This window comes from Mesoplodon densirostris, chromosome 1, assembly GCF_025265405.1.
Source record: "Mesoplodon densirostris isolate mMesDen1 chromosome 1, mMesDen1 primary haplotype, whole genome shotgun sequence".
Classification (NCBI taxonomy): Eukaryota; Metazoa; Chordata; class Mammalia; order Artiodactyla; family Ziphiidae; genus Mesoplodon; species Mesoplodon densirostris.
Genome location: NC_082661.1, coordinates 132,468,274 through 132,540,362, shown reverse-complemented (window position 1 = coordinate 132,540,362; position 72,089 = coordinate 132,468,274). Strand labels below are relative to the sequence as shown.

At 36.4% G+C, this 72,089-nt stretch overlaps 1 protein-coding gene across 1 annotated transcript; it reads right to left on the bottom strand.

Annotated features, from left to right (window-relative positions):
• Window positions 1-20,776: 20,776 nt before the first annotated feature.
• TMPRSS11D (transmembrane serine protease 11D) lies at window positions 20,777-68,521 on the bottom strand. Its single transcript, XM_060096885.1, has 10 exons — window positions 68,483-68,521; window positions 67,968-68,118; window positions 65,966-66,084; window positions 48,451-48,518; window positions 35,102-35,259; window positions 31,523-31,561; window positions 28,708-28,885; window positions 25,777-26,036; window positions 24,514-24,656; window positions 20,777-20,938 (listed from the first exon to the last, which is right to left on the bottom strand). Exons 1-10 carry the CDS (start codon window positions 68,519-68,521, stop codon window positions 20,777-20,779), a joined length of 1,317 nt encoding a protein of 438 aa, XP_059952868.1.
• Window positions 68,522-72,089: the final 3,568 nt, after the last annotated feature.

Below are 72,089 nucleotides of genomic sequence, written 5' to 3'. Positions count from 1 at the left end.
TTGAGAATTTCTCTCTATTCCTATTTTCCCTAGAGTTTTTGTCATGAAACAGTGTTGAATCTTGTCAAATACCTTTTTACATCCAATGATATGTAACGTTTCTACTTTAGTTTGTTAATATGGTGGATTATATTGTTTTTTAAAAAAATATTGAACCAGCCTTGCACCTCTGGCATAAACCTCACTGGATTTTGTGTGTGTGTGTGTGTGTTTAAATTGCAATTGCAATTTCCTTAATAACTATGAGTCTATTCCAAATATTTATTTCATATTGAGTTGGGATAGTTTGTGTTTTTCAAAGAATTGGTCCATTTTGTCTAAATTGTCAAATTTATGTGTGTAGAGTTGTTGGTAGTATTCCCTTATCCTTTTGATGTCTACATGTACCTATATCCCCTGTTTCATTCCTGATATTGGTCATTTGTGTTTTTTCTCTTTTTTTCCTTTGCTAGTTTTCCAGAGACTTGTTAATTTTATTGATTATTTTCTAAGAACCATTGTTTTTTTTTTCTTTTTCTTTTTTCATCTCATTAATTTCTGTGCTTATCTTTGTTATTTCCATCTTTCTGCTTGCTTTGGGTTTCTTTACTCTTCTTTTTCTAAGTTCTTGCAGTGGGAGCTTAAATTATTATTATTAAAAAATTATTTATTTTGTTTATTTTTGGCTGTTTTGGGTCTTCATTGCTGCACACGGGCTTTCTCTAGTTGCGGTGTGTGGGCTTCTCATTGTGGTGGCTTCTCTTGTGGAGCATGGGCTCTAGGCGTGCAGGCTTCATTAGCTGCAGCATGTGTGCTCAGTAGTTGTGGCTCATGGGCTCTAGAGCGCAGGTTCAGTAGTTGTGGTGCACGGGCTTAGTTGCTCCGTGGCATGTGGGATCTTCCTGGACAAGGGCTCAGACCCGTGTCCCCTGCATTGGCAGGTGGATTGTTAAACAATGCATCACCAGGGAAGCTCCCTGGGAGCCTAAATTATTGATTTGAGACTTTTTCTCTTTTCTAATGCATGATTTCAATGCTATAAATTTCCATCTCACCACTGTTTTATCTGTGTCTTACAAATTTCATGTGTTTTATTTTCATTTTCATTCCATGTATTTTTAAAACACCCTTTGAGAATTTCTCTTTGAGTTCTGGATTACTTAGAAATGTGTTGTTGAGTTTCCAAGTGTTTTGAGATACTCTTTTTCCTTATTGACTTCTAATTGAACTCCACTGTGGTTGAAAGACACACTATATATGTCTTTAATTCTTTTAAATTTGTTGAGGTTTGTTTTATGGCACTGAATATATCTTGGCATATGTTCTATGGGTCCTTAAAAAGAATGTGTCCTGCTGTTGTTGGAGTTTTCTATGAACATTGACTAGGTCCTGTTGATGTTGGCATTGTTTATTCTATATCTTGTTTTTCTGCATTGATATTCAACAGTTGAGAGAGAGGTGTTGAAGTCTATAACTGTAATTTTGACTTTTGAATTTCTCCTTTCAGTTTCTTTTCTTCACATATTTTGCTTCTCTGTTTGGTACATACACTTTTAGGGTTGGTATGTCGTCTTGGTTGATTGACTCTTTTATCATTATACAATGTCCCATTCTGGTAATTTTCTTTGCTCTGAAGTCTACTTCTTTATCTGATATTAATTTAGCCACTCCTGCTTTCCTTTGAGTAATGTTTTAAATAATATTATATGATAGGTCTTTTTGCCATTCTTTTACAGTTAATCTGCCTATGTTGTTATATTTGAAGTAAGTTGCTTGTAGACAACATATGACTGGATTATGTTTTTCAATCCATTCTGTTAATATATGTCTTTTACTGGTATATTTAGGCTATTTAGCTTTAAAGTAACTGAGTATTTTAGGACTCGTCTGTCTTTTTAATGCCTTAATCAAAACAGCCTTCAGAAGTCATCTGGAGGCTAGAAGTCTGAGATCAAGGTTTCAGCAGGTTTGGTTTCTTCTGAGGTCTCTCTCTTTGGCTTATAGATGAATTTTTCTCCTTGTGTCTACACATAGTCTTCTCTTTATACATATCTGTGTCCTAATTTCCTCTTCTTATAAAGACACCAGTCACATTGGATTAGGGCCCACCTAATGACCTCCTAATAACCTAAGGTCTCTTAGGAGACCCTATCTCCAAATACAATCACATTTTGAAGTATTAGGTCAGGACTTCAATATATGAATTTTGAGGGGACACAGTTCAGTCCAGTACATATTTTTGTATTTTATGTTTGGTTTATATATATTAATATAAATATTTCATATTTATATTACTAACATAATATACATATTTTATTTATATTATATATTTTATATAGTATATACCCATACATACAATATTCCAGGTATGCTTGTATGTTTGTGTGTGTGAAAAATGTATCTATCAACATTCATTGAAATGACTATGCTAAATGTTGATTGGTTTAAAAACACTTATGTTTGTTTGATTTTTATTTGCAAACAGAGTGAAATATCTATCAGAAAATTTATTTTTTAGTTAACAGTCATTCCCTGAAAGGTAATATTCCCTGAAGAAATATTTACTAGATCCCCAGAGCAGATACATTTCCAAATCTTAAGCTTTTTAGAAATTTCCTTTTACTTAAAAAGAAAACTGACTTTGACTATTTAAATATTGTTTGTCAAAGTTATATTTTCATCCTGCACATAAAAATTAATATCTCAATATTTCCATAGAAGTATGATGTTCATGAACTCTTTTGATCTATAATAAAATAAAACCCCCTAAAGGACACCTCACTATGTAAAAGTTTAGAGGAAAACAGTTTTCAATTGGACCAATTCACCTACTGAATCTAGAACAATGTATAACATAAAGTTTTTGGAAAAAGAAAAGACTAGATGATATGGTAAGACCTTCATAACTTAAATTCTTGTTGATTAGTATATTATACTAAAGCATCCTCTTCCATATCCAAAGGTATATGTCTCTATGTTTTCTTCAATACAGCTTGCCATGGAATAAGCTTCAATGAAAATGTGATAAATGGGGTGTGAAATTTGATGTGGCAAATACTTGGAGTATATTTTCTATTTATCTCAACTGTGTTTTTCTAACAGATTGAGCTATATAAAGATGCTGCTTTTGTAGATCAAAAAATTGAATATTGTCAATTTTACAACAGTTTAACCTATAGATTCAGACACATTTAATTTATTGTTTCTCCTTATTTGTCTATAAGGTGACAAAAAAGTGATTCTTTTAAACAACAACTTGTTTACTAGGGAGATTGTTTGACTTCAAACTTCTCTTCAGTGTAAATTTCCTAAAATGAGAGATGCATGGCCTTTTGGAGATGGCAGGGATTTTGCAAATCACCCATTCCTGTTTCCTTATTTTAAAAAAGTGGAAATTGTAGGACAATACTTTCTCTTTAGAACCTTTCAAATCTAGGGAAGACAAACATTCTAGGTAGAGATTTCTCCTTTGGTTATCAGCAGCATATTTAGGGTTAGGGTTTGAATTTGGATTAGGATTCTTTCCTGATCTCCTGAAGGAAAAGTAAATCATATAGGGCACTCTAACTTGCAACTCTTACTTATCTTACAGCCAAAATCTAAGATCACTACAGTGACTTAACTATCTTGATTCACAAATGCAAAATTATGGTTAGTGAATAAAAATTAATTCTAAAGGCAAATGAACTAAGTGTGTATTTCCGTCATTTTCACCTGAGTTTTCAAAGATGCAGATGTTCTTCCTACTTACAAAGGATTTTATTGATTTGGAAAGTAGTTATCCTCTGTGTGAGTGTGGTGTGTGTGTGTATGTGTGTGTGTGTATCCCTAAATTCAAAAGAAAAATTAAACTTTGTAAACATCCAGATTCTTTATTCTTTAAGAACAATGCGAGACATTTAAATTCCACTTTCTCAAAGTGTTATTATGTGAATTGTCAGTTGAAAAATAGACTACTTATTCAACAGAAATTGGGTCTTAGGTGGGAGTTGACATGAGGAATAGAAAAACTTGTTTTGATTTCTGCAACATGCCTTAATTTTCCAAAGTTTTATTTATTCACCAAGTGTATCTTGAAGCCATTCAGGTGTGATAAAGGTAAGATGTAATATTGGTAAGGTGTAATAATGATATTGAGATTGATTTAGCAGTTTTAGAAAGTGTGGCTTGCTGATGAGTTTTACATAAAAATTATTTCCTTGAAAGTATAAAATCAGGGTCTGTCTATACATTATTTCTCATATATCATTTATGGAGCCTAATAAACTGAGCAAGTTGACGTGGAAATAAAACACATTAATTAGAGACAAGGCCAAACATTTTTTACTAGAGTTTTTGTTAATTAAATCACAAGGATTAACAGTCACTATTTAATGGAAAAGATTTCAGGGGTACTCTTACAGTTAAGTTAAATATTTATGTGAATGTATAAAGTGACTGATTATTGAATAAGTTATATTCTGCCCAATATTAAACTGTTCACCTAGAATCTAGATGCTGGCAAGATCAAAACCAGAAAAGTTGTTTAAAAATTGTTAAAAACATGAGTCGGGTCCAATGTGTTTATCAAGGTGTGCATTTTGGAGTGACAGGAAGGACTGTAATTTGTACATGAACATTTATTTTTGTGTGCTAATTTGATTAGCTTAAGAATCAAAAATTATTTGTCCATCTGTGTGCTATGGAACCAGTCAGCACATTTCTTTAACTTTCAGGCCAGTTGCTATCTAAGCATGTGGCACTGCTAATGGAAAGAAATAAAATGTTTTTGTTCTTGTTTCCAACTGAAATATTAAATTACACCAGTAAAAATGTATAGCAGTGAAACAGTGTGATGTTTCAATGATTAACATTAAGACCTAAACTTTTATGTACCACTTTCTATAGGTAAAATAGCATATTATAAACATAAATATTAATGTCTCTGTATCAACACACATCAAGAATAGATACATATAACTATCTTGTGTTCTTTCAATTTTCAAAGTGAAATTATCTTTTAAAAAGTAGAATGCCCCAATTTTACTTCAGAAATTTCAGCAATTTATACATATACTTCTCATGAATGTTTTAATTGTGATGGAAATATTTCTCACAAAAACTAATAAGCAAAAAAGACTCTAATGATTAAAATTTATCAATCATTCTTATTTTTCTTTTATTTAGAGTACACATTGTTTCTTCTTCCATATAAAGTTCATTTTGAGACTATAAAATACAAATGAAGCTACTTTAATGAATTTGATCCCTTCATAAAATTTCCCTGAGGAGCAAGGGCAAGCCCTCCTGCTGCCCAGCCCATTAAGCCTACCTGTTCTGTGGTGGTGTCCATGCCTGCTCTCTCCACAGAGGTTGTTCCTTTGTCATCATCTCCCCAAGTGCTGTGCAGCACAGTCATTCTCCATCCATTTAGCTTACAAGATACTGTGACTTTTACGTGTTTTATGATAATGGTGTAATGATAATACTTAGCACTCATACAACTTTTCATCTTCAAAGTACTTTCTGAGCATTTCCTATTTGTACATTAGTAAAACATGAGCTGTATATATGCTGTTCCATAAATAATAATCATATGACCCAAGTTAAAACTCTCAGTTGTTGCGACTGAGGAAACAATAAGGTCACGTGGTTTGAGAAGGACAGTCAGCCTTTATTTAGTTTTGCATTTTGTGAATCTAAAGAGAGCAGCTGCCCTTCTTATTCCCTAGATTGTGGCAGTTTCTTTATTGCTTTTTGGTGGAAGACCAATGGCTCTCCAAGTTCTCACCCTCCACCAGAATCTGAATGCTTTCCAACTCATAACTCTTGTCTCCTTTGACTCATATCATCCTTTCTGAATTCCTCCCTGAAATTTTTACTGCTACCCTAACACTAGCACTCATTAAAGAATTTTTCATTCCCTGATATCCAAAGGGTGTTGATTTTTTATTAAAAGTATACATGGGTTTAACCAGTAATTTTTCAAATTTTTAGATAGCATTCTTGTTCTTAGCAGCAAATTTAGATAGTGTTATGGAGACTAGATTTGACACATTCTAATGTTTACCCACTTGGAAGAAAATGAATTTGCCAGAGGCCAGGGACCAGCAGTAAGGGAAAATCCAGTTATGCTGGGAGAGAAGGCTTCCTTGGATAACAGTCTTTGTTAAAGAGATTCAAACTTATATGGTCGAGTAGAATCATTGTTCTAACCTGTGCTTCCCCTCTTTTTTTCCTCCCAAACTTGTAAAGGTAAAGGTCATCAGAGTAATGATATTTGTATCAGAAAAACCATAACGGTGGTTCTCGTATCAATTATTAATAGGACCTGGATCAGAAACATTTGCATTCTTTAACAATTTCTACTTTAATTGTATTTATTTGAGTATTCTAGGCTAGGCTTTTGTACTTTTCTTCAAAATATCTAGTATGCTCTTCTCACTCACTTGTCTATGTAAATCTATTCATCCTTTAAGATTAGGTCAGTCCCTATTTTTTCCATGTGAGCTTCTCAAAATATACTGCTTAATCATTTGAAGTTCATAAAGTCATGGGATCTTGCACCTTCCTGAGTTCTTTGTGCCATCATGGTGTTTAAGCCCTTGAATAGAGAGACTTCACAGTGTATTGAGGCAGTGAGATTCTGAGGTAGGCTTGATGAGTGTGATGGTGACTGAGAAGAGTGGGGGATAATAGTCTATTTATTCTATGCTTCTAAGCACTGTGTAGAAATGAACGTGTGAGAAAGCTGACTGACCTGTAGATTGTGCCAGTGAGGTGACAGTCTGGACAGATTATGACTGTAGATCAGCCCCCTCAACCCAGTGCTTTGACACTATGTAAGCTGGGTCACCTGGAACTTAGAGAACAGGGAGGAGTATGGTAACTTGCTTGAGAAAACCCCAGACTGCCTAAGAAAAGCCTGAATTGGCTAAATCTACCAAAAATAGAGTGTACAGCTGCAGTCATTAGGCAGAATGGGAGTTTGAAAGAGAAATAATTAAGAAAATTACTTTTCTGGGGAGTATACTTGAGTTTATGGCAAGAAAATATCATACCAGCTAAAGAAGCACGTTTGAGTATGAGCTTTAAAAGGCAGATTTTAAGTTATACAAAAAGGGGTTTTCACACTAATTTGAAAAGATTCATGCACCCCAATGTTCATAGCAGCATTATTTACAATTGTCAAGATATGGAAGCAACCTAAGTGTCCATCAACAGATGAATGGATAAAGACGATGTGGTATGTATATACAATGGAACAGTACTCAGCCATAAAAAAGAATGAAATTTTGCCATTTGCAACAACATGGATGGATTTGGAGGGTATTATGCTAAGTGAAATAAGTCAGACAGGGAAAGATAAATACTGTATGATATCACTTACATGTGGAATATAAAAAATACAACAAACTAGTGGATATAACAAAAAAGAATTAGACTCACAGATTAGAGAAAAAACTAGTGGTTACCAACGAGGAGAGGAAAGGGGGGGCAATTCAGGGGTAGGGGATTAAGAGGTACAAACTATTATGTGTAAAATAAGCTGCAAGGATATATTGTACAACACAGAAAATATAGCCAATATTTTATAATAACTATAAATGGAGTATAACCTTTTTAAAAATTGTGAATACGTAAAGCAACCATACTACAATAAAAATTAATTTAAAAATTGTGAATCACTATATTGTACACCTGTAACTTATATAATATTATACAGCAACTAAACTTCAATACATTTTTTTTAAAAAGCAAAAAAAGGGGGTTTTCATAAAAGTATTAGTTTTTAAGCAATGAGTATCAAGGAAAAACACAGGGTCATAGCTTTAAAAAATTATATAGAAGAAAGATTCCAGAGAAAGGGGCTATATGGAAGTTACAACTCCAAGTTTCTTTTTAAATGCCATAATTTTATGTGTTTGAAAGTGTCTTCTCCATATATCTAACATTTGTGATGATGTACACTAGAACACTTTCAAAAACTCTTTTTTTCTTATTTTCTTATTATAAATCTAAGTGTCCACTTCAAAAGCTATCATTAAAAATCAACCAATCAATCATTGGATTGAGATGAGAATCATTTAAAAACGATTTTTTAAGTAAATATTAATGGACGCATTGACATATAAAGTAAGTGAAAACCTAAAACCTTTTGATCATTATCATGAAACAGCATAAACTAATGTCAAAGATAAAATATAAAGTGAATAAGGCAGAATACAAAATTGTTCTGTATTGTTGGAGGAGGTCATGGAAAGGACATGACTGCCAGCTGACTCACAACCTGGACCTGGGCAACTGGAGGCTCCTCGCCCCGCTCCTGTCCTTGGGATGTATGTTCTTCCCACTGTTCCCATAGTGGGAGCCATTTTCAAGGACGCAGCCTTGAGAGAGCAATGTGTTGCTGAGATCATCCGGACTGTATATGTGACTGAGCTCATTTAAGGCCTCTAAATACTATAAACTTTAAAGATTTTGGTGGACAGGTGTGGAGATCTGCTCTTCTTGCAGACATCCAAGACAAGCCTTAGTGTAAGTTCTCTTGTTTACTAAAATTGCCACCTACCAGTCTGAGGTGGTCTGCCTCTTTCTTCAGTCTGTCCTTTCCTTCTGTGTACAGGGGCTAGTTTGGTAACCAAAATTATGATTACAAACTAAGTAAAATTATAAATATATTTGGATGAGAACTGGAAGAGAATATGAGAAAGTGAAAATTGATATTATTAGCAGTCACTGTTTTTTAAAGCTTTTCATTCTTTTCCATTATTATAACATTGTTTACACAATACATTCCTTTAAAGTATATATTTTTAAAAATTATGACTTATTCATGTATAGCCTTTTTTTTTTTTTTTTTTTTTTTGTTGTACGCAGGCCTCTAACTGCCGTGGCCTCTCCCGTTACAGAGCACAGGCTCCGGACACGCAGGCTAAGTGGCCACGGCCCAAGGACCTAGCCGCTCCATGGCACGTGGGATCTTCCTGTACCGGGGCACGAACCCGTGTCCCCTGCATCGGCAGGCGGACTCTCAACCACTGCGCCACCAGGGAAGCCTTCATGTACAGCCATTTTTAACATTTCCGGTGAAATTTTAAAATGGATCTCTCTTTTTTTAAAAAAAAAAAAAATCTGTATTGGATTATAATTGCTTTACAATGGTGTGTTAGTTTCTGCTTTATAAAATGGATCTCTTTTAAAAATAAGTATAAAATACATGTTATGCACTTTTCTTTCTAGTTTTCAAATAGAAGACATTTAATGAAGGGAAAGTTTGAAAAATCACAAAGGATAAAACATAAAGATATTTCCATCTTTAAAAAGTACTTGGGGGGCCTCCCTGGTGGCGCAGTGGTTGAGAGTCCGCCTGCCGATGCAGGGGATACGGGTTCGTGCTCCGGTCTGGGAGGATCCCATATGCCGCGGAGCGGCTGGGCCCGTGAGCCATGGCCGCTGGGCCTGCGCATCCGGAGCCTGTGCTCCGCAACGGGAGAGGCCACAACAGTGAGAGGCCCGCATACCGCAAAAAGAAAAAAAAAAAAAAAAAAAAAAGTACTTGGGGCTTCCCTGGTGGCGCAGTGGTTGAGAGTCCAGCTGCTGATGCAGGGGACGCGGGTTTGTGCCCCGGTCCGGGGGGATCCCACGTGCTGTGGAGTGGCTGGGCCCGTGGGCCGTGGCCACTGGGCCTGCGCATCCGGAGCCTGTGCTCTGCAACGGGAGAGGCCATGGCAGTGAGAGGCCCGTGTACCGCAAAAAAAAAAAAAAAAAAAAAACTTGGGAAAGAATAAATTTTATTGGTTTTTAAATTTAATAAATAAGCCATTTCAAAGATACTGTTCTATGCAAAAATTTTTATTTAGAACACCTTAGATGAGGGCTAGTCTAAGAGGTAATCCTGGAATACATACAATTCATGATTTGAGAAACAGTATTTTTTTTGTTTTGTTTTGTGGTACGTGGGTCTCTCACTATTGTGGCCTTTCCCATTGCGGAGCACAGACTCTGGATGTGCAGGTTCCACAGCCTGCATTTTCTTAATGAATATATATTGTGTATACTCACTGTTGATAATTCTTATTTTAACTATTTTTGTAAAAATTGTTTAACTCATAAAAACTAATTATTCAGGGCTTCCCTGGTGGCACAGTGGTTGAGAGTCCACCTGCTGATGCGAGGGACATGGGTTCATGCCCCGGTCCGGGAAGATCCCACATGCCGTGGAGCGGCTAGGCCTTTGAGCCATGGCCACTGAGCCTGCGCGTCCGGAGCCTGTGCTCCGCAATGGGAGAGGCCACAACAGTGAGAGGCCTGTGTACCGCAAAAAAAAAAACACAAAAAACAAAAAAACTAAGTCAAATTCTCTATTCTTATCTGAGAATACTTTCTTTGATCTTTTTGTTAATGTTCATATGATTGTGTTGCTATGAATATATATAATTCCTTTAAGTTCCATAATTGTATATGTTTGAAAGTATCTATGTCTCTGTGTCTGTAACTCTGTATGTACTTGTCTCATCCATTAGCTCTGTAACCTTTAGTAACTCAGGCTATACACTTGGGAAATTTTTGACAGAATGTTTATTAAAATTTAGAACAAATGTATTCTAGATTTTTTTTTCGAAATGTACTTTGATTTTGGAGGCCATAATAAAAAAAATGACTGCATGTAAGATAAAGTTTTTTTGTGGCTACAATCTCCATCCACTTTGAGAAAAAAATTAATTTTTCCTTCAATGCCATTGAATTTGAATTTTCATTCATTCATGTATACAAACATTCACTGAATGTCTATTTTCTGTTATGCATCATGATGGGATTTCTGAGATGAAAGGCAACTATGTCTTAATTTATTGAAAATTTAAATGCTGTAAGAATTTTGTGGAAAGTCTGTGTACATCTTCTGTGTGATTGTGTAAATCTCATGAGAAACCTGTGACATAAACTGGTCATAAGGTTAATTGCTATATATTTTTGTTTCCTCAGTCCCAATGATTATATCATTCACTATTATTGAGTTCCATAAGAAACCTAACCTGTAAATATACATACACACATCTTGCTTTCTTAAATGTTAAAAATTTACTTGAACAATTAAAATCCAATATGTCAAAATGTAGGATCCTATTAAACTTCTCCATATGTATGTAATTTGAAATATATACTCACATATTAGTAAATATTTTCTCTTAAGTCTGCTTGAGGCAAACATTATCCTGGAGAATATTCTCATAGACTATAGGCCCTCTAGTTCTTATTCCTCCTTTTTCTTTGTCTCATTTATGAGCCTGTTTATTTGGTCCAATTTTAAATTATTATTTAAAAATTTTCAATTTTAGTTTTAAAACTTAAGAACATATTTTATAGGAGTCTAATTTAAAAAATCTTATTTTTGAGTCAGGGTAGAAGAATCCCTTTAATTAGAGGGGTCCTTCTCTTAGAGTTATTCTAATTTTCTTAATGTTTGCCTTGAGTTGAGTCCTACAATTATATCTCTAAGCTGGCATTTATCTAACAGATTATATGAACCTACAGAGAAATGAAAGTCACACTTACATCTGGGTATCTAGAAAGGAAGTCTTCATTTCAATCTCATGCCATTGCTACTGACCCTTTGGAGTCGGGCCCCAACAAGGGTCCTCCTGACCGATGTTTTAGTCACTAATATAATGAGACCGAGTTTGGTTCAGAAGCAAAGGAAAGCGTTGTTCTAGGATCCAAGAACGGAGAGTTTCGAGCTGCAGCTGTAGCGTACACCGTTCTCCCTGACAGGCCGGCATCAGGGCTGCTTTATAAGATTCTCATAGGCTGGCAGAGTTCTCTCAGGTGGGCGCAGTTCTCGCGAGGTGGGCGCAGCTGTGCTGCTCACGCCCAGATCACAGTGCCGGGCGGGCGCAGCCTCTCTGCACACGGACCTCCGCCGCCATCTTGGACTGGGATGGTGTGTGTGGTGCTTCTGCATACAGCCGCCGAAGTGTTCGGCACAGCGTTTTTATTCTGGGAGTGCTAACCCAACGTGTTAGGTGCAAGACTTCTGCACGCAGCTTCTATAGACAAGTGAAACTAGACTAAGCACAAAAGAAGGTAAACCTTATCACCTAGGTTCCATCGAATTTTCCCCAGGGGTCCCAGAGGGCTTTGCCGGCGGCACCATGGGTAAGTGTTGCCCTAAAGTTAAGGGCATTTCATTTTGCAATTGATGTTTCCTGAGCCAGGTTTGGAAAAATAATGAAGTTACAGTAGATTTATATAAGACATGCTTGACAAGTCTTCTATAGAGAAAAGTTTTAGAGAAGGGATTGTAAAAATCTTCAGAGTTTTAGAAGAAAAAAGTTTTCTTGTTCTGATAAGTGCTACAAACCAAATGGAGATTTCTTTTTTTTTTAACCAGAATAATATAATTATATAGACCTTAACATCTGTAGGATAATTTTAAAGTTTTTTTTTTTTTAATTCGTCCAAGTATGTGGTATAAACATCTTTGGAGCTAGTGTTGATGAGTTCTTTATAATCCTATTTTTATTGCTTATGATTTTGACAGTTCATTCAAATTTATATCTTTCTCATAAAATTGCTCTGTGAAAAGTAGAGAGAAGGTGATATATTTAAGGTTGAAATGAAACAAGGTTGCATCCTAAGCCTGTTCAGGACGACAAAATGTCAGTGAAATTACCCTGTGCGGATGCATAAAATCATCACAAAAGGAGCAAAAAGCAGGTTTTTTTTCAAGTGGCCCATACGAGTATGAGAGGTATTGAGTTAGGACAGCATTAGAACTAGAAAGGAAGTTTAAAAACTCAGAAAAAGCTACAGTAGTTTAAAAACTGTAATAGAACAAACACTACTTATGGCTGACTCACTTGAAACCCAGAAGATTTTACCAGTACCTTTTGTACCTTCCCTCTCAGCATCTGCTTTCATTGCATTGATATGTATGGAAGCTTTAGTTTTCTTTCCTTCCATCAAGGGAGTTTTATTGGAGGCAGTGGCTAGGGGGGAGTTCAGAGGATGTATCAAGTTGCTGGGGTTGTCCACTCTTATAAGAGTTAAGGCCCAAAACAGAAGCACATTTTTAGTATAATAAGGAGTTCGGTGAGATTTTAAGGAAGGGGTGTATTAGTACAAGCTGAATGAAATGTTCAAGAAATATTCTGTTTACAAACAAACAAAACACACAACCTTTTATTAAACCATTTTTATTATTTCAAGTACAGTTATTTAACCTGAATCATTTAACATTAATAATTTAACTCTGAATCATTTGATCTGGCCTCTTGTTACAAAATGGGATTTTATGTATCTTTTTATTTTACCCTCAAAAACTTACAGTTTAGGAAAATTAACTAATTGTGGAAGAAATAGAATCAGATGTTTGAATAATACCATGCACATGAGAAATGTTTAAGTATAGTAACAATGTTAACACTAATAGGGGATCCTGCTAGATGTTTAAAATTCAAATAAAAACAGGTTTTAAAAGGTTAGTGTGGATCATGAACAGAAAGAAAATGCTTTTTTTCTGCTGTCATGATATATACCTTAAAAAAACTTTTATATATTTCCTTCAAAGATTCCTTCCTGAATGACCTGAGAATTATAGATTGCTTCCCCTCACCATGTTTGGAATGCCCACAGATGTTCTGCATCAGAGATGTGAGAAACAATACACATATAGGAAAGCATGTAGAACGTAAACGTACAACTTAATGGCTTGCTATAAAGTATATATCCATTGAAGTTTACTAACAAACCAGCCTTTCCCTTCGTGATTACAATTCTACCCTTCTTCTCTAAAGGTAAATATTGTCTTGTATTTTTTGGTAATAAATTACTTGCTTTTTAAAAAAAAATAGCTTTTAATGAGTAAGAATGAATCCTAAACAATGTAGACCTTTAAACAAATAGTATAGTATGCATTCTTTAGTGACTGACTTCTTTTGTTTAACTTTGTGTTTTTTTAAAGTTCAGCCTTGTTGTTAGGTATGACTCTAGTCCATTCATTTTTGTTGCTGTATTGTATTCCATTGTATGAATATAACAAGATTTATTTATCCATTTTACTGTTGATGGGCAATTTGGTTGTCCCACTGTTTGGCTATGAAGAATAATGCTGCTTTGAATATTCCTGCACATGTGCACCCATTTCTAGAGTATTCACTTTGGAGTAGAATTGCTAGATCATAGGATATGCATATGATATCCATTATTTGATAATGCCAATTTTTTTTCCAAGTTAAAGCAATTTACACTCCTCCATCCTTACCAGTGCTTGATATCCTCAGACTTTCCATTTTTATCCATTGGTAAGTGTGTAGTTGTGATACATTACAGTGGCTTTATTTTACATTTCCTTATTTCTAATAAGCTTGAGCCCCTTGTCTTACATTTATTAGCCATTTAAATTTCTCTTTTGTTCTGATATGCCTGTTGCAATCATTTGTCCATTTTTCTATTGAGTTATCTTTTTCCTTTTGATCTGTGGTCATTCTCTACACATTCTAGATACAAGGTATTTGTCATGTGTATTGCAAATATCTTCTCACTCTGTCATTTTACCTTTTCATTCCTTAATAGTGTCTTTTGAATAGAAAGTTCTTAATTTTAATAAAATCAAATTTAACTTTCCTTTAAATCCCGTTTCGTTCTGATACTAAAATCACTCTTTCATCTTCTTTAGATATCAAAATATTTCTTGATCATTAAGATATTTCCTTATATTTTCTAAAAGCTACATTTCCCACTCCCTCTTCTAGTCATCCAATATGGCTTGTGTCTCCTACTTCCCTGAAATTGTAAATGCCATCAGATAGATATTTCAGGTCTCAGTCCCTCCCCTGAGCTACAGATGTGTGTTCATAGTTGTTTACCTCACCTTATTGCTTGCAAATTTCAAACGTAACAGATTCAGAAAGAAACTGTTATAGTTTCCCCACACCCCAAACTTGCTCCTCCCAAATTTCCTATCTCAGTGGTTCAGGCCCCAAATTTGAGTCAACCTAGATCTCTTCCTTTCCCTCAGTCCCTAAATCTAGTCTATTAAAAATTCCTATTGTTTCTCCCTACAAATATTTTCTGAATTCCACTATTTGTCACCATCTTCACTGTTAACTCCTCAATCCAAGTCAGTCCCATCTTTTCCCTGGATTACTGCATTAGTCTTCTGACTCATCTCCCTTCTTTTGTACTCTTGTAGCTCTTTCTCTTTAGGGTAGCCAGTGTTACCACACCAAGTTCATTTGCCTGATGCACAGCAAGTCAAATATCAAGACTGCAGAGGGTTGCAGCAGAGAAAGGGTGTATTTGTTGCTGAACTCAAGTTTGTGTGCCTGATGCACAGTGAGACCAAACAAGCTGACACATTGGAATTTGAGGCAGAGAAAGGTTTATTGCAAGGGCCAAGCAAGGAGTATGGGAGGCTCATGCTCAAAACACCCAAATTCCCCAATAGTCTTCTGGGAAGAATTTTTTTTTTAATTTATTTATTTTTGCTGTGTTGCGTCTTTGTTTCTGTGCTAGGGCTTTCTCTAGTTGTGGCAAGAGGGGGCCACTCTTCATTGCGGTGCACGGGCCTCTCACTGTTGCGGCCTCTCTTGTTGTGGAACACAGGCTGCAGACACGCAGGCTCAGTAGTTGTGGCTAACGGGCCTAGTTGCTCCGCGGCATGTGGTATCCTCCCAGACCAGGGCTCGAACCCGTGTCCCCTGCATTAGTAGGCAGATTCTCAACCACTGCGCCACCAGGGGAGCCCTGGGAAGAATTTTTAAAGACAAATTTAGGGGGAGGGCTGCAGGATGCATGATTGGTTGGTGGTGAGGTAACAGGGTGGTGGTCCAGGAATTTCAGTCATCAGCCTCCTGGTTCTAACTGGTCTGGGGTCAATGTGCTTATGCTCAGCCTGAAGTTACCACCCTCCACCTGGGTGAGGGCTTTAGTTCCTGTCAAAGAACTCAAAGAAAAGTATCAGACTGTTGTGTATATACTTTGAGGAGGAACTAGTATTCTACTTTATCACTGCACAGTTTTCACTGCTTTTCTTTGTTTCTGTATTCCCTCACCTCCCTAATTAGTAACTGTTTGAATCTGCTCTTTGGAAATCAGGGAAGGCCTATGAGCAAGAAACAGAGGGGACATGGTAAGACTTTTGTGCCTAGGAGGACCCCATAGGGTCTTTCTCAGTGTCAATCCCCCATTTTCTTTGATACTTCTCAATCTTGAGGGGGAATAGGTATGGGGCAAAAAAGGGAACAAGTTTTGGATAGAAAGGTTAATCATAAACTCAGCAGAGGAACTCAGCTTTACAGGGACTGTTTCATATTCATGAGACAGCCAAGTGAGGAGATGGGAGAACAAAATCTCAAATCGGCCTCCCCAAAGGGAGGAGGGAGAGGCTTGGGATATTTATGGGATAAAGAAGCAGGGTGGTGTGAGGTGTGGGGAGCATGGGGAAAGATGATTGGAAATAAGAAAAAGGTGAGGTAATCGTGGTGCTGCACAAGTGTAACTAAGCTACAGGCTTCTTCACAGTACTCATGGTCAGAAACTGTTGGTGTTGGCATGTTCTGAGGGTGCCAGAACACCTAGCCCTCTGACATTAAGAGGCCAACAAGTGGTCATTCAGGCATGTGCAGTTGGAGGGTCAGTGGTCCCAACCAGTCTTAATTGGCTGGAGCTTGAACTGGACACAACTTGGGCAAACATCTTATTGTTTAGGCTACATGCCACTTGGAGGGCATGCATGTTTTTGTAGTAACAATTAAAGGGAGCTTGATTAGTGAAGGCAGGTTACAGGTTTAACAGATCTAACTGATGATTAACCTTGGTTTCACCAGTTTAATCTTTAGAAAATAGATCATATAATTTCCCTTCAGAATTTTGCCTTCACATTTAGAATAAAATAAAAAGTTCTTTAGATGGCCCCCACACCTATTTCTTCAACCTCTTCTAACACTAGTCTCATATTAGTTTTGCTCTAGTCACATTGACTTCTTACTGTTCCTCAAACCCACAAACTTGTAGTCACCTCAGGACTTTTACACTTGCTTCTTCCTCTGCCTTTCTTGTTCTTTCCTTGAAGTTGACTTGGCTAGCCTACAGTAGTGCCTGGCAAATTGTCAGTGCTCAAAAGCTATTGATAAACAAATGAATGGGTTAAAAAATGAGTGGTCAGATGGATGAATTTTGCAGGGAAAAAACTTTTATTAATACTATATCAACAGATTTTTATTGCATAAGTAATTTCAGTCTAAGTTGTATGATTGGAGGTAGGAAAACGCCTGAGCTCTGTCTGCTTTTTGAATTAATTTCTCATTTCATTCAGTTCTCTTTTTCTCCAGAATGGTTTTCTACTTAATTTGAATTTTGATCAGTTTGATTTCTTTGCTCTGGATGATTTGTTTCGTGGTTGTGAACCAGATTAAACAAACATATCCTAATATGCTGAAATTCTTCTTTTTCTCAGATGTTATGCTCCCTCAAAACTATTTGCTTATCATGGGGAGAATCTTAGTCTGGAAATCACCATGGAAATAATCTGCTTTTAAGCCTGACCCATTGCAGAAATCTTCTAAAACATTTCTTCAGGTTATTATCCAGCTTCTGCTTAATTATCTCTCATGATAAGAGAACTGTTCCTTCAAAAGACAGCTGATTCTTACAGAAATGAATCACTGGAAATGTGGGGGAGTGGGGATGATCTGTTTTCCCCAAAGGAGATTAATTAAACTGATTAGAAGCAGAATGGACTGGATTTTGAGATTTGGATTATGTGGACATAAAAAATATAAAAAATTGTATTTTGGCTCTGTTTGAAGATTAATATTTAGCAAATAGGAAAATAGGAATTGAATTGTATAAATTAGAACTTGTGACATATTTAAATAAATAACCTGAGGAGTTCTTAGCTCCCTTCTCTCTAACCACACAGTAATTAGTATCATTCATGGCAAATTGATGGTCTGGAAGACTCACTTTTGATATTATTATAAGATATTTTCCCTGAGTCTTATAGAACTACCCCTTTTTTGTTATCCTATAATAAATATCCTACTCTTTATCATTGCCTCCATTATATTATATTTCTGTTTGTCATTACAGTATATTGAGTGTCTTAAAGACAGGGACTATGTCTTGTTTATCTTAGTTTCATTAGTGTATAGTAGAGAGTAGTGTAGTAGAGAGCCTGAAATATATAGGGCTCAATAACTTTGCCAAAAGAATGATCTACACTCTGTAATTAACACTTCCCAGGAGTGAAATAGTCAATTGCTGGCTCTAAACTTTCTTGAATAATTCCCTTTTTATTAGTTCTGTTGACTATTTTAAACTCAGGAGTATTCAGTTTGAACATCAAATATTCACTTTGCCATTTTAAAAAATTGGTTCATCTGTGTGTTTTCTCTATGATGAAAAGGATTCTCCCTGGTATTAATAACTCTTCCTGGCACTGAATTAAGGTTCTAGAATGTTTCTTCCAGAGTTTCCAGAATGATTTTTTAAGAACTGAAAAGATTTATGAATCACCATGCCTTCCATAAATATTCAAAATTGCTTTCATGGAGTTACTTAGCTATCAAGAAGATAGATCTCATCAGAACATTAAAAAAATCTCTTAAAATAGGTGTTCTTCTGGTGTTCAAATATCTTTTCATAAAACTATGAATATTTACTATTTTATTTTCAATAAATAATTGAATTTGCTCTATTTTCTGCTAAATAAGTACTTTCCTTTATATAGCTTTCAATGTCTAGAAATAAACTAGTATGTTTATGATTATGTGAAGGCATATGCACACACATACAAACACACCAACACACCCATGCACAAACACGCTCCCCTGAGGCTTACTGTAAATGGCCAGTTTAATATTGTCCTCACAGGGCGCAGCCAGGGAGTTTGAAGCTGGACGCTTGCCTTAGTTACAGAGCTTGATTATAAGACAGCAGAAAGTGCCAAGCCTTCAGAATCTAGTTGGCCATTCTATTTGAGAACCAGTTAAATTGTTTTGGATTGTCCTTCATAAGTCATAACTTCCGTAAATACTTAGGCAGAGAAATGATTTTAAAATAGTTTATTTGAAGTAAGGTATACCAATGATTTATTTGTACATTTCACAGAGTTGGTTAAATTTTCAACTTCTGTAAGTAAGTGACTTCAGTGTAGGTCTCTTCACAATTTTACATGAAGAAATACAAGACATTTTCATCACAATGCATGTAGTTGTTCTGATACCCAGGTGTCATAAGTTAGCTTTTAGAATGAGGAAGCTCTGACACATAGATGATCATGCGTAAGCGAACTTTAACTCTGCTAGAATCCCGTAAAAATTCAGTAACAGTCATAATTCAGACTGTATAAATTGCTGTGCCATTAAATGTTAATAAGTTTTATTTGTGTTCTTTTGGTGTGTGTGTGCATGTGTGTGTGTGTGTTTAAGGGAGGGAGGGCAGGAGAGAGGGAGAAAGAGAAAGAAAGAAGGAGAGAGAAAAGTTTCTTCATTAAGATAATTTTATTGAAATTAAGCTATTTAACTTTTTGGGTTTTTTTTTGCAAACCAACTCTTGCCATTCCCCCCGCCCCCCCCCCATGGAGGCGATAAATTCTCTCATTCACATAGATAAAGAATATTTTAAATAAAAGTTATCATGAAAATTATAATTCTTTGGGTCTCTGGTGAGGAGTGAATATTCTAGCTTTGATCGTAAATGCCTGAAATTCATTGGTTAGTTCCTATGGGAGCATGTTCCTACAGGGTAATTAAGATTGCTGTAGGACTGTACAATGACTTCGTACTTGTACTTTTAGGATGTAACACTTCCTATAAAATATTAAGTAACCAAAAATGTTAAAAAATAGTATTTTTCTTTTCTTTTTACATCTTTATTGGAGTATAATTGCTTTTTACATTGTTGTGTTAGTTGCTGCTGTATAACAAAGTAAATCAGCTATACGTATACATATATCCCCATATCCCCTCCCTCTTGAGTCTCCCTCCCACCCTCTCTATCCCACCCTTCTAGGTAGACACAAGGTAACGAGCTGATCTCCCTGTGCTTTGCGGCTGCTTCCCACTAGCTATCTATTTTACATTTGGTAGTGTATATATGTCCATGCCACTCTCTCACTTCGTCCCAGCTTACCATTCACCCTCCCTGTGTCCTCAAGTCCATTCTCTATGTCTGCATCTTTATTCCTGTCCTACCCCTAGTTTCTTCAGAACCATTTTTTTTTTAAGATTCCCTGTATATGTGTTAGCATACAGTATTTGTTTTTCTCTTTCTGACTTACTTCACTCTGTATGACAGACTCTAGGTCCATCCACCTCACTACAAATAACTCAATTTCGTTTCTCAAAATATAGTATTTTTCTTGTCTCATACTGTTCTGTCTTAAATGTTATCTACAACTTCTTCCTTTGCAAGTTTGTATACTTTGCCCATTTATCAGCTTTGATGAGACTTCCACAGAGGAACCTCCTCTGACCTTGCAGACTTGTGCAGTTTCCTTTAGTTTCCACCCTCAGGATATCTGTTTCTCTCACTACTAGTATTTATGTTATCACAAGTATAGTATAATTGTTACCTCTGTAACTAGTTTACAGTGTTCCCCCTGGCACATTACTATGCAACATTCATATAATTTTCTTGAGAAAATATAAAACCCATAGTAACAGCTAAAAGTTAAATAGTATTTAATCTTTAGTATTTATGTAACAGAATGTTAAAATAGGGCACCTTGTTTCTTTTTGCAGCTGAAAAGTTTTAGAATTTTAGACAGGCACATCTGCATTCAGACTCTGCAACAGAGATGTTGTTTATTGCACTAGATCTCAGCGTGTTGGTATATCCAGTCACGGTAGGCTGTCACTAGAGTATACACTCCTGGCTTATCTGGCAGAGCACACTTATACCCCCAGCTTACTATCCCCACGAGGAACCAGAGCTGCCGTGCGTCTTCTTGTACGAGTGGGCCACCAGAGTCCCCCTGAAGGAAACAGAATGATTGATTATTTAAGTGTGAAAACAATGCCAAAGTATTCAGTTTACTTCTATGGCAGTAGAAGTCACATCCAGTATGACAATAAAGTTAGTCTGACATTTCCTGTTGAAATACTAAATACCAAGTCATGCGAAAATTAACAGAATCTTCCAAGTACACGTGTTGTTCCTTCAGCAACTGTGAGAAGATGAGAAGCATACTTTCCAGACTCCACCAGTCTGCTACCCATCCCAGGCTCACCTCCTTCAGGGGGCCATCCCTCACCAGCACCTTTCCTCCCCACTGTCACCGCTTCCAGCTTTGGGCTAGATTAGTTTTTCACTGCCTGCATTCCCACATCCTGTGGGTACTTTCACTGCTGCTTCATTATTTTGTACATGCACATTTGTGTGCCTGTTTGAACTTACTCCCACTGGATCAGCTCCCCTCGTTGTTGCAGCTGCACATCTCTGCAACTCTCATTGCATTTATGATACTTGTTCAGTGTCTGTTTTTCAGGCTCTACTGTAAGGTCCATAAGGGAAGGGGGCATACATATCTGGACACTGCTATATGCTAAGCCTCTAGCCCAAAGGAAATGCTAAGAAAATGTCTGTTGAATGAATAAGTTTTTAGAAATCTCACTTATCTTCCTATTCATAGCACAATGCATGGTGTTTGATATACAGTGTATCAAAAAGTATTCTTTTGGTGAATAATAGAAACTTAAATGACAATGAGTAAAACACTCCTTATGAAATATTTACCAGCAAATTATAATAATAAGCCAACCAACTAAATATTTGTGCATGTAATAATCTATTTGGGGAGAAAAATTAGGATATCTTACATGCTGTATAATGGGTTAAGTCTGTGGGTTCTGGAGTTAGCGTAGGTTTGAATCCTCTACTTACTAGCTATATGATTTTCAGTAAGCTACTTAATAGCCCTTTGTACCTCAGCTTCCTCATCTGTAAATAATATTTTTATGTGTTTAAATGAGTTTAACATGCGTAGCAATCTGAGTATAGCCTGGTAAATAGTACTAATAAAACTCAGCTGTTATTACCAAGTGTGCTTCTAGAATAGTTTGCTATTCATTTGATTGCTCTTAATAGTAGCTAGTTCTTCCATGCCTACTTAATTACTGGTTTAGATGGGGAGAAGGGTTAGTGTCTGAATTACCAGCTTGATGGCAAGCACTGCATGGAGGTGATTGGCATCTGCCTCCTTTAGATCTTGCACGTGTGCTCCAGTTTACCAGTTCTCAGCACTCTCCCATCATTGTGTTTTTCTTCTACTTCTTCTATAGTAAGATATTTCTTTGCATAATGTCTTACCAAGAGTGGGCAAGCAAATATTAAACTAAGTGGGACATGTAATTTTTCCTATATCTGGGCAGCTTCACTGCCTGATTGGGCAGATATCTGAGCCTGTGGTCTCTCTTCTAGACCATAGACTTGCTGAGTACAGGTGATACTGTGTAAGCACAGAGTCTGGCACATAAAAAGTAAATAATGCAATATAAAAAAATGAATGAACAAAAACATATAGGATCTCATAAGCTCTTATGTAAAGTGCTATTTTTTTGAGGCATAAACTCTATGCATTATATATAGTATTTCAGCTGAAAATCAGTGAGACCCAGAGTGGAACACACAGGAAAGTTTCATGGTGAGTTATGGCCTGAACTGAGCTTGGAGGAAGAGCAGAATCTGTATATGCAGAAGGTAAAGTGTATCATGAGTAAAGCATGAATAAACACCCTTTTATATCTCATGTATATCCTTAAGTCAGTTCTAATTAATGCTCTTAGTAGATCTGAAATTATCGTGTAGAGGTTTGTTGCTTACTTGATTGGTGAATTCTTTGTAAAACTACTATGAAAGTTGAGAATTTGTTGTTACAGGGCTAGCAATAGAAAATAATAAAATGGGAAGTGGAACAAGAAGCATTCCCTACCATCAAGACATCTCCACTTAAAGTGAATAAAAACCAGTGGGTAATTAACAGTGTCTTGAAAATTGATAAACAACTTCCCTCCACCCCCACACAGCTTGTAGTCAAGAAAAATGTTTCATTTTGGGGAAAGTGCTCATGGATTGGGGTCTTTGCCAAAACTATGTAAGAACTACTACTTATCCTCTTTTTCAAGAGTGTAAACACTAAATATAAAAGTGAGCAATGTTTGAGAAAAGAATAAACCTCATTTTTCTGCTTATGTAGTCAGGAAAGCAGTAGCAGATTCATCAAGAAAACAGATTGATTTTTCTTAATTCCAAAAATGTAATTTTGGATACTAAGTAGTTGTTGCTGTTACTGTATGGGGTTGGGTTTCAGACATAGGAATAAAATCTAGTAAAAAATAAAACCACATCAGTTTAGTTTAATTAAAAATTTAGTATTAAAACCTTATTCTAAGAGAAAAACAAATACCGTATGCTAACGCATATATATGGAATCTAAAAAAAAAAAAAAAAAAAAAAAAGGTACCGGTGAACCTAGTTGCAGGGCAGGAATAAAGAGGCATATAGAATGGACTTGATGACATGGGGTGGGAGGGTGAAGCTGGGCTGAAGTGAGAGTAACATCGACATATGTACACTACCAGATGTAAAATAGTTGGCTGGTGGGAAGCAGCAGCATAGCACAGGGAGATCGGCTCGGTGTTTTGCAATGACCTAGAAGGGAGGGATAGGGAAGATGGGAGGGAGGCTGAAGAGGGAGGGGATATGGTGACATGTGTATGCATATGGCTGATTCGCTTTGTTGTGCAACAGAAACTAACATGGTATTGTGAAGCAATTATACTACAGTAAAGATCTATTCAAAGTAAATAAAGAAATAGCAACATACCTTCCAAAAATCTTATTCTAATTACATTAGAATAAGAATTCATATTTATTGTTAGTGTTTTTATATTTGGTTGAAAAGTACAAAGTAGATCTAAATAGTTTTTTTTTTTCCTTCATTAGTGCTATTTTACAATTGTGGGAGCTATGGTGACTCAAGTAACTAAGCTCTTTGTATAAATTTTTTATCTTCAAGGTGCTGATATTCAGGTGTTATTTATATTTTTAAAATCAATTTTCTACAACTCTTAGATGAGTGATTTATTTAAGTCTTCATAGTAGAAGGTTGAGGTGAAAGTTATTGATGTCAGTGATCATGGTCTAGTAGAAATACAACAGTAGAAATAGCTGAGATAGCTGAGCTTTCTTGCTTAGTGTGTGCCTGACATATTTAATCTCCATCTAATCTTTAGTGGTACCTAAAAAGTTAGATACTATACTTATCCCGATTTTATAGATAAAAGGATTGGTAATAGAGGTTAAGGAATTCAAACTCGAGTCTGTCTGGTTCTTGAGCTTGATAGTTAACCACTTTGCAACTTGGCTTCTCAGAATCAGTGTTTCATGATAGATCAACTTCATATAAGAATCTGTAAAATCTAGACCATACATTTTTAGAGGATCAGGGCTGTGTATTATAATGATACCTCTATGTCTATCACAATATGACATGCTAGTAAGTGCTTATAAACTTGGCTGATGACCTGGGTAACACTGTCTTGAACTTACCTGGCATGCATCCACTCCACCTTGAAGTAGTCCAGCACATAGCATTCCAGGCAGGATGGCTCCATTATAACTAGATGGTGCATTACATACTTTAGTACTTATTATTTTGACCCGTGCTTGTTCTAGATCTGGAACTATGCTGCCTGTTAAGTATAAAAGCAGAATGAAAATGGACTTCAGGGTAGATACATTAATGATTCTATGGTGAATATAGGAAGGAATAATTGTACTCCAAACATTATCTCTTATTCAGCAAAGAAGGCTATTGAAATGTACTAGTAGTTTTTTCTCAGCAAAGATTTCCATAGTAGAGATGGATTACCCCTTTACATAGATCGGTGTTTTTCTTTTTTTGCTTTAGGTCTGTGATACAGTGCCCCTTAGACCTTAAGAAGGGGAAAAAATCTGCTTACTTAAAATTGACTAGTAGATTTTGAAATATCCACTGATTAACTTTGAATTAGAAAATTAAATATTGATTAACCTTTAATATAGTAACAAAAGAGAAACAAATCTTGTTTCACGGCTAAAGAATGAATTTATTTTATATTGATATTCCTTCAATATGGCACTGCCGTTTTTGTGATTGGCACAAATTTTATTTACTACACCAGATTACTTTGGGCCATGAAAACACAATGAAATATTTTCTAGGACAATTCAGCCTTTGTTTTGTTTCTTGGAGACATGATCTACAACATAGTTAGAAACCCATGGATATTGTTAATGCTATCCTTCCACTCCCTAGCTGATACTCATTTTCCCCTTGGCTATATTTGCTCTTTCATGTCACCCTTATTTCTTTTTCTCATTTTATTTGCTTCATAAATAAGTGTGAACAATACTTATGTACACACAGAGTTTCTTGTTCTGAAGGCAGGATTTCTTTCACTTCAGAATACCTTAAAACCCTTAGAGAATACCTATCTAAACCCTCTCATAAATTTTAAAAATTTTCTTTATAGGGGAGCTATTCAAGTCTGTAGAGTCTCTGGATTATGGAAGAACTCATGTTTCTGTATCACTTGCTTTTACATTTTCCTATTACTGTGTGTGAGAATTCTGTATAGTTTCTAGGGACATTGCTTTGATTTGCTGAAGGAACTCTAGTTAGATCTTAGGATGACCAGACTGTAGCATGGTTCTGTATAGAACCATAGAACCTACCCTTCAGGTGTTCCTTAATTTAAAAAAAAAATGCGTACTAGCAAGTACCAGGAGATATTGCTGTTGTTTTTGTTTTATTTTTCCTGAGATACTCACCGGTGTATCTTTGAGATCCCCATCCTGTTACATAAGCAGTGGTACCAGGTGGAATATTCTGGCTAGCGTCTGGGAGGCACACCATACGGATATTTCTGGTAAAGGTGACTTCTCTATCAAGTTGTAAAAGTGCAATATCATTTTCTTGAGTTTCAGGTTTATAATTGTTATGGATTAAAATAGTCTTTATTCCTCTTCTCTCTTTAGGAAATGTTGTGGAAATACCAAAGGTGACAGTCCATTGAAGAGTATCAGAGCGGCTAAAAATATGAAAACATGTTATTTGAATACAGAACTTGTGAGAATTTCAAATATTTGGTTTTTGTGTTTGTCCCCTCCACCCCCAATCTAGGAAGTATTCGACCAACATTTCTTTGTGATCTATTTCTGTAATTCTTTACTGGCACAATGAGTGATCATTTGTCTAAAGAAACATAGAAATATTTTAGAAAACATATCTTGGGGTGATGAACGTCCTGGTGTTCCGTTATTCCAATAAGGATATACTGACACTTTGATGAACACTAGTATAACACAAAACTTTTCTTTGATTTCTCCCTTTTCTACATCCTTCCATTCAAGCAACTGAGAAGTCTGAAATAATGTTCACTTTAGTTTTAACTCTTTCCTTCCAACTGTTATTTTTTTCTTTTCCTTTAGCCAGAAGTTCCATTTAAATAGTAGTGATGATAAGGGGCTCCTTGTCTTATTAATTGATGAATGATTTTTCTGTACTAAGTGTGATGCTTCTTTTTGTTTTTTTTTTTTTTTTTTTAATTTTATTTATTTATTTATGTCTGTGTTGGGTCTTCGTTTCTGTGCGAGGGCTTTCTCTAGTTGTGGCAAGTGGGGGCCACTCCTCATCGCGGTGCGCGGGCCTCTCACTATCGCGGCCTCTCTTGTTGCGGAGCACAGGCTCCAGACGCACAGGCTCAGTAATTGTGGCTCACGGGGCTAGCTGCTCCGCAGCATGTGGGATCTTCCCAGACCAGGGCTCGAACCCGTGTCCACTGCATTGGCAGGCAGATTCTCAACCACTGCGCCACCAGGGAAGCCCTAAGTGTGATGCTTCTTGAAGATTTTGGTGTGTGTGTGTGTGTATGTATTCATACACACACACAGAGAGAGAGAGAGAGAGAGAGAGAGCACTAATATAAAAAAATATAAGGCATTATCTTGCTGACCTAGGAATAGGGACTTTTTAGCCAAACTCCCAAAATACAAACCATACAGTTAAGAATGGATGAATTTCATGAGATCAAAATTAAGTGTATCATATATAGAGAACAAACTAATGGTTACTAGGGGGAGAGAGAGGGGGTAGGGGCAAGATAGGTATAGGGGATTAAGAGGTACAAACTATTATATATAAAATAAATAAGCTACAAGGATATGGTACAATGCAGGGAATATAGCCAACATTTTATAATAAATGGAGTATAACCTTTATAAATTGTAAATTACTATACCGTACACTTATAATATATAATATTGTGTATCAACTATACTTCAATAAAAAGTATGTAGCATAAAAAAGAAAATCAATTAAAAGACATAAAAAACTGAAAACAAAATTAACTGTACCATAGACATATTTATCAGATGAATGAGAAAAGACTTGCAATGTTTAATATCTAAAATTTTTGTAGAATATACAGAAGTCTGTACACCAGCAATAAATGGAGGGAAAAACCATTATACAATGAGCAAAAAATATTAATAGGTATTTCATGGGAGAAGCCCAGACAGCCTGTAGACATATGAAAAGATACTCAAACTCACTAATAAGCAGAGAAATGGAAATTATAACAATAATGAGCATCTAATGTATATTCATAAGAATGACAAAAAAATTGAAAAAGAATAGTATTGTGTTGGTGAGAAAGAAGTTCGAACTCTTTTGCATTACATGTGAAGATGTAACATTCTGGAAAGCATTGTAGTGTATTTAGCACACTGTATATATACTTCTGGGTATGTATGTCAGAGAAATTCTTGAAGGTTTATAGAGAGGCACATATGAAGGCATGAGAGAAAGTGTATATGTGTTGCTCTTTGTGGCAGTGGGAAGTTGTAGCAACCTAGCTGGATGAAGGGATATGGTGGATGCAGTGGTGAACCAGATTAAAATTCCCAGGATTGAGCAAAAACAGTAAGGAAATATGAGACTTATACACAATGCTACTCATATAAATTAAAGACACACACACCCACACACCCCAAAGTTTTGCAGGTAACTGCATATTTAAAGACATGTCAAATATTTGTGTGAGGCCTATGGGGGCAGGGAAGGTAACAAGTGGAATACAGTTATGACAGGAGAAAAATAAAAGGAGAGCAAGGTCTTGTACAAACTGATGAAAATAAGGATCTATGAATTGGAAGGTTGATTAATGCAACATGCTTTTAAGGTTGAATAAAAGCAAAATGTAACCAAATAATCTGAGGGTTTTGTGGAGTTTAGATAGTGGAGTTATACAGAAAATAGAAATTATATATCCAGGAGATACTTTCATGAGGTACAGTAGCTTGCAAAAGAGTAAATGCTAGTTAAAAATTCTAAAGAAAAAATATTTGACAACAAGAAAATACATGAATTTTTTATATTAAACTTCTTTTGCCTCAGGGTCTTTATAGTGAAGATTTTAAAAGCTACTCTTCTTTCTTTCTTCCCTGTCTGCCTCCCTCCCTCCCTTCCTTTCCTTTCTTTCAGCAAATGAATAAGAGCATGGTTTTGGAACCAGTTGAATTTAGATTTGAATCTTGGCTGTGTCGCATATTGGCAGTGTTATTCAGGGCAAGTTATTTGATATCGCTAATGATCAATTTTTTATGCATAAAATGTGATTGATTGATACCCTCTAACACAGATGTAAGTATTAATTGAGACAACTAAGGTATGCCAAGGTGGGTAGGTAACTGTGGTCTTACCTTGTGAAGCAGTGAGCTGCTGACAGGATCCACTTTTTACTGATCAAGACACCTCCGCAGTGGTGAAGATTACTCCACTGTAAACTGACTTGCCATGGCCAGTCTCCTTCCTTAGCTTTAGTGCCTCCTATGATTCTCTCATCAGACAATGTTGTTAGGTCTGGACGGAGCCCACATTCTAATGGGAAAAGGGAATTAATGTACTGAGAAGATCATGATTCTTACACTTGGCAGATGCTTTAAGAATTTCACCATCATTTATGACTTTTATGTCTTTTATGTATTCTTTCCCAGGACATGCTAGGCTTTCCAAAAGCATGATCAATATGTTATATTTTTAGAGTACTTATGTGACTGTTGCCTATAGACTGCATTTTAGAGAACATTGCTGAACTTAATTGGCATGGAGGTTTCAAATTCTGGAGCAGCTTCAGAGTTCTCTGGAATTCCTCATGAGTGGGGGTTAAGATAGGTCAGTGCTGGAGGCACCAGTTCAGGCTACAGGTTCCCTGGGAAATTTCCATCTTCTCAGTAGCCTTGCTACTCAAAGTGTGGTCTGTGGATCTGCAGCACGGGCCTCCCCTAGGAACTTGTTAGAAATGTTGGCTCTGTGTAGAAACAACCTAAGTGTCTGTCAGTGGATAAGTGGATCAAGAAATAGTGGTATATATGTGCACATAAGCATGCACACACACACAGGAATGTTATTCAGCCTTAAAAGAGAAGGAAATCCTGTCACTTGAAACAACGTCGATGAAACTGTAGGGTATTGTGCTAAGGGAATTTGCCAGACAAAGACAAATACCGCATGGTCTCACCTATATGTGGAAATTAAAGTTGAACTCCTAGAAACAGTAGAAAGTGGTGGCCAGCGGGTCGGAGAAATAGGGAGAGTTTGGTAAAAGGGTATAAACTTTCAGCTGTAAGATGAATAAGGTCTGAGAATCTAATGTATAACATAGTGACTATAGTTGACAACAGTGTATTGTATAATTGAAATTTGCTGAGAGAGTAGCAAATTTGCTGAGTTCTCGCTAAAAAAAAAAAAGGAGAGAGGTGATAAATACGTGAGGTGATGAATGTGTTAATTAGCTGGATGAGGGGAATCTTTTCATAATGTATACATGTATAAAATCATGACATTGTACACTTTAAATATCTTGTAATTTTATTTGTCAGTTGTCCCACAGGAAAGATGAACAACAATGACAAAAAAAAATGTTGACTCTCAGAGCCACATCAGGGAACAAATCAAAAGCTGCATTTTTTTTCCTCCAACTTTATTAAGGAATAATTGACAAATATTGATACAATGTATATATATTTAAAGTATACAGTGCAATGATTTGATATACATATACAATGTTGAATGATTACCAAGTTCAAGATAATTAACACATCTAACACCTCACATAGTTCTCTTTTGTGTGTGTGTGTGTAAGTGTGATGGGAATACTTATGATCTACTCTCAGCAACTTTCAAGTGTACAATACCATATTACTAACTCTAGTCACCAAGCTGGGCATTAGGTTCTCAGAACTTACTAGAAGCTGAATTTTAACAAGTGATTCATGTGCACAATGAAGTTGGAGGGAAACTGCTCTCATCATGAAGACTCTATAGAGGTAATTCAGGTTCACTGTGGACAGTTCAGTCCACATCTGTAACTTACTCTATCTTACCAAGTGTGCCCTGGAAAGGGAGTTACTTTAGGTCCACAGAATATTCTCGAGGGTAACTGAAGATTTCTAAGTATCTAGATGAGGTTTATTTAAATATTTTAAGAGAGCCCATGACTCTCTAATGGTCAAAGCTGAAATGGGCTGGAGTGGGCTGGATCACTCAACTCCTCTTAACTCCCACTCCCATGGTTTATTTCCTCTTGTTTAGTCTATTACTGAGAAATTAGAGATAAATCACCACCAACAGTTTCTATTGCTGGACCAGCTCTGAAGTAGTGACATTGCTTCAATAGGACACCATCCAAAGGCATTTTTTCTAACAGATCTCCCAGATAGATGAGGACTAGACTTCCATTAAGAATATACATGGAATATAGGTTCCTTTGCTACATTCTCCAACCAAATTCTCTAGTAAATTATTTAAGCACATTTTAATGAAAAAGAAGCATGAATTAAATATATAATGAAGTTGAAAAACACCCACAGAGGAAGCATTAACTTTAACATCACTTAAGTATGTGAGATAGGCCAGCTATCAAGATATATTGAACTAATTTCTAACTACCTTTTATTAGCCAGAGAAGTAAACTGCTGTTTTCTAGGGGCTATATTTCTGCTATCCTAGCCTGAGAGTATACATAAGGACATTGGAAAGCAGTGACTTTTCTAATATGTTATAGACATAAAACTGATACTGCTTTTTGTAATTTTTTTTTATTATACTTTATGATTAACTTAAATCCACAACAAAGCAAGCTATTCTGGTGGTTAGGAGAAGGCATATAAATGATGCAACTAAACATAATTTGCAAGTCTACTGAAATGCTGCCATGGAACCAGAACAGGAAAAACTTCCTAAAGCTGCCAAGAAACCCTTAATGAGACCAAACTTGATACAGAGTGGTGGAATGGCATTGCTACTTCTTCCTTCTAAAAGGAGGGGAAAACTTAAACATCACTTCATAGGCCAACAGAATCAGCAATATCTTATCTCAACAACAACCCACATGAGTGAACTAAGAATAAAGATACCATCTCAATAGACACTGCCTTGGCAAAGACTACAAATCACTTTAACATTTACTCTTTTTATTTTGGTAAACCACGTTTACAAAGTAATTTAAAAGCTTACCTTGAGTTAAAATATTTTCTGTATCCTGGTCAGTTATTTCTGGTGTTAAAAAAGAGAGAGAGAGTAGGATCAATACAAAAAGGACTGTATACCATTTGACCTTAATTTCTTAACGTGTAGTCCTCAGACAACCATAATCAGAATCATTTAGAGGACTGCTAAAGTACAGACTCCTTGGCTCCATCCCAGACCTGCTGAAAGAATCTGAGTCATGGGCTTCAGAAAACTGTTTATAATATTCCCTCAATTTATTGTTTGCACACTAAAGTTTGTGCTTTAATTTCTCATCAAACGCTTAAAAGATAGCTAAAAGTTATTTAAAAGATATTTCTGCTCTCAAGTCACTCAGTTTACTTGGGAAAACAGCAACATAGTCATGGAGATACAATGTAGTAAATGCTGTAAGAGAAGTTAACTTTTCATTTTTTTCTAATATATATTTATGTACATATAACTATATCTGTATTACTTTTCTGATACTATTTGTAGTACTGCAGGTATAACAAAATACAGGGGGTCTGCCATCACATAATTTATAGGTAGAAATTGATCAAGAAATCATTCAAATAAATTTAAGTGCAAAGTAGAGAGGATAAAGGAGAGAGTTACTAATGATTCTGGTTCACAGATGTTATCATGATGAAAATAACATTTGAGTTGTATTTTGAATACCTAAAAGGAGTTTTTCAGGCAGGAAAGAGGTGAAAAGGCATTCCAGATGAGAGATATAGCGGGCACAAATGCATGGAGGTGTAAGATGTTTGTGGAGCAATAAAGTCAGTAGAGCTAATACAAGTGTTGCATGTAGGGAAGTGGTGGGAGAGCACAGAAAGGAAAATATGTTGGTGCCAGATGGTGATAATTTGTATATTCCAGTTTAATGTCTGATTATAGAACAGTTTTCTCTGCATGTCCTACAGCCATCGCAAACTCAATGTCACCAAATTTTACTCCAAATTTGCTACTTATATTTCCTCCTTTAGTAAATGACACCACTTCCACCAATAGCTAGAAATCTGAAATGGTCTCTAACTCCTTCTTTCTCATCATTTCCCACATCTTATTGCTTTCCAGATTTTGTACCTTCTACCCTCTAACCATCCTTTGCATTAGCACCATCTTCCCCCTCCCTTTGGCTGCTACTTTAGTTCATGCTTTCATCATTTGACACCTATTCCCTGCCTCCACTTTTGCCCTTTTTAATGCATCCACCTCTACTTTACCAGACTGACATTTCTAAAAATGTAGATCATGTCAGAGTATATTCTCTGCTTGAAATCTTTTAATGAGAAATCAGCTTCTTATTTCCTATAAGATAAATCTAAACCTCTCAGACAGGTGTTCACATTCTCTAAAGTCAACTTAAACAAACTTTTTTGCTGCCAGAAGTTTCACAGGGCTTGGGTATCACACCTGCTTTGTAAGTGTTAGAGGAGGCAAAACATCCTTTTGGAGAAAGGAAATAAAAAGAGCTGAGCATTCCTTTTCATTCTTTGAGCAAGAAAGACTTTATTTCAATACTGGCTCCCCTACATGCTGCCTGTATGCCCTGGGCAATTATCTATCTTTTCTGAGTGTGGACGATAGAAGGATCTATAACATGTGGTTATTGTGAGGGTTAAACAAACTGTAATGCATGAGCATCAGCTAGTCAGGAAGGACACAGCCACCCGTGGAGCTGGATCAGTGTCTTGGAGGTCCTTGCTGTGCTAAGCATTAATGCTGTAGTTGCAAGGGGAGAAGCTGGGAGTCCAAGATAGGGATGGGAGAATTTGGAGGGGTTGGGAAGGCACCTTTGTAGGCCTGGTGCAGTGGTTATTTACCAACAGATAGGAAAGAATTTCAATATTTTAACAACAAGTAAAACTATAACAGGTATTTGCTTATTAACTACCAGTCCAATGTGGGAGCCACCAAAATCCCTTAATTGTGAGCTTATTATGAGGGGAATCATGGTTTCTTAAGCTAGCAGTACATGACAAAGTTGAAGGAGTGTCCTTAAATTGTATGCATATATTAAGTAATTCCTTCTTTTTAAAAGTCATGCAAAAATATTAATGGAGTACTTATTATGTGCTAGACACTGGGCAGCAGAAGGACAGTAGGATGAACAAGGCAGACTGGTCCTTGCCTTTAGAAAACTAACAGAGTAGGATGAAGACACAGAAATAATATTGTAGTTTCAATTGTGATAAACTCTGTGAAGGAAAATGAAGGTGTGTATGACAGAGGTAAATAATTTAGTACAGGAAGTTAGAAAAGACTTACATTAGAAAGAAATGATTCAGATGATACTTGACAGATGCAAGGGGGTGATCTAACCTGTGTTATAAGAAACTGGAATAATGTATGCAAAGGCCCTGAGGCACGGAGAGAATTTTTGCAAGCAGAGAAAGTGAAGGTGTGGCCAGATTGTGGTGAATGAGGAGGAGAATGGTATAATAAATGGCTAGAGGGGTAAGTATGAACCAGATCATACAGTGCTTTAGATGAGATCACCATATCATTTATTGTCCAAACCAGAAAACATAAAGGCTAATATTAATAATGGTTCTTGGACAATTGGCATGAACCCAGGACTGTCCTGGGTAAACCAGGAAATATGGTGTTCTTCTTACATGTGGTGTTTATGTTTTTTTTTTTGGTTTGTTTGTTTGTTTGTTTGTTTGTTTTTGCAGTACGCAGGCCTCTCACTGTTGTGGCCCGTCCTGTTGCGGAGCACAGGCTCCGGACGCGCAGGCCCAGCGGCCATGGCTCACGGGCCCAGCCGCTCCGCGGCATGTGGGATCCTCCCAGACCGGGGCACGAACCTGTGTCCCCTGCATCGGCAGGCGGACTCTCAACCACTGCGCCACCAGGGAAGCCCTATGTTTTGTTTTTATTTTTGTTTTGTTTTGTGGGAAGCCATGGGAGCTTTCAAGCAAGACTGTATTTATATTTTAAAATATTTCCTTGATCAGTATGTGTACAATACATTGGAAAGGGCCAAGAAAGTATAGAAGCAGAGTAGCTTGGAGGCTAGTGCTGTAGTTCAAGTAAGAAATGATGTTGGCTTAGACCAGAGTGATAGCAATAGGGATGAAAAACAATGGAAAGAGATTCCATTCTAGGCAGAAGTAGAGAGGATTTTCAGAGAGGAGGTAGGAATATTGTTAAATCTTCTAATTTCCTTCTTTATTCTACAAGTATTTACCGGACACCTTCCAATTGCATGCTCTGTTCTCAGATAGATAGATCCTTAATTAAATTGTTCTCTGACCTCAAACAGCTATTTACCATTCTTATAACATACCTACAAATTGAACATCTGACAGCAACATCCCTTACAAGGAGGGTTGAGAGGGAAAAATAATAAAGAATTTTTAGCAAGTAAAACTTACTCAATGAATGCTAAATGATTCTTTAAAACTTTAGAATATTTTATATTGGAGAGCTATATATTTTAGTTAGCTTCATAATACATTGTTTTCATAGTTTAATTCCAAGGGAAAAAAGTCAGTCTCTCATTAAATTGAAGCATGAATTAGAACTGGTAGAGAGATATATTGAAATGAAATGGCTAAAGAAAATGATACTTGCGTGTTAACTCCCCTGAAGTGTTCATTTCCAAGTTTTCAGAGTTATTCATAATTTGTTGTAAAACAGACTCAATTCTCCTTTTCACTGATGGTTCATTGTTATCCTTCGTGAATTTAAATTTCATGACAATATCTGCTATCACATCACTACCACTTTGCCTGAAAAACCATAAAGATATTTTTTAAAATGTATAATTATGATAATTTTCTGTCATTCTCTTTATATACTTTTCTTGATTAAGCATTAAAAACATTACTTAAGAAATTTAACGTTAGGACAGATTCACAAAACAGTGTTTCTGTATGTAATGATATATCACAATGCTACCCCATAAACACTAGATTTCAGTGCATAGTACACTGTACCCACCATTCAGGATAGCTTGTTTTAAAGTCAGAATGGCAGAGTTTGAACACCAGCTCTGCCATTTACTGTTGGAATTTAGGTAAGTTTTTTGTTTCTTAATCGTTCTGTACCTGTATCCTCACATTGAAATGGGTTATTATGAAGATTATATGAATTAACATATGTAAGACTTTTGGGAAGAGTACATAGCATACAGTAAGTATGCTGTAAGTATTAGCTATGGTTAGACTTCACAAATCTTCAAAAAAACCCACTCATCTCATTAAACAAACTTATAAAGAGATGAACTTCCAAGTTTATGTGACTTATAGTTTCAAGTTAATTTTCTGGTACCTACACCCCCTTATCTGGCTACAAAAGCAAATTTTAACTTCTGTAGTCATATGTTAAGATTTTTATCTCTGTTTTGATTAACTGTTGATACTTCTCACAAGAACCTTGATAATTTGGCTAAAGGTTATAATTCTCTAAAATCAAGATAATATCCATTTCCTCCCATGTAAATTACCATGTAAATCACTTCCTCCACCTAATATTGGCACTCTCCTTTTCTGAAAATGAATGTGCATTAGGCACATTTGGTTTTGATGCTCTCATACACTAGGCTGCCTCCTCTCATCTCAATTGCTAATTTTGCCATAATATTCACCCCAGATATTAATTTAATATTTACTAGGTAAATACTAAATAAGCACCTTTTTTGTGCTGGGCATTATTCTTAGTTTCAGAAATTAGCTATGACCAAGATTCACAGTTGCCATTCTCATGAATAGGGCAGCTTAGATGAAGAAGCAGACACTGAATAAATAATTACATCTTACATTTCTAGCAACATGAAAACCTAAATAATTTAAAAAAGCTTTTCATATAAAACAACCAGAAATGCTAGCTAAAATATAATAAATTCTATTTGAAATGCAAAGTTGGGCTCCTGTGAAAATAAGGGAAATCTTAGAAGACTAAAAATAAAGAAGAATATGAATATTACATGGTAAGCATCAGAATTGCAATTGTTTTGTGTTTCAGCATTAATAGATACTGGAGATGAGGTCTTGGGCTAGTACAAAATAGGGAGACGGTTATGAAGTTTCAGAATAAGGTTAGGTTTCTCAAAGAACTAGGCATTAGTGAAAGCATAGATTAGAAAGAAGAAGAACTCACATCATAAAAGAAAAAGAAGTTTAGTTGTCTCAGAGGTCCAGGTCTGGATGGAAAAAAGGTTCTCCTGAGAATTCATAATCATGAACCTGACTTCATGAAAGTTTTGGATTTACATTAATACCATCTGCATGGTCCCAGACACTTTAAGAAATTAACCAAAAAATGGTCCATGTGATGCCAATCCTCCTAGAGTATCTGATAGAAGCAAATGCTTTGGAGGTATGTATGTTAAATCCAGACTGCATAGGATCCCAATCACAAAGTGGGATTAAAGATAAGCATACAACCTCAGTGGTAAACAATACCTCATGAGCTAAAATCAGAATAAGAAGAGCATCCTCAAAAAGTCCACATAATAAAATTAACAGATATTCAGGTAAATAAATTTGAAATGACAAATGACATAAAAGGGGAATTATAAATATGAGAAAAGTATAGTACTTTTTCAAAACACAGGTAAACATAGTCAAACATACTTTTTAATTGAAATGAAAACTTGATGGATGAGTTACACAGAATAGTAGACAAAGCTGAAGAGAAACTGGTTAACTGAAAGAGATGAAATCACACAGAATGTAACATAGATAAAGGTGTGAAAAAGATCAAATAGAGGCTAAGAGACAGGAGACATCTCAAAGTTTACCTAGTGAAATGTTAAAGAAGAGCACAGAAAAATAAAGGAGCAGCAGTATTACAAGAGATAATGAGAATTATCTGGAATTAATAAAGACACTAAGCCTCAGATCGAGATGAGTCTGAAGCATACTCAATAAAACAAAACACACACACAGATACATCATAATAAAACTCTGAACTCCAAAGGCAAATGGAAGATTTTCAAACAATAGAGAAAAAACTAGCTACCAAAGAAAGTTTTGATTGAAGGACAATTTCTTAATAACAGTGATAAAAGGCAGTATATAATTGTATTTTCAAAATGCTGAGAGAAAATTGCTATCAACTTGGAATTTTATATCCACACTAAAGTGTTATTCAAGAATGAGGCTAAAATAAGGACCTTTCATGCATCACAACAAAAACAAAGCTAAACAAAAACGTAGTTTATTGTTCATGTACTCTTGTTAAAGAATTTATGAAGGAAGTACTTCAGTAAGAAGGAAATTGAACTCAGAAGAAAGGTGTTTGTTAGGTACAGAAAGACATAGGAAACAAAGAAAATGGTAAACTGGTAATCTAAAAAGACATTGATGGGGGTGGAGTCAAGATGGCATACTAGGAGGATGTGGAATTTGCGTCTCGTACAACTGGGGCACCTACCAGGCACTGGTGGGGCACTGTGGACACCTAAGGGGATGGTAGGAACCCCCAGGCACTGGGTAGGACATGGGGCCTGGGGGGAGTGAAGGGGGAGGAGAAGTGGAGGCAGGGCAAGACTGGCGCCCCTGAGGGGTGGCTGGGGAAGGGGAAGGGATCCTACACCTGAAGCGGGAAATTGGGGAACCATTGGAAGGGCAGAGGATCAAAAGGGAGCATGGCCAGGTTTCCCGTGCCCACTTGGACCCCTGGGAACCTGCTGAGATCCCAAGCCTGATCCTCTGCCCACGGAGGCCCCCTTTAGCCATGTCGTCCTGAGGGAGTGGGAGGGAGGGAAGGGGGAGCAAAAGTAAAGGCCAGACCTATGGGACTGGAAGTCCTGAGGGGTGGCTGGGGGAGGGGAGGAGTTCCTACACCCAGGAGGACCCACCCATGGTTAGGGGTCCAGTGGCAATGGGGGAGACGCTGGGGGAGGAGTGTGAAGGAAGAGAAGGGAACACAGCCAGTGCTTCCCCTGTCTGCTTAGCAGCTGGGGAGCCTGTTGGGCTCCCGGGCCTAATCCTCTGCCCTCGGAGCCTCCCTCCTGCTGCACAGAGCCCAAGCCCTGCTCCTACACGCCCACCCAGGGCCTCACCTCTACACTCGGAGACCCCCTCTGAGACCCCCTCCAACGCACTGGGCCTAAACCCCACCCACACACCCTCACCCAGGGGCCTACCTCTAAACTCTGGAACCCCACACTGTGGAGACCCTCCTTTCCACGTGCTGCTTCTCCCCTTCCACACAGGTCCTAAGCAGAGACCCCCTGTGCCCCCATGCTTGAATTTTGCCCTGCCTAGGCCCCGCCCCCAGGACTTTTTCCAGCTACGTGGGTCCTGAGCCTAGGCCCCGGCCCACGCACAAACGTCACCCCCCACCCACCTAGGTCCTGCCCCACACTGAACCCTGCCCTTGCCTAAGTTCCACCACACCTAAACTCCGCCCCCATAGCCAAGGCTTTTTTCTTTTTTTTTCTTTATTCCTCTTTTAGATTTGGGTTCTGTTTTACCTTGTTGATTCGTTGTTGTTGATTCTTTCATATTTTTATTATTCCTAATAAATATTTTATTTTTCAAACTTTATTTTATTCTTTATACTTTGCTACTGTTCTCTCCTTCTGGCTTGTATCCCCTGACCACTTTTTGTTTCCTTTTTTCTGTTGTGGTCTTATTTTACCTTGTTTCAGTTGTTTCCATTATAGTTTTATTTTTCCTAATATATTTTTTATCTTTCTAATTTTATTTTTTATTCTTTGATATTGTACTGCTCCTTTTTCTCGTTTTTTTTTTTTTTTACTGTGCCACAAAGCTTGTGGGAACTTGGTTCCCAGGCCAGAGGTCAGGCCCAAGCTCCTGTGGTGGTAGTACCGAGTCCAAACCGCTGGACTAACAGAGAACCTCAGACCACAGGGAATATTAATCGGAGTGAGATCTCCCAGCGTTCCTCATCTTAACACCAACTCCGGCTGTATCCAACTGTCTGCAAACTCCAGTTCTGGAGGTCTGAGGCCAAACAACTAGAAAAACAGGAAAACAGCACCACCCATCAAAAAAAAAAAAAAAAAAAGACAAAAAAACATGTTACAGATTAAGGAACAAGGTAAAAACCTACAGAACAAATAAATGAAGATGAAATAGGCAACCTACCTGAAAAAGGATTCAGAGTAATGATAGTAAACATGATTCAAAATCTTGGAAACAGAACGGAGAAAATACAAGAAACATTTAATAAGGATCTAAAAGAACTAAGGGGCAAACAAGCAGTGATTAACAACACAATTACTGAAATTAAAAATTCTCTAGAAGGAATCAATAGCACAATAACTGAAGCAGAAGAATGGATAAGTGACCTGTAAGATAAAAGAGTGGAAATAACTGCTGCAGAGCAAAAAAAAAAAAAAAAAAGAAAAAGAATTGAGGACAGTCTCAGAAACCTCTGGGACAACATTAAACACACTAACATTCAAATTATAGGGGTCGCAGAAGAAGAGAAAAAGGGTCTGAGAAAATATTTGAAGAGATTATAGATAAAAACTTCCCTAACATGGGAAAGGAAATAGTCAAGTCCAGGAAGTGCAGAGTTCCCATACAGGCTAAATCCAAGGAGAAACACCCTGAAAGACATATTAATCAAACTTTCAAAAATTAAATACAAAGAAAAAATATTAAGGGCAGCAAGATTAACAGCTTATCTTTCAGAAACTCTGCAAACCAAAAGGGAGTGGCAGGACATATTTAAAGTGATGAAAGGGAAAAACAACCAAGATTACTCTCCCCAGCAAGGATCTCATTCATATCCGATGGAGAAATTAAAAACTTTACAGAGAAGCAAAAGCTAAGAGAATTCAGCACCACCAAACCAGCTTTACAACAAATGCTGAAGGAACTTCTCTAGGCAGGAAACACAAGAGAAGGAAAAGACCTACAAAAACACACCCAAAACAATTAAGAAAATGGTAATAGGAACATACATATCAATAATTACCTTAAATGCAAATGGATTAAATGCTCCAACCAAAAGAAATAGACTGGCTGAATGCATACAAAAACAAGACCCATATATATGCTGTCTACAAGAGACCCACTTAACCTACGGACACATACAGACTGAGTGTGAGGGGATGGAAAAAGATATTACATGGAAATGGAAATGAAAAGAAAGCTGGAGTAGCAATTCTCATATCAGACAAAATAGACTTTAAAATAAAGACTACTAGAAGAGACAAAGGAGGACACTACATAATGATCAAGGGATCAATCCAAGAAGAAGATATAACAATTGTAAATATTTATGCACCCAACATAGGAGCAGCTCAATACATAATGTAAATGCTAACAGCCATAAAAGGGGAAATCAACAGTAACACAATCATAGTAGGGGACTTTAACACCCCACTTTCACCAATGGAAAGATCATCCAAAATGAAAATAAAAACACAAGCTTTAAATGATACATTAAACAAGATGGACTTAATTGATATTTAGAGGACATTCCATCCAAAAACAACAGAATACACTTTTTTCTCAAGTACTCATGGAACATTTTCCAGGATCATATCTTGGGTCACAAATCAAGCCTTGATAAATTTAAGAAAATTGAAATTGCATCAAGTATCTTTTCCGACCACAATGCTATGAGACTAGATATCAATTACAGGAAAAAAATCTATAAAAAATGCAAACACATGGAGGCTAAACAATACACTACTAAATAACCTAGAGATCACTAAGAAATCAAAGAGGAAATCAAAAAATACCTAGAAACAAATGACAATGAAAACATGACTTCCCAAAACCTATGGGATGCAGCAAAGTAGTTCAAAGATAGAAGTTTAGAGCAATACAATTGTACCTCAAGAAACAAACATCTCAAATAAACAACCTAAACTTACACTTAAAGCAATTAGAGAAAGAAGAACAAAAAAACCCCGAAGTTAGCAGAAGGAAACAAATCATAAAGATCAAATTGGAAAAAAAATGAAAAAGAAATGAAGGAAACAGTAGCAAAGATAAGTCAAACAAAAAGCTGGTTCTTTGAGAAGATAAAGAGTATTGGTAAACCATTAGCCAGACTCATCAAGAAAAAAAGGGAGAAGACTGAAATCAATAGAATTAGAAATGAAAAAGGAGAAGTAACAACTGACACTGCAGAAATACAAAGGATCATGAGAGATTACTACAAGCAACTGTATGCCAATAAAATGGACAACCAGGAAGAAATGGACAAATTCTTAGAAAAGCACAACCTTCCAAGACTGAACCAGGTAGAAATAGAAAATATAAACAAACCAATCACAAGCACTGAAATTGAAACTGTGATTAAAAATCTTCCAACAAACAAAAGCCCAGGACCAGATGGCTTCACAGGCGAATTCTATCAAACATTTAGAGAAGAGCTAACACCTATCCTTCTCAAACTCTTCCAAAATATAGCAGAAGGAGGAACACTACCAAACTCATTCTACGAGGCCATTACCCTGATACCGAAACCAGACAAAGATGTCACAAAAAAAGAAAATTCCAGGCCAGTATCTCTGATGAACATTATATGCAAAAATCCTCAACAAAATACTAGCAAAAAGAATCCAACAGCACATTAAATGGATCATACACCATGATCAAGTGGGGTTTATCCCCGGAATGCAAGGATTCTTCAATATATGCAAATCAATGTGATTCACCATCTTAACAAATTGAAGTATATAAACCATATGATAATCTCAATATATGCAGATAAAGCTTTTCGCAAAATTCAACACCTATTTATGATAAAAACTCTCCAGAAAGTGGGCATAGAGGGAACTTACCTCAACATAATAAAGGCCATATAGGACAAACCCACATCAACATCATTCTCAAAGGTGAAAAACTGAAACCATTTCCTCAAAGATCAGGAACAAGACAAGGTTGCCCACTCTCACCACTGTTATTCAACATAGTTTTGGAAGTTTTAGCCACAGGAATCAGAGAAGAAAAAGAAAAGGAATCCAAATCGGAAAAGAAGAAGTAAAATCATCACTGTTTGCAGATGACATGATACTATGCATAGAGAATCCTAAAGATGCTACCAGAAAACTACTAGAGCTAATCAATGAATTTGGTAGAGTAGCAGGATACAAAAGTAATGCACAGAAATCTCTTGCATTCCTATACACTAATGATGAAATATCTGAAAGAGAAATTAAGGAAACACTCCCATTTACCATTGCAACAAAAAGAATAAAATACCTAGGAATAAACCTACCCAAGGAGACAAAAGATCTGTATGCAGAAAACTGTAAGACACTTATGAAAAAAGGATGATACAAACAGATGGAGAGATATACCATGTTCTTGGATTGGAAGAATCAACATTGTGAAAATGACTATGCTACCAAAAGCAATCTACAGATTCAATGCAATCCCTATCAAACTACCAATGGCATTCTTCACAGAACTACAACAAAAAATTTGACAATTTGTATGGAAACACAAAAGACCCCGAAAAGCCAAAGCAATCTTTAGAAAGAAAAACGGAGCTGGAGGAATAAGGCTCCTGGACTGCATACTATACTACAAAGCTACAGTAATCAATCATACAATACTACAGTATGGTATCGGAACAAAAACAGAAATATAGATCAGTGGAGCAGGATAGAAAGCCCAGAGATAAACCCACGCACATATGCTCACCTTATTTTTGATAAAGGAGGCAAAAATATGCAATGGAGAAAAGACAGCCTCTTCAATAAGTGGTGCTGGGAAAACTGGACAGCTACATGTAAAGGAATGAAATTAGAACACTTCCTAACACCGTACACAAAAATAAACTCAAAATGGATTAAAGACCTAAATGTAAGGCCAGACTCTATTAAACTCTTAGAGGAAAACATAGGCAGAACACTCTTTGTCATAAATCATAGCAAGATCCTTTTTGACCCCACTGCTAGAGAAATGGAAATAAAAACAAAAATAAACAAGTGGGACCTAATGAAACTTAAAAGCTTTTACACAGCAAAGGAAACAATAAAGGAGATGAAAAGACAGCCCTCAGAATGGGAGAAGATACTTGAAAATGAAGCAACTGACAAAGGATTAATCTCCAAAATATACAAGCAGCTCATGCAGCTCAATGTCAAAAAAAGACAACCCAATCCAAAAATGGGCAGAAGACCTAAATAGAAATTTCTCCAAAGAAGATATATAGATTACCAGCAAAGACATGAAAAGATGTTCAACATCACTAATCATTAGAGAAATGCAAATCAAAACTACAATGAGGTATCACCTCACACTGGTCAGAATGGTATCATCAAAAAGTTTGTAAACAATATATGGTGGAGAGGGTGTGGAGAAAAAGGAACACTCTTGCTCTGTTCGTGGTAATGTAAATTGATACAGCCTCTGTGGAGAACAGTATGGAAGTTCCTTAAAAAAGTAAAAACAGAACTACCATGTGACCCAGTAATCCCACTACTGGGCATATACCCTGAGAAAACCATAATTCAAACAGTGTCATGTACCACAGCGTTCATTGCAGCACTACTTACAATAGCCAGGACATGGAAGCAACCTAGGTGTCTATCGACAGATGAATGGATAAAGAAGATGTGGCACATATATACAATGGAATATTACTCAGCCATAAAAAGAAACAAAATTGGGTTATTTGTAGTGAGATGGATGGACCCAGTCTGTCATACAGAGTGAAGTAAGTCAGAAAGAGGAAAACAAATACCGTATGCTAATACATATATATGGAATCTAAAAAAACAAAACAAAACAAAACAAAAAACCACAAAAGTTCTGAAGAACCTAGGGGCAGGACAGGAATAAAGACACAGACATAGAAAATGGACTTGAGGACACGGGGAGGGGGAAGGGTAAGCTGAGACGAAGCGAGAGAGTAACATTGACCTATATACACTACCAAATGTAAAATAGATAGCTAGTGGGAAGCAGCTGCATAACACAGGGAGATCAGGTTTGTGCTTTGTGACCAGCTACAGGGTTGGGATAGGGAGGGTGGTATGGAGATGCAAGAGGGAGGAGATATGGGGATATATGTATGCCTATAGCTGATTCGCTTTGTTATGCAGCAGAAACTAACACACCAGTGTAAAGCAATTATACTGCAATAAAAATGTTAAAAAAAACCCACCCTAAATGTAATGTCGTATATATACTGAGTTGGATCCTGAAATGGAAAAAAAGGACATTAGTGGAAGAACTGGTGAAAACGAAATAAATCAGAGTCTAATAATGTATCAATGTTAATCTCTTAGTTTTGACAAAAGTACCATAGTTATGTAAGATGTTAACATTAGGGGAAGCTAGGTGAAGTGTATGTAGAAACGTTCTGTACTGTCTTTGGAACCTTTTTGTAAACTTAACATTATTCCAAAATAAAATGTTTACTTAAAAAATTAATAAAATGAGATTGACGGTATAATTACAGTGATTTATTTGCAGGTGTTACAAATAAGGTGGAACTAATACATCAGTAATACGTGAATAACAGTTCCAAGTTTCCTGTATTATTTGGAAGAAGGGTAGTGGGTTAAACCAGCTCTCCTTGTTTGTAATAATTTTTAAGAATAATCACTAAAATAAGATAAATGGAATGTAGAACTTGTAAATTAGTAAACGGAAAAAAGAAAATGAAGAAAATACAATCATACAAGAGAAGGCAAGATAGTAGAAAAAGCATTAGAAAAACCAGGATGAAGAACATAAGATAATATGGAGGAAATAAAGCCAAATGTAACTGTCATCACAATAAATTGAAACTGACAACTTTCTAGTTAAAAGCAAAGATGGTCAGAATGCATTTGAAAATGTAATCTAGCTGTCTTCTTGTTTTAGGAGAAAAATTTGACCTGTAAGGATATATGAATGTTGAAAATGAAGATAAGGTCTGTTGAAAAAAGAACCATAAGATAGTCAGTGTAGCATAATAGTATCAGATATAAGAGATTTTAAGATTGAAAGACATTAATTAGTGATAAAAAGGATTAATACCTTGTTAAAAGAAATAGTTCATGAGGCAGATATAAGAATTCTAAACATATAGGTGCTTGATAATATGTACTCAAAATATATTGAACAAGGAGAAATAGGCAAATCCATAGTGCTAGGTTTTATTTGAATGACATAATTACTAAGCTTAATTGGAAGGAACAGAATTCCTATAATTAAGTCTAATAGGAATCCAGAAACAGACTCATAGACATATGTAAACAATATACTATAGAAGTGTTATCACAAATCTGAAGGAAAATAACTCATGTAAAAAATTAAAAATCTTCCTCATGTCACACACAAACAAAACACTTGAATAGGAACAGCAAAAATTTAAAATTTATAGTCAAATACAGGAGATTTTCTTTATATACAAGAGGAGAAAGGATTTCTTAAGAGACATTTTGCAACTGATTTTCTACAACAAAAGATGCACATACAAAGTGTTAAGCTAATGCTATAGACAGGGAGAATATATTTGCAACTCAAAGTAACAAATGTTTGGTACCTCCTATAGACACAGAACTACAGATCAATAAGAAAAAGACAAATCAGAAAAAAAACAGAAAAGATGAATATGCAATTCAAAGAAGAGGTATCTTTAGTGAAAGATAAACATGTAAATAGATACTCAAACAGGACTGTGTTTTATACTTCATTTATTTGATCTTCATAACAACTCTATCAAAGAGCCATGTACCTTCCTCTTGGGAACTGTGAGTAACAAACTCTCTTTCCAAAAGTCATCATCTCCTGATTTGTTGGCTTTACTGTACCTCAAATTTTCTATTGATGCAGTATATTTTAAAACAGAAGGGGAAGGGGAAAAAGTGGGGTGTGTGTGTGTGTGTGGATGTGTATTTCAGACAGAGGGAATAGCTTATATAAGAAGATCTTGAGGTTAGAGACAGTGAAGAACTGAAAACAGGCTAATGGGACTTGTGAGTAAAGAACCAAGTAGAGAGTAGTAAAAGACTACCCCAGAAATAGAGATGGTAGGAGAAACCCCTATATAGGAAGGTTTAGTAAACTTTGTTATATATATATATATATATATATATATATATATATATATATATAGAGAGAGAGAGAGAGAGAGAGAGAGAGAGAGAGAGAGAGAGAGGGAGGGAGAGAGAGATATCAAGAATACATATATCTGATGCACATATACATGTTTATATATGATATTTGACATAAGGGTAAGGAATGGCAGTTAGAACTTTAAGCAAATACTATGTTTAGCATTTCATTTCAAAAAATCTTTCTGGTTGCTATGTAGAATGTGGAGTGGAGCAAGACTGCAGGAAAGGAGACTCATTAGGAGGCTGTTCATAGACAAGGAGAGAGATGGTTGAGGGCAGTGTGTTTGAAGTTATGGATCTTAAACATAATTAAGAAATAGAATTGTGAAGGTTAGATGGATGGATGTGTGGGTTGAGGGAGAGATAGGAATTTAGAGAGATAACTGATATTTCTTTCTTGAGCATCTGGGTTGAAGGTGACACCATTGACAGAGGTAGGCAATACTAGAAGAGTAACATACTTGGTGGGGGAGAAATGATAGAGTCTGGTCTGGACTTATTAAAGTTGAGCTGTCCAAGATAGCCATATGATGATATCAAGCACATGGCTGTGTATATTCACATCTCGAGATGAGAAGAGAGGACTGGCCCAGAGATACCACTTTAATAATAATTAGCATATAGGGGCAATGTAGCCCCTAAAAGGAGTTTCTGTGTGAACTGAGAAGATGAGAGGCTTACAGCACAGTCTGACAACATTTGAGGAAGAGAAGGAATAAGAACTAACAAAGAAAATTGAGAAGGAATAACTTGAGAGATAAAAGGAAAATCAGGGGTGTATAGGGTCATAGAAACCAAGGGATGGTACTATTTCAAAAAGGATTGAAAGGTCCAAGAAGAGGACTGATACAATTTCTTTGGAGTTTGTGATTCAGATGTCATTTTTGAACTTGGCAAGAACAACTACTATTTTGTGGTGAGGTCAGAAGCCAGACAGCAGTGAAATGAGTAGTAAGTGGGAAGTGAACAAAAGGAGAAAAAAAGGCAGATTCAGTCCTACAAGTATTGCAAGCTAGTGGCTGGTACAGAGAATGTCTCAAGAAAGTACTAAGGTGAATGTGCACTGAACTGACTGAAATGCATTTTGGAAAATGCTCTTCCTATGGATTCTTCTTACTTCTTGAACTCCTCAGCAAAACTTAACTGACCAGAGCTCTATGCTCCTGAGTACTTAACTAGGTGACTCTTCCGAGAATAAGAAAAATTAATTTTCTTGTGGTATTAGTATTTGAGAAAGACTTAGTATAATTTCTCGCCCTTCTGAAGAGCTTTTGTATATTATTTGAAGGATTGAGCAATATGGACATTTGAGACATTTATGGTAGGGTCAGTAAGGGTGGCTATTTTAGTTGATAGGGATATCACATCACATCACAAGGTTAAGTCCATATTCAACTAAGGTAAGAAGGGCAAATAACTAGCTTGGGTGCTGCTACTTCTCCTATTATTAATTTATAGCAGACACGTCTGTATTTGGCCACAACATCCTTTATATTATAGCATTCCAGGCAGACAAAACCCAAAAAGCCACTTTTGGTGTTGGTTTAGTGTTCCAATCGTGCCCAGGACCACAGCATTGCACACCTCCACAAGACATTGTTTGCTACATAGACTGAATTGTGAATAGTATCCCCTGGAGTTATATAATAGAATAAACCTGTTGCTGTACCTTTACCCAACTCTCTCTCTACCCTTTCTTCCTTTTCTCACCAAGAACTGAAGTAATATGGTTATTTACATTAGTAAGTAGATCGTATGTGACAAGTTTTGTTTTTTGGCATTGGTTTTTAAACTGCCCATGATACTGTTTTCATAATATTGCAACACATTGTGTGAACGTCTCATTCATTATCTATGCTGTGAACAAAATCAAATGCACCAAGTTGTATCTATGCTTATAGATATGTTTTGTTGTAGTTCCACTCACCTCAGGCTGATAACATGAGCTCTGATGAACTGTTTTCTTAAATTTGACTCTATGAATCCTCTAGTAATCTGTAGAAAGAAAGGAAAAAAACAACCTCTCTGTAATTACCGTTCTTTCTCTGTTTCCTCTTTCTGCCCAACCTTGCAACATGGTTGTTAATGGGGAGTTGACTATGTTAATGAGGAATAGAGAGTTCAGTTTAGTTTAGTTCCATCTCAGAACACATGGGAACGATTTAGGCAGGTTAATAACCTTCTGATGCAGTGCCTGTTTCTTCATCTATTACACAAAGATGATAATCGACAGGATGCATCTTCACTAGAAGCCATTCTAAACATAGCAGATGTTTTGCTCAATGAGAGCCCACGTTACGTGATTTGGTGGCTATTGCAAAAGAGGTGGGCGCATGAGCCAACCCAGCACTAGGTGAGTCCACTGATAAAATTTACAGTGTGTGATCCTGCAACAACTGTTCTTAAATGGGTAAAACCAGATTAAAATGAGTAGCAATGGAGAGCTTGATGAGAAAGAGGAAAAGAAATAAAGGGCAGTCTTTTCCTTATTGTTTCTGATTAATGCCTAAGCAACATAAGTTATTTTTAGCATCAGTTGGTATTTCCTGACCTAACTTTAACTTTCCCCCTGAATCATTGCTCATTGCCAGCAAGGATGGTCCTCTTGAGGTATAAGGTTTAGCTTCACAGTAAACTAGTAGTGATTCTGTGACTGGAACAGTTCTGCCAAGATGCAGGGTGAGATGTATTGAGCTTTCATAATGGGGAGTGGATTCTATTGGCTTGTACTGTGAGGTTGGACCAAGGTGGGGATGAACATGAAAAGGTGAAGATGGGGCAATTAAGTAGCATGTTGAACATTACATTAAGCCAGGATTTGAAGCCAATTCTTCTTCAGACTAAAGTTTATGCAATCTCTATTACACTGCATTATATCTTATTTTTTCAGTATCCATTCTTTAGGCTTATATCAGACCAACCAGTTGTGAGGCAAAATAACTTTTTTTTCTTTCTAGAGGCCTTGAACATTTTTAAGAGTTATGAGGCTGTTAGTTTTTCAAAATAATTTCCTTTTTAAAAAATTCAAGAAGTACTAGTAAGTGTTAAGAAGAAAGCAAAAATCACTCAAAATTCTATGATCTAGAATGACAATGCAATCATTTGGTGAGTATTCTAGTTAACTATGTAGAAGGATAGATTTTAGTGTGTTTATTAATATGGTATATTGTAGAAGGGAGTTTAATAAACTGATTTGTGTTTAATATTACTTGACTTTAACAGAAGTAAAAGGAACTGACCTAAAACTGAAGGAATTGCTAAAATTTAGATGTTTCTTTTAATTATATTTTAATTCATGATTTGGTATTGCATCAGCATGGGCTACACTGGACCAAAATGTTAAAAATATAATTTAATTATGACATTTTTGTTATGTGGAAAATATTGATGTAATTTAGTGAGGACTAAGGTAATAAGCAACATAAAGAAAGCAAGTTGATTAATTGGTTGATATCCATGTACAAGGATAAAAGAAGAGACCTATGGATAAGAATCCATATTTCATAGAGTGGGTGAAAATTTTATAGTCTCTTTCATTAGAACTTATCAAATACTTGGTAGAAAATCAGTGAGCAGATGCCTGAAGAGGAAGCCAATAGGAGAGTGGAAAGTGTAGTAGATAGGGGACACAGAGAAAAGTTAGCTTGCTATGAGAACTTGAACGAATCTTTTAAACTTTCTTCCTCTCAGTTTCTTCATCTGTAAAAGGAAAACAGTCCAAAGTGTTTTTAAAAAATTGTTCTGTACACAGTTGACTACTGCAACTCCCAGAGGCTATGCATCTACTTTCAGTGACCTTTACATGTAACCTTTGGGCTTTTTCACTCCCTTCAAACTTATTATTGATTCTTGTTTAATGGGTCGGATGAGTTTGCTTTCATACTTCTTTGATTTTGTAACCTGTATTATTGACCCTTTTATTACAATGGACACAAAATCAAGTAAACAATGAAAAAAGAACTATTTTATATTTCCCTCCTGATAGAGGGTGACAGTACTATCTTTGTGTTTTTTTTTTTTAACGTCTTTATTGGAGTATAATTGCTTTACAGTGTTGTGTTAGTTTCTTCTGTGAATCAGCTATACATATACGTATATCCCCATATCTCCTCCCTCTTGTGTCTCCATCCCACCCTCCTTATCCCACCCCTCTAGGTGGTCACAAACACGGAGCTGATCTCCCTGTGTTATGCAGCTGCTTCCCACTAGCTACCTATTTTACATTTGGTAGTGTATATATGTCCATGCCACTCTCTCACTTCATCCCAGCTTACCCTTCCCCCTTCCCATGTCCTCAAGTCCATTCTCTACATCTGCGTCTTTATTCCTGTCCTGCCCCTAGGTTCTTCTGAACCTTTTTTTTTTTTTTTAATTCCATGTATATGTGTTAGCATACAGTAATTGTTTTTCTCTTTCTGACTTACTTCACTCTGTGTAACAGACTCTGGGTCCATCCAACTCACTACAAATAACTCAATTTCATTTCTTTTTATGGCTGAGTAATATTCTACTATACATATGTGCCACATCTTCTTTATCCATTCATCTGTTGATGGACACTTAGGTTGCTTCCGTGTCCTGGCTATTGTAAGTAGTGCTGCAATGAACATTGTGGTACATGACTCTTTTTGAATTATGGTTTTCTCAGAGTATATGCCCAGTAGTGGGATTGCTGGGTCATAAGGTAGTTCTATTGTTAGCTTTTTAAGGAACCTCCATACTGTTCTCCATAGTGGCTGTATCAATTTACATTCCCACCAACAGTGCAAGAGGGTTCCCTTTACTCCACACCTTCTCCAACATTTACTGTGTGTAGAGTTTTCGATGATGGCCATTCTGACTGGTGTGAGGTGATATCTCATTGTAGTTTTTTTTGTTATTTTTTTTAAGAAGATGTTGGGGGTAGGAGTTTATTGATTAATTTATTATTTTTGCTGTGTTGGGTCTTCGTTTCTGTGTGAGGGCTTTCTCTAGTTGTGGCAAGTGGGGGACACTCTTCATCGCGGTGCACAGGCCTCTCACTATCGCGGCCTCTTTGTTGCGGAGCACAGGCTCCAGACGCGCAGGCTCAGTAGTTGTGGCTCACTGGCCTAGTTGCTCCACGGCATGTGGTATCCTCCCAGACCAGGGCTTGAACCCATGTCCCCTGCATTAGCAGGCAGATTCTCAACCACTGTGCCACCAGGGAAGCCCCTCATTGTAGTTTTGATTTGCATTTCTCTAATGATTAATGATGAGCATCTTTTCATGTGTTTGTTGGCAATCTGTATATCTTCTTTGGAGAAATGTCCGTTTAGGTCTTCTGCCCATTTTTGTATTGGGTTATTTTTTTCATATTGAGATGCATGAGCTGCTTGTATATTTTGGATATTAATCCTTTCTCATCTGCTTTGTTTGAAAATATTTTCTCTCATTCTGAGGGTTGTCTTTTCATCTTCTTTATGGTTTCCTTTGCTGTGCAATAGCTTTTAAGTTTCACTAGGTCTTATTTGTTTATTTTTGTTTTTATTTCCATTTCTCTAGGAGGTGGGTCAAAAAGGATCTTGCTGTGATTTATGTCAAGGAGTGTTCTGCCTATGTTTTCCTCAAAGAGTTTAATAGAGTCTGGCCTTACATTTAGGTCTTTAATCCATTTTGAGTTTATTTTTGGGTGTGCTGTTAGGAAGTGTTCTAATTTTATTATTTTACATGTAGCTCTCCAGTTTTCCCAGCACCACTCATTGAAGAGACTGTCTTCTCTGTTGTATATTCTTGCCTCTTTTCTCAAAGATAAGGTGACCATATGTGCATGTGCATAAAGGTTCCCTCTATGCCTGCTTTCTGGGGAGCTTTTATCATAAATAGGAATTGAATTTTGTCGAAAGGTTTTTCTGCATCCATTGAGATTATCATATGGTTTATATCCTTTCATTTGTTCATGTGGCATATCACATTGATTTGCGTATTTTGAAGAATCCTTGCATTCTGGGGATAAACCCCACTTGATCATGGTGTATGATCCTTTTAATGTGCTGTTGGATTCTGTTTGCTAGTATTTTGTTAAGGATTTTTGCATCTATGTTCATCAGAGATATTAGCCTGGAGTTTTCTTTTTCTGTGAAATCTTTGTCTGGTTTTGGTATCAGGGTGATGGTGGCCTTGTAGAATGAGTTTGGTAGTGTTCCTCCTTCTGCTATATTTTGGAAGAGTTTGAGAAGGTTAGGTGTTAGCTCTTTTTTAAATGTTTCATAGAATTCACCTGTGAAGCCATCCATTCCTGGGCTTTTGTTTGCTGGAAGATTTTTAATACAGTTTCAAATTCAGTGCTTGTGATTGATTTATTTATATTTTCTATTTTTCCTAGTTCAGTCTTGGATGGTTGTGCTTTTCTAAGAATTTGTCTATTTCTTCCAGGTTGTCCATTTTATTGGCATATAGTTGCTTGTATTAATCTCTCATGATCCTTTGTATTTCTGCAGTGTCAGTTGTTACTTCTTTTACATTTCTAATTCTGTTGTTTGAGTCTTCTTCCTTTTTTTCTTGATGAGTCTGGCTAATGGTTTACCAATTTTCTTTATCTTCTCAAAGAACCAGCTTTTTGTTTTATTGATCTTTGCTATCGTTTCCTTCATTTCTTTTTCATTTATTTCTGATCTGATGTTTATTATTTCTTCCCTTCTGCTAATTTTGGGTTATTTTGTTCTTCTTTCCCTAATTGCTTTAGGTGTAAGTTTAGGTTGTTCTTTTGAGATTTTTCTTGTTTCTCGAGGTAGGATTTTATTGCTATAAACTTCCCTCTTAGAACTGCTTTTGCGGCGTCCCATAGGTTTTGGGCCTTTGTGTTTTCATTGTCATTTGTTTCTAGGTATTTTTTTTATTTCCTCTTTGATTTCTTTAGTGATCTCTTGGTTATTTAGTAGTGTATTGTTTAGCCTCCATGTGTTTGTATTTTTTACAGTTTTTTTCCTGTAATTGATATCTAGTCTCATAGTGTTGTGGTCAGAAAAGATACTTGATATGATTTCAATTTTCTTAAATTTACCAAGGCTTGATTTGTGACCCAAGATATGATCTATCCTGGAGAATGTTTCATGAGCACTTGAGAAAAAAGTGTATTCTGTTGTTTTTGGATGGAATGTCCTCTAAATGTCAATTAAGTCCATCTTGTTTAATGTATCATTTAAAGCTTGTGTTTCCTTATTTATTTCATTTTGGATGATCTGTCTATTGGTGAACATGGGGTGTTAAAGTCCCCTACTATGATTGTGTTACTGTCGATTTCCCCTTTTATGGCTGTTAGCATTTGCCTTATGTATTGAGGTGCCCCTATGTTGGGTGCATAAATATTTACAATTGTTATATCTTCTTCTTGGATTGATCCCTTGATAATTATGTACTGTCCTTCTTTGTCTCTTGTAATAGTCTTTATTTTAAAGTCTATTTTGTCTGATGTGAGAATTGCTGCTCCAGCTTTTTTTTTTTTTTTTTTTTTTGATTTTCATTTGCATGGAATATCTTTTTCCATCCCCTCACTTTCAGTTTGTATGTGTCTCTAGGTCTGAAGTGGGTGTCTTGTAGACAGCGTATATATGGGTCTTGTTTTTGTTTCCATTCAGCCAGTCTATATCTTTTGGTTGGAGCATTTAATCCATTTCCATTTAAGGTAATTATCGATATGTACCTATTCCCATTTTCTTAATTGTTTTGGGTTTGTTATTGTAGGTCTTTTCCTTCTCTTGTGTTTCCTGCCTAGAGAAGATCCTTCAGCATTTGTTGTAAAGCTGGTTTGGTTGTGCTGAATTCTCTTAGCTTTTGCTTCTCTGTAAATGTTATAATTTCTCCATCAAAACTGAATGAGATCCTTGCTGGGGAGAGTAATCTTGACTGTAGGTTTTTCCCTTTCATCACTTTCAATATGTCTTGCCACTCCTTCCTGTCTTGCAGTGTTTCTGCTGAAAGATCAGCTATTAACCTTATGGGGATTTCCTTGTATGGTATTTGTTGCTTTTCCCTTGCTGCTTTTAATATTTTTTCTTTGTATTTAATGTTTGAAAGTTTGATTAATATGTGTCTCAGTGTGTTTCTCCTTGGATTTATCCTGTATGGGACTCTCTGCACTTCTTAGACTTGACTGACTATTTCTTTTCCTATATTAGGGAAGTTTTCAACTCTAATTTCTTAAGATATTTTCTCAGTCCCTTTCTTTTTCTCTTCTTTTGGGACCCTTATAATTCGAATGTTGGTGCATTTGATGTTGTCCCAGAGGTCTCTGAGACTGTCCTCGATTCTTTTCACTATTTTTACTTTATTCTTCTCTGCCATAATTATTCCCACTATTTTATCTTCTGGGTCACTTATCCATTATTCTGCCTCAGTTATTCTACTATTGATTCCTTCCAGAGAATTTTTAGTTTCATTTTTTGTGTTGTTCATCATTGTTTGTTTGCTCTTTAGTTCTTCTAGGTCCTTGTTAAACATTTCTTGTATTTTCTCCATTCTATTTCCAAGATTTTGGATCATCTTTACTATCATTATTCTGAATTCTTTTTCAGGTAGACTGCCTATTTCCCTTTCATTCATTTGTTTAGGTCGGTTTTTACTTTGCTCCTTCATCTGCTGCATATTTCTCTGTCTTCTCATTTTGCTTAACTTACTGTGTTTGTGGTCTCCTTTTCACAGCCTGTATGTTTGTAGTCCCTTTTGTTTTTGGTGTCTGCCCCCAGTGGGTAAGGTTGGTTCAGTTGGTTTTGTAGTCTTCCTGGTGGAGGGGACTGGTGCCTGTGTTCTGGTGGATGAGGCTGGATCTTGTTTTCTGGTGGTCAGGACCTCATCCGGTGGTGTGTTTTGGGTTGTCTGTGAACTGATTATGATTTTAGGCAGCCTCTCTGCTAATGGGTGTAGTTGTGTTCCTGTCTTCCTAGTTGTTTGGCATGGGGTGTCCAGCACTGGAGCTTGGTGGTCGTTGAGTGAAGCTGGGTCTTAGCTTTGAGGCAGAGATATCTGGGAGAACTCTCACTGGTTGATATTATATGGGGCTGGCAGGTCTCTGGTGGTCCAATGTACTGAGCTCGGGTCTCCCACCTCAGAGGCTCAGGCCTGACACCCAGCTGAAGCACCAAGACCGTGTCAGCCATGGGGCTCAGAAAATGAGGGAGAAAAAAAAGAAAGAAAGAAAAATAAAATAAAATAATATAATAAAGTTATTAAAATAAAAATTTTTTAAATTATTAAAGTAAAAAAAAAAGTAATTTAAAAATAAAGAAGAGAGCAACCAAACCAATAAACAAATCCACCAGTGATAAAAAGTGCTAGAAACTATACTAAGATAAACATAAAAATTAAAGTAGTCAGTCTCATGCAGCAAACTCCAAGTCTACAGGTGCTCCCAAAATCCACCACCTCAATTTTGGGATGATCTGGTTTCTATTCCAGTGTTCCACAGATGCAGGGTACATTGAGTTGATTGTGGAGATTTAATCCACTGCTTCTGAGGCTGCACAGTGAAATTTCCCTTTCTCTTTGTTTGCACAGCTCCTGGGATTCATGTTTGGATTTGGCCCTGCCTCTGCATGTAGGTTACCCTCTGGCATCTGTTCTTCGCCCAGATAGGAGTGGGTTAAAGAGCGGCTGATTAGAGGGCTCTGCCTCATTCAGGCTGGGGGGAGGGAGGGGTACAGAATGCAGGGCGGGCCTGCGGCTGCAGAGGCCCACATGACGTTGTAACAGCCTGAGGCCCACTATGTGTTCTACCAGGGAAGTTGCCCCTGGATTACGGGGCCCTGGCAGTGGCTAGCTGCACAGGCTTCCGGGAGGGGAAGTGTGGACTGTGCTTGCACACAGGCTTCTTGGTAGCTGCAGCAGCAGCCTTAGCATCTCATGCCCGTCTCTGGGGTCCGCTCTGATAGCCGCAGCTCGTGCCCGTCTCTGAAGCTCATTTATGCAGCGTTGTGAATCTCCTCTCCTCGCACGCCCCAAAACAATGGTCTGTTGAGTCTTAGGCAGTTCCAGACTTTTTCCTGGACTCCCTCCCAGTTAGTTGTGTCACACCTGCCCCCTTCAGGCTATGTTCACGCATCCAACTCCCTTCCTCTCCCTGGGATCTGAACTTCGAAGCTTGAGCCTCAGCTCTCAGCTCTCACCCATCCCGGTGGGTGAGCAGACAAGCCTCTCAGAATGGTGAGTGCTGGTTGACACCAATCTTCTGTGCGGGAATCTGTCCGCTTTGCCCTCTGCATCCCTGTTGCTGCACTCTTCTCTGTAGCTCTGAAGCTTCGCCCCCCACCCACCCCCCTTTTCTACCAGTGAAGGGCCTTCCTAGTGTGTGGAAACTTTTCCTCCTTCACAGCTCCCTCCCACTGGTGCAGGTCCCATCCCTATTCTTTTGTCTCTGTTTTTTCTTTTTTCTTTTGCCCTACCCAGGTACATGGGGAGTTTCTTGCCTTTTGGGAAGTCTGAGGACTTCTGCCTGCGTTCAGTAGGTGTGCTGTAGGAGTTGTTCCACATGAACACGTATTTTTGATGTATTTGTGAGGAGGAAGGTGATCTCTATGTCTTACTCCTCTGCCATCTTGAAGGTCTGTTGACAATACTATCTGAATTCTAGAATAGTCTAGAATCCTCAAACCTCAATAATATTCCTAATCGATAAGAATTGAAGTGAGATATAGATTATTTAGGTAAATTCTAACAAAGTAACCATCATTAAACTGGTTAATAGGTGAGGTCATACAAAGGGTAAGATATTACACATAGAATGTCTATAATTTTCACATATTTTTCATCTTGAGGGAGAAAAGATCTTATTAGCTACCCCATGAAAGTAAATCACCTTCTTATTTTCAGTACCTTCTTACTTGGTAGGTATATTTTTTGTTTTGTCTTGTATTTTAGTATTTAATGATGAAATTACATGAACAACTGATGAGGTGGAAGCATCTCTCACATACCTACCTCATAACATTTCTCAATAGGTACAGTTTTGTGCATAATATTCATGAGCTGAATAATAGTAATAATGCTGTTTTTGTTATTTCAGTCACCCTTCAGTTACAAACTTTCTTTTCTGTTTAATCAGAAGATCTGGAAACTCAGTTTTCAAGAAAAAGATAAAATACATGGCAATATAATCTACCTATTACAATACTCTTCAAATATATATATATATAGAGATTTTTTTTTTTTTTGCGGTACACAGGCCTCTCACTGTTGTGGCCTCTCCCGTTGCGGAGCACAGGTTCTAGATGCTCAGGCTCAGCAGCCATGGCTCATGGGCCCAGCCGATCCACAGCATGTGAGATCTTCCCAGACCGGGACATGAACCTGTGTCCCCTGCATCAGCAGGCGGACTCTCAACCACCGCACCACCAGGGAAGCCCAGAATTTATAATTTTTGAAACACTGTGATAAAATGACCCAAAGGTATGATTCTAAGTTTAATCTAAATACTTGGTCTGAAGCACTGAAGAAGTTTCCACACAATTATGTGGCTCCAGATGCATGAAGTTCATTGGCAGAACTTAACAAATCATGACACTAAGTTGTCAGTCCCACCAATCATGCGAAGGTTTTGTTGAAGTTCAGCAAGTGACTTTCCATCTTCCCTGATTTCAATTGACTACCCTTTCAGATCAAATCAAAGGAGTTTCATTATATTTATATACATATTTTAAGAAATGTGTTCAAAATCAAATATGGTAGGTAATATTTGTCTCCCAAATTTTTATGTGTGCATGTCTAAGCCCTTGATTTTCAGTAAAACAAAACAACTGAACTCAGTCATCTAATGCTGGACACATTGTTAAACATGTATTTCCAAAGTTATCTCTTATTTATTTAAAAAGCAGTTAATTTCTCGCACTTATACCTTGAAGGGACAGGATGTGTGTGTGTGTGTTTAAACATCTTCTAAGAAGCATTGCTTAAACCTGGCAGTATGGCTCTAGCCAGAAAGAGAAGATTGTCAGTTCTTATGTTACCTAACTGTTCATTTACTTATTCATTATTGTATATTGCATATTCATTACTGCATATAAGGGTTATCTTCAAATTGCAGGTTTTTAAATTTATTTGTGTTTTGCAGGATTCTTCTCAGTCCTCATATTAATTTTGGGGGAGGTTTAGTTTACTTTTAGAGCTAGATAATATAATTTTAAAATCTAGTGGAAACTGTGTATCATTTAAATCTATTGAGAGCCGGTAAAAGTGTACTGATGCCCAGTCAGTTCTACTGTGTTACTGCCCACCCCATCCCTCAAGATATTTTCACACACATTGTGTGGAACTACTTGACATAAAACCAAACAAAGTTGCCAGTGTCAATCCATTTGTTAAATAGTAACAAAGCTAAGTTTGTTCATTTGTTCCTTCACTCCTTCTCTTCCTATTTTCTTTTTCTTCTTGTTTAAAAATTTTTTCATAAAAGAGAAAAACACATGTAGAGTGACATTTGAGTATTTTCTTCCATGACTCCAATAAAATTATTGTGAATCCCTCCCTGGTATGACAACTCCATCTTGGAGACCATTGTGGGCTTCATCCTGACTGCAATGACATCTTTATTTTGTGTCCCTAGCACTTAGCACAGGAACCAACAGATAGAATGTATCATTTATTCATTCATTCAACAAATATTTGAATGCCAGCTATGTACCAAATTCTCTTTTAGGCATCAGGCAACAATCAGTGCTTATTAAATGGCTGTACTAAAAGCCCTGATGGTATAAGGGACGTGATAAGATTAATTGCAAATTGATACTGATGTCTTTCTCTTCCTGTGCCCTAGTTTTTTTTTCATGGTACAGTCATTAGGTATATTTTGGAAAAAATGGCAATTGTTGTTTGCAGAATCTGTTGCAATACCACCCCTGATGCCAAAGGGGAGTTTCAATGGTTCAGTTGATCCCAGGTATGAATCCTGATTGAAGTCCCTTGTTTTATTTGGAGAGGCCCATTCAATCAGAATGCACTCATAGTTTTGATACACGTATTTTGCAAACAGTTGCTCTCATTATTTTGAAATCACCTTGTTCATTTTTTCATTCATTCAACAGTTTTTGAGCACCTCTTATGCTTCACGCTCCCTCTATCAAGCACTGGGTTATACTGGTGGAGAAAATAAGACAGTCCTTGCCATCATGGAGCTTACATCTAATGGGGGAGATAGGCACTAATCAGATTATCATCCACATTTAAGCAGAATTATAACTGTGATAAGTGCAGCAATATAGTAGAGGGATTTGATCCAGTCAGTGAGATTAGAGAGGCTTCTCAGAGGAATGCTTATGAAACTGAGATCTTCAGGAAGAATCAGAGTTAGCTGGTTGAAGAGAAAGGAAAAGCCTCACAGGTGGAGTGAATGGCACATACAAAGTCCTGAGGTAGGAACAAGCAGATTGTGTTTAAGGAATCAAAGGCCAGAACAGTTGTAGCCTAGAAAGCAAGGAGGCTAGAGTTATATAGAAAGGCCAGACCATGTAAGTCTTGTTAGTGTGTAAAGCATTTGGTCTTTACCATAATAATGGGAAGACACTGAAGTGTTTTAAATGAGAGGATAATAAAATCAGATTTGCAATTTGAGAACAATCTCTCTGGTTGCATGTGGATAAACAATTTTAGGTACAAAATAACGTAAATTAGTTATGTTACTATTTTGGCACTTCAGTGTAGAGGTCATGGCTTGGATGGTTATGGTGGTAGCAGATATGGAGAGAAATGAATGGATCTGAGAGAAATACAGGGGATAAAACCTACAGGAGTTGGTAATAGATTGGATATTTGGAATGATAGAGAGCAGTATGTCAAGGATGAATTCCAGGTTTCTGGTTTGGAAAACTGAATAAATGGTATTATCATCAGTGGGGTTAGGATTATGGGAAGAAGGCTAGTATGGCATGGAGGGATCATGAGTTTGACTTAGGGACATAATATATTTGAGATGTTTTTGCAACAGCCAAGTAGAGATATTAAGCTGGCAGTTGGGGGAAAAGGTCTGAAGTACAGAAGAAAAGTCGGAGCTGACGACAGCATGAGTCATTAGTATATAAGTGTTGGTAGAAGTAATGGTCATGGATGAGATCATCTAGAGATAGAAAATAATGTGAGAGGAGAGGAGTGCATAGGTCAAAGAGTTGGGGAATTTCAACATTTAATGTCAGTTTAGAGGAGGGTGAATCTATAAAAGATACAGAGAAGAAGGAGTGACCAGAGAGGCAGTATGAGAAAAACAGGTGGTTCGGTGGCATGGATATCTTGTGTGAAAATCACATAATCATAGACTTTTTGAGGTAGAATGTACTATAAAAATCATCTAGTTCAATGATTTTATTTTACTAATGAATAAACTGTGAACCAGAAAAGTGAATTGCTTAATATAATAGAAATTCTGGGATTATTCCACTGCTCATTAAGTATTAATTAACACTGCTGACTATGGAACAAGGATAATGATAGTACTCATGTTACCACTGGTAAGTGGTATGATTCTTGAACTTGAAATCAGGAGACCTTGGTTTGAATTTTTGTTCTATCACTTTCCAGTTGAATGGCCTTTGTCATGTTTCTTAATCTCTCACAGTATTCACTTACCCATCTATAAAAATTACATGCCCATTGTGAGTTGAAGGTTAGATGATATATGTAAAAGTGCTTTATGAACTATAAAGTACTATATTAGAGTATTATTCAAAGTGTTTCTACAGAAGTATGAATAAATGAGATTAACTCTAGACATCATACATCAGATGAATTTCAAGGGGAATCTTTCTCTGTCAGATGTTTAATTATAAAGCCACAGTAAATAGCTGGGTACTGGTACAGGCAAAGACTAGTCAGTGAAAGAGAGGGGAGTACAGAAAAAAGAAAAGGAGGAATTTAGTGTATGATAAAGATGGCACAACAAATAAATCCATTGCACTATTTAATATACTGTTTTGCTACCACCACCTAGCTCTTTTAGGGGAAAAAAGCTGGATCTCTATCTTATTAAAAAATAAATTACAGGTGGATCAAAGATAAAATTGATAATTTTGGCTACCTAAAAAATCTATATGGCAGTAAAAAAAAACCCTAGATTATAAACAAGGTTGAAAGTGAAATCTTATTAGATAAATACATGCAAATGAATGACAGGCACATTTTAATATTTTAACAAGGAAAGAATTTTTCCCCCCAGATTTATATAAAAACGCAAAGACTCCAGTAAGAAAATGGGCAAGGTCATGACCAGGCAATTCATAAATGAAATTATAAAAATGACCTATTACTATAGGGAGACAGATTAAATCTTACTAGTAATCAAAGAAATGCCAACCAAAATAATAGTGAGATATCACTTCTTACCTATTGAATTAGCAACAAACAATTAATAAGATTTACAATGCATAGTGTTAATACTGTGGGGGAAATAAGCATACCTATGCATACTTATATACTGGTGGTAAGAATGTAAACTGGGGCACTTCTGGAGTGCAATCTAGAAATTAAAATAAATGTTAAAAATGCATAGATCACTATATTGATATAAACAAATGGTTGAATTAGTACATGGAGAAACTAGACAAACAGAAGAATTTCAAATATTCTTTAAATATTCAAAGCATAACTCGTTACTCCTCCACTTCTTATGTGTGGCCTGTACATAGTGTCTTTCTTCCAAAGAGTATAATATGGAAAAGGGAGGGAATAACTTTACAGTATAGAAATCTGGCCAACACTACTTCAGCTAGGTGATCAAGGTCAACAGTGGTAAGTCATGTTGGTATTATGTACCCCACTTCATATGATGTAATGAAAATGACCCTTTTCCTCTATAGTCTTCCTCCTTAAAACCCCAAACCCCAGTCTAACTGTAGGAAAAATCATCAGAAGGCCTCCAATTGTGGGACATTTCTACAAAATACCTGACTAGTATTCCTCAAAACTGTCAAGGTTATCAAAAACAAGGAAAATCTGAGGAACTCTCATAGTCTACAAGAGCCTAAGGAGACATGACAACTCTGTAATTTGCTATCCTGAATGGGATCAGGAAACGGAAAAGAACATTAAGTAAAAACAAAGAAAATCTGAATAAAATACAGAATTTGGTTAATAGCAATGTATTAATATTGGATCATTAATTGCAATAAATATACTATTGTAATATAAAACGTTAATCATAGAGGAAACTGGGTGTGATGTATATGAGAACTCTATATTATCTTTGCAACTTTTCTATAAATCTAAAATGCTTCTCAAATAAAATCTTTATAAAAATTGAAGAAGAAATTTAAAAATCTCTAGAGAGAAATAAAAGCATAAACCCTATATTCTCATAATTCTACTTCTGGGAATATGTCCCAAGAATATAATCACTCAGGTGTGCAGGGTTGTATCAACAAGACTGGTCATCAGAATATTGGATATAATAGGGAAAAACTGGAAACAATTTGAACATCTCTCAACAGAGGACTGGTTAAATAAAATATTGTCCCTTTACGCACTATAATACTATTTAGTTATTTAAAATGGTGTATTTCTTCATTGATATTTAAATGCCTCTATGACATATTTTTTGAGAAAAAGGTAGTAGTAAACAAGCATATATAGTCTTATTCCATTGACAGAAAATTGTATCTGTTTGTGCATGGATGATTATGCAGTTTTCATGAAAAGTACTTGGAACATCAAAATATTAATAGTGGATATATGAGTATTGAGATTTTGTGTATATTTCTTTCTCTTTATATTTCTTGAATGCCTTGACTTTTCTACTCTTTTATTATCTTTACAACAAAAGACAATACTAAGATTATTTTCATTTTGATAACACTTTATACATTACAATTTACTTTATAGACCACTTTTGAGAGTAATTTAAGAATAACAAATTAGATTGTATAATTTTTTTGTCATTGGGATTGGGTTTTAAAGACTTACTGAATATCTTCCAAATGTGCTGGTAGTACTTTTGAAAAGAAACTTAGTTTATGTTTTTCACATTGCTGAATATGTACGTTGTGCTTTATGCCTTATGCCGTTTCTCTCCATATCAGTCTTCTGCAGTTTTACATATGCTCTATGAAGGATGTGCTGACCTAACATATCTGATCTGTCTGGCAGGAACTGAGTGACCTCTTTAGGGCTGAGGATGTCTCTGGCATCTTGCTTTAATGACAAATAGTTGGGTTCTAATTCCCTATAATGAAGCTGGGATTCTCAATATACACACTTACAGTTTTCTCCCTTTTATTAGACTGGGTAAATAGCTGAAACATTACATGATGTCTTTGTGTGGATGTGAGGACTTCATTATGAATAACTGTCCTCAGACTGGCCTCCTGATATGTTTGTCTCTAGTATCTTCTTCAAGAAATTTAAGAATGTCTCTTGCACTGTTAATCACAAGAAAATCTGTTCATATTTGCAGGTTGCCCTCTGCCTCAGACAAAGGTACTCACAGGCTCTTTGTATTTGTCTGTGTAGTTTGTATTTGTATTTGTGGGGTCCAGCCTCAGAGTAGTATTACTAACCCAAGCACCGATTATTGCATAAATCAGCACCTTTCAACATCTAAACTGTGTGGGCAGTCAGTCGTGAAGTAATTCATTACTAATGACAAAGTACCAAAGTTTTTAAAAACTGGCATTTTTAAATAAATGTGAATAAATTTAAGGATATTCTTTAAATACTAAAAAAAAAAGTCTCTTGATTTGAAGTCTAAACAATGGGCTCTCATGATGCAAATGATGTAACTAAATATTCCTATTGATTTTTTTAAGAGCAGGTTGGGAAGAGAAATTAGGAAGTTGGGGAGGTGGATTGCTTTGGCAAGCCTAAAATGGAAGTTTTATCTGCATTTCCACATTTTCTGGAATATGCCCTAATTCAAGTTTTAACCCCTTGGCTTTCTTCTGGACCACTGTAATGAGCTTCTAACTAGCCTTACTGTGTGCAGGCTCTTCTCTTTATAGTCTAATTTTTACATTTGGAACATGAATCTATCAGATCCTGTTTGTATCATTCTGCCTCTAGCTCAAGACTTTCTCTCTACAAGATAAAACCCAAACTTTTTAGCTAAGCACATTCTCCTCTCTATGCCTTGACTCATATTTTAGCTGTGGTGTGCCCTACTCATTCTAAAAGCTAACCTGAAAAGTCATCTTTTATAAGATGCTGTCTCTGATCTCTATAATTGGATATCATTTATCCTCTTACCACAAACTTACATCTGCGTTGCTCTCATGTCACATACTCACTGCATACCTTATATTATAAATATTTGTAAGCTTGTTTAATCTCCCATGTTAGACTAACCTCCATGAGGGCAGATCCAATATCTACTCCACTTTTTGTATGCCCACAGCATTTGACAGGATTGATGTTTAATAAAATTTATTGAAGGAACAGGAGGCTCCCACTTCTGACATAATAAACTGATGTTCCCCCATATTAACCCCACCTCTGCCTCCTGGACTAGATTCTGTTCCCAGATTATTCTGATTCAGCTGTTTATTCTGATTATACATTTAAATAATATACTAACTTCCCTTGTTCTAATTTAATGCTCACCAAGCACTTTTCTCAATACTTGGCTCCCAGTGTAGTTTGCCCCTAGGGGAAAAAGGTGTTAGACAAGTAGATGATTCAGTCCCCCAGCCATGATAATTCTCATTATAGATTAACTCAGTGGTTCCCAAAGTGTGGTCCCTGGACCATAGCATCAGCATCACCTGGGAACTTGTTAGAAATGCAAATTCTAACTACTGAGTCAGAAACTCTGACACTGGGGCCTAGAACTCTATTTTTAATAAGCCTTCCAGGTGATTTTGCTAAAGTTTTAGAACCATTGGATTAATTTATAACCTTAGGAATCTTAGAAAACGTAAGGGTAAGTAAGCAACCCTGAGATTGTTCAGCTCTGACTCTGCAGGGCTGAAGGCCGAACCCTGGTCTGTGATGATAAACCAGTGCTAAGGGTCTGCTTGTGAGGTTTCCTGGTAAGCAGCCTGGGGGCCTTTTCAAGTGAGAGCCCAGGCTTTCTTTGCATATTTTCTATGTCGATCATTGAACCAAAGTATGACGTTCTCCAAACTATGTTAATATGTATTTTAACACCTACTACCTGTATGTTTAGTTGGATAAGAAAAAAGGAAAGAAGGCAAAATGAAAAGGATTTAAAAAGACAATGTCGAGGGTAGGAAAAATGCTCAAATTGCATAAACAATAGACTTCCAATCTTTGAAGTCATAATCATAAAAAAATATGTTTACTCATGACCTAAAACTTTTCACTCATGATGTAAGAAAATATGAATAAGAGCAAGTGTACAAGCAAATTGACTTGGAAACAGCCAATGAAACACATCTTTCACCATTCGGGGAGGAGAATATGCAGAGCATCTAGGAGTTGCAAATATATCAAAAAATATTAGGTTTATTATCATAATTGTTTTATGATATAATAAAGAGGAAATGCAAATATTAACTTACCGTAGACTCAATTCTTCCACTCAAAGTCCTATATTTCTGTGTAACTGTTGAACTTAGCTCATCAGTATATTGAACATTTAGGATTTGAAAGCTGCTACGGTAAAAGTAATATTTTTGCCCTGTAAAACAAAGAAAAGGCAGAATCAATCTCACATTACTAAGTACTTTAATCTGTATTTTATACAGGATTATGGGAAGCTATGTTATACAATTAAAAAAAATTGATTCCCTTGAAAGAAAACTCTAAACTTAATATAATGTAACTCTAATAAAATTATTTTTCTTTCAGTTTTTAAAAAGATTGGCAATGCTGGAAATGTTAAAAATGCATGAAAATCAGAGCAGCATTATTTGAGAAATTGTTCAGTAGTATCATAATTTTCATTCTTACTATATTTTAGGGAGATTTGTGATTACAGATTTATTCATTCATGAAATATTAATGTCTATAATGCACTATTATTCATTTATCATTAAGGAATAAAGTAATTCTGAATAGTTTTAAAAATTATTTCAAATACTATTCTTTTTAGAGGAATTAGTGACTTATTGGTTCTCTGGATTAAGCTAGAAAATAACTGTTCTGATAAGAAAGCTAATCTGGTTGTTCAGTGTGAACTATTTCCATCAAAAAGTGTCTTCCAATGGATATGTTAAGCTATGTGAAGGAAATAAAAATTCCTAAAACATACTTGTCCTTACCTTAGAAACATTATGAACATGGACATAACCTAACCTGTCTCAGGAAAAAATTCCCTGATTCCATTTGATCATTCATATACATAATTTATGCAGAGAAATACCTCAATCAGGGAAAGCATTTGAGATCCTGGGGATAGGGTTGTGTGGTCCTTTGTGGCAGAAGGACAAGTCTTTCTAGGGCCATAAGTGGTCACTGGTATACACTTTGAAGAGGACTTATTTAAGGCCTCGCCCTTTGTGTTTAAGTGTGACAATACAGTGCTGTTAAGAGCGAAAATTCATTAGTTTAATCTGAAACTTGATGTTTGTTTTTCCTTCTTCCATAATTCACCTTGGACATATTTGTCTCTAGGCGATTTGATAGCAAAATGTAGTCAAAAGCAAAATTTAGCCACAACTTTATAATTAGATTGACTGAAAAGATTATTCCTAGTTACTGGAATAAATAAATTTGTTCTTGCTCAGTCTCCACACTCACACATACCCATATGCCTTCACACACTGCCCCACCCTGCCCCAATTATTTAAATAATTTAACAGGATTATAGAAAAATTAAAAAAACAAACAAACTCAAAGTGTTTTTTCAGGTGAAGAAAACAGATTATAACATATATTATCTAGTGAAATTTGACACATTTTATCTACATTAAAACATCTGAAAGAATATTCACTGAAATATTAAGTTGTTTGTGAATGAGCAGGGTATATGCATTCTTTATATTATTTCTTTTTTTCCTATTTTTATGATGTAATGAAAAATTAAAGAAACTAAGAGAAACAAAAAGGAACAGAATCCTTTTTAAAGTTTGTTTTAACCTCTTTCTACTTCTTAACTTCAAATTCATCTCCTATCATAATTGTTCTGCTCCTAAGATTATTTTCGGGAGACAGGTCATGAATTAACAAATATTTAGCTAATCCAACTTTTAGATGTTGAAACTTAAGGTCCTTTGCAAATTTTAAATGAAGAAGGAAATCATGGTATTAATGAAAAAACAAAACAAGTGAACTCTAGCATCAGAAAAATACTGAGTTTTTTCCCTTGGCTAGAATAATTCTTGTCTGGGTTTAATGTTGTTTAGTATACTAAAAGAGGCCAAAAGAAAAAGAAGAGAAAAAATACTGAATTAGAGAAAATATAGACATGAACATATATTCAGGGGTATATGAATAAAATATATAATTATGTTGTATTAAGAAATAGAAGTGGCAATAAAAGTGAGAATGCCAACTTTTAATCTGAAAGTATATTTAGTTAATTCATCTGAAAAGTGCTATATCCAATCTTCTGGTACTTACCAAGAGCTAAAAAGTAGACAAGTAGAGATGTGGTCACTGCCAGGATCACCACAACTGCGATGACAACAAAACATACTATGTATGGATTCACAGATCTTGAGGCCGATGGCACCCGTGATGGCCTTAGAACAAGGGAAAAGTTCAAAGACCACTCATTTCACTCAGAGAAGCAATCATTTCAGCTCTCATGATCATTTGCTGCCTTCCAAAGTCTCTTAGCTTGCACATGGCTCTATTATAGAAAACCGATTGTTTCTTGATAGGAATAGAGTTCTGGAAATGAAATCTAACTGAACAACACTCTCCTTAATGATTTTTCTTTCATTTTTTTTTTCAGCACTAAAATGTTGACATTTTGAATTTGATAGAAGAATAAGGAAATCTGACCTCTGGTTTGCTATTGCTTTTCCTTCTTCTGCCAGTTGATGTAGTTCTCAAGAATAACAACTATTTCTGTTTTACTACAACTCCTTCTAAGACCCTATGTTGGACACTACTGTAGTAAGCTCCCTTACCTGGGCACCATCCTCAGGGATGTGCTGAAGAGAGATCATTTTGGGTGGGGAGAGGGGTGGAGGGAGTCAGAACAGTAGCATTTCTCACTGTAATATTCTCTGGGTTATTAAAATGGGGATATGTCTAGAGGCTGAGAGCTGAGATCCAGGAGAGTAATAAGCACCTGTAATTAATTAGAACTGTACCAGCAGCAGAGGATTTGCATAATTTTTTTCACCCATGAAATCATCAACAGCAGTGTAAGCCAATAGATTTGTACTAACAGTATCTGGTATTATATTAGGCATATAATCCAAGTACTTCCTCACGGCCTCTCTCCCTACCACACACACACTCACACTGGGGAGGTCAGCAGAAGAGCTGAATGTGAATTTCTGTTTTATCCCTTGTTTGCTTGGAGATCATATTGTCATTTATCTGAGATTTTCTTCATCTGAAAAAATGGGAATAATACTGCCTCACAAGGCTAATTTGAAGATCAGTGAGGTTATGTTCAGTGTATAAAGTATATATTTCTATTAAATAGGTTATCCACTAGACTGTGAGAACCTTGAGGATAAAGATGGTATTCATGCATATGTTTCTGACAGTTTGTAGGGTACCTGGCATATATAGGTGGTCCATAGATTTATGATATTTATAAGTATTTGTTGTATGTGTTAACTCCTAGGTGTGTTTTAGATTTAAAAGCCTTAACAGAACTGAAAAGCACTTACATTTAGCTAGAATATAGTCAGATTTCCATTTTTTTCTATTTGTTTTGCTAACATTCTGGTGTAAGTGGGAAGGGAATGCTCTGAGAGTCAGTGATTCCCAGACTTTAGTTTTCACAGCAGGGTTGCCTGATATTGTTTGGGCTCTACCCAACTCACATACTGATGAAAGGGCATCTCCTGGTATTTTACATTGTACCACCTGCACATTGTATGCTATGGCTATGGGACCAGTATCATTTCAGAAGATTATTGGAGGTGGACATGGACTTGCCAACTTTCAATTTTGTTGAATAAACACATTAAACATTACAAAAATTGACCACGCTCAAATATTATTTTTTAATAAAAGGGCATTTAAACTGATAAAAGTAGGAAGGACATAATCTAGTAATAACAAATAAGATGAATAATTTAGCTCTAGCTTAATGATGTCTTTTTACTACATTGCTCTTATTTGTTCATTTTGCTATGGTAATCAAAACTGACTTTCAGCGACACTGGTCCACAGTCCAACATTTGGGAATGACTAACTGTAGTAATTTTCTAGTAGGATAAAGTTGGCCCATTGACATTTGCTGACTTTTTGAGCCTCAGTTTACTCTTCTGTTTCCTACTGGGTTTGTTGTGCCAGTGACATGTGGTCACAGTTACACAGTGTTTGGCATTTGTAAGTTCAGTAAATATCAGTGGGTACTCAGCAGCAGAGAGTCAAAAGAAGAGCTGGAAGCAAGCCAACCCAAATAAGTTTCATACTGATTGACCCCCTACCTCAACAACAAGGGACTGTTTCAATTTACATTCCCACCAATAGTGCAAGAGGGTTCCCTTTTCTCCACACTCTCTCCAGCATGTATTGTTTGTAGATTTTTTGATGATGACCATTCTGACCTGTGTGAGGTGATACCTCACTGTAGTTTTTATTTTCATTTCTCTAATGATTAGTGATACTGAGCATTCTTTCATGTGTTCGTTGACTATCTGTATATCTTCTTTGGAGAAATGTCTATTTAGGTTTTCTGCCCATTTCTGGATTGGGTTGTTTGTTTTTATTTTTGATATTGACCTGCATGAGCTGCTTGTAAATTTTGGACATTAATCCTTTGTCAGATGCTTCATTTGCAAATATTTTCTCCCATTCTGAGGGTTGTCTTTTTGTCTTGTTTATGTTTTCCTTTGCTGTGCAAAAGCTTTTAAGTTTCATTAGGTCCCATTTGCTTATTTTTGTTTTTATTTCCATTTCTCTAGGAGGTGGTTCAAAAAGGATCTTGCTGTGATTTATGTCATAGAGTGTTCTGTGTTTTCCTCTAAGAGTTTTATAGTGTCTGGTCTTACATTTAGGTCTTTAATCCATTTTGAGTTTATTTTTGTGTATGGTGTTAGGGAGTTTTCTAATTTCATTCTTTTACATGTAGCTGTCCAGTTTTCCCAGCACCACTTATTGAAGAGGCTGTCTTTTCTTCATTGTATATTCTTGCCTCCTTTATCAAAAATAAGGTGACAGGGCCTCCCTGGTGGCGCAGTGGTTGGGAGTCCGCCTGCCGATGCAGGGGATACGGGTTCGTGCCCCGGTCTGGGAGGATCCCATATGCCGCGGAGCGGCTGGGCCCGTGAGCCATGGCCGCTGGGCCTGCGCATCCGGAGCCTGTGCTCCGCAGCGGGAGAGGCCACGACAGTGAGAGGCCCACATACCGCAAAAAATAAAAAAAAAAAAAAATAAGGTGACAGAGTGAAGTAAGTCAGAAAGAGAAAAACAGATACCGTATGCTAACACATATATATGGAGTCTAAAAAAAAAAAAAATAAAGTGGTTCTGAAGAACCTAGGGGCAGTACAGGAATAAAGATGCAGATGTAGAGAATGGACTTGAGAACATGGGGTGGGGGGAAGGGTAGGCTGGGACGAAGTGAGAGAGTGGCATGGACTAATATATACTACCAAATGTAAAATAGATAGCTAGTGGCAAGTAGTTGCATAGCACAGGGAGACCAGTTTGGTGCTTTGTGACCACCTAGAGGGATGGGAGAGGGAGGGTGAGAGGGAGACCCAAGAGGAAGGAGATATGGGGATATATGTATATGTATAGCTGATTCACTTTGTTATAAAGCAGCAACTAACACACCATTATAAAGCAATTATACTCCAATAAAGATGTTTAAAAAAACCCCAAAAAACAAAAAACAAGGGACTGACTGTGTTTCCAGAGGTGAATAGAAGTATCAAGATTTATGAGTGTAGAATGAAAAGTTACTAAAAAACAAGGCTTAAGTTGGAAGCCAAAATACCAAAAACCAAAAACCATAGGCTAGAGTCAGCATATGCTTTAGCTTGGATGAGCCTCCCATGGGAATGGCTTTAGAACCAACTTTGCTTCAGTTCATGGAAAATATATTAAACCCAATGGCTAAAAAGCACCATGAGACATATGACTCAATAAACAAAGGGTGTGGAACTCAAATTACCTTAATCTCACAAGCCAAAATTAATTACATAAGAATAGGTTGTTCCACCTTGTAGAAACTGCTCAAGAAATACCTGCTCTCTTGTTAGCAGTGCAACTTGTCATTGAACCTCTGTATGTGGCTGATTATAAAGCTTATGCCAACACACACTAAATTGTGTACAATATTTGCTTTGCAAACTATTAGAGAAAATATATTTGCAAACACTGTCTGAATTTTGACTCATATTCAGTGGAAATCTTCAAGCAAATACTTTGCTTTTAAAGCATGATCCTGATCAGTAAAATTTTTAGTGGTTGTGTTTAAACAGCAAAACAAATATGCAGTTGTGAAATATTTAACCAGCTTCCACCTCCTTCTTTCTCTCTCATTGACTTGGAAAATTACATGAATTTAGAAAACTTATTCTATGCTCTTATTATGAGAACTTA

Excerpts from the sequence above, each read along its gene's own strand:
- TMPRSS11D (XM_060096885.1), bottom strand. The coding sequence starts at position 68,521 with ATGATCTCTCTTCAGCACATCCCTGAGGATGGTGCCCAG. Across the intron at positions 68,119-68,482 it reads TCCCTGAGGATGGTGCCCAG|TGGTCTTTGAACTTTTCCCT; the intron begins GTAAGGGAGCTT and ends GAGTGAAATGAG. Across the intron at positions 66,085-67,967 it reads TGTCTACTTTTTAGCTCTTG|GGCAAAAATATTACTTTTAC; the intron begins GTAAGTACCAGA and ends TTTGTTTTACAG.